The following is a 71,824-nucleotide window of genomic DNA, read 5'->3' as shown; positions in this document are numbered from 1 at the left end:
CCGTTGTAATTCCCACTAGACAAGAGAGTGTCCTATAGTGGGTCAAGGGCAAGCCCGTGGTATGGGGCAGGGACAGAGTGTACACCCTTAGAATGCATTCTGGTGAATTGGAAAGTGTTTGAATCAGATCCATTGACTAAAAGTAAACTGAAAAGATTTTATACAGTAGACTGGCCTCAGTATCAGTTAGAGAGCCAGGAAAGGTGGCCACCAGAAGGATCACTTAATTACAACATGATCCTTCAATTACTTCTGTTTTGTCAGCGAGTGGGTAGCTTCTGAAGCTGTTTGTATAGAGAGCTCTTGTAAAAAATCCCCCATCATATGCCCCAGAGCTGCACTGGGAGGAGGACTGTCCGCGGGGGCGTCTGTCTCTGTTGGGCTCACGCCATCTGAACTTATTGACTGTGCAGCAAGATAGGATGCATCGTGGTAATAGGAAATAAAGGTCTTGGGGTGTGTGTGTGTGTGTGTGTGTGTGTGTGTGTGTGTGTATATATATATATATATATATATATATATATATATATATATATATACACACCAGTGTGAGTGTCCGTTACCGGAAGATGCCCAGAATACCCTGTGAAGCGAATGCTCGTGATCAGGAATATTCTAACGCAAGCCCGGTAACTAGTGGATCTTTAGGAGATCCGACCCACGGTGGGCTGACTCAGCCTGGCATCGTCCGGCGAGGAAGCTGCCTGGGTCTAGGAATGTGTGAACCCATCTTCCCTCCCCCCCTTCCTTTCCGTGTGGGCTACTGACAGTCTGATCATCTCACTGGATGCAATCAGAGTAAGCGGCGCCGTCTCCCAGAGACTAGCTGACGCTCTTTGCTGAAGGGAGGTGTAGGAGAGTCATGGTCATCCCCGTTAGTCTCTCCTGTGTGAGTGTCCTGTAGGGAGAGATCCTTAGTTTATGAGCCGCTAGCGCGGACAGGGCACCCTCTCTGTGTGTGTAAGTGGAAAATGGGGGAGGGACAGTCTAAACATTCTACCTCACCCCCTAAGGGTACCCCAGCATAGTACATGTACGTACATTATGGTCCTAAAACCTGCAGGTATTTAGAGAATTGGAATCTTCACATGCATGAAAATCCATCTAAACAGTGCCCATTAGAAGGTATCTTCAATCTAGATAAGATCATATATCTCAGAGGAGCTTTTAATCACCAAAGAAAAGCCTCTGACACAGTGTGAGCAATTTGTCTAGGAACGGGTTAATTTGACATTCAGCTTAGCCCAGAGATAAAGAGAAGTTGTTTTGTGTTCAAGGTCAAGAACCAGCACAGACTATGCTAAGTGCAAAGAAAAACTGCTTTCAGCCCCAGCTGGTTGTGGAAAATAGAGACAGAGGCAAACCAAAGGCAATACAAGTTACAGAACTGAAATTACATTTGCAAAGCTTAACTTTCCAGTGAGACATGTGTGAGTATTAAAGTGGCTTAAGGCATTTATATTTTTTTCCTGAGTGATGTGGGAGCGTTCCCAACACTCTCCGTTGTTGTTTTATTATTTTTAATGAAGCTTTAAAATTTGATTATATGGTGTGTTTTCTTCCCCCAATATCCTGCAGTGTCAGTTTGATCACCTGACATGAGGGATAAATTGGTAACAGACATTTGTCACAGTTTGGTGAGCAACTAATAATGGGGGAGCCCTGCAGAATTTACACCATCTATCTGTTTTACCCTTGTCATTTTGTTTGCTTTATTTGGTAGTGTTGGTGTTATATGATAAGGATTCTATGGTTAAAGGTGAGCCCTAATAGAATAAGGAAACACTATCTGGTTTTGGTGCACTATCTGGTTCTGGTTCTGGTTCTATTCTGTTTAACCGGTTACTGTTGTTTTTCTGCTCTGTTCATTTGGGCGTTGGGTGTGTGGGCAGAACTGAACTTCTCGTTCGTAATTCCTCAGGGTGGAAGCCATGTGTGCGATGAAGCTCTGAGGTTGTATTGAGATCCTACTGTCCCGCCCCCTGTAACGGACAATGTAATAGAAGTAGGAAAAATCTGGCTTAGACTGTAATTTTCCTTGCTCTCTGTGTAATTTTCTTTTCTGTTTAAGTGTCAGCAGACAAATGGGTGGGTCTTTGTGTAGACCCCCTAAAGGGGTTTGGATTGTGTGTTAAGTAAATGGCCTTTACGCAATGGCCATGTATTTTTGCCCAGGTGGCAAGCCTTACTAGGGAGGACTCGAGTAGTTTTGGGAGTAAAAATGTTTTAGGGAAAAGACCAGAAGGGTGGGGGCTAGTTGAGAAGCCCACCCTCCTAGCTAAACTGGTAGTGGAACAAGTTTGTGCCCAGGATAGGGACGATTCAGCGAGAAAAGCAGGATCGGGCCCAGGCGGGCAGGCAACAGACAGAAAGATTGGAGAACAGGTTGGAAACTTTTGAGGGTGTAGTGGAAAGGAATAAGTGAGTATAAGCATGGAAATTTCAAATACTCAGGAGGATATTTGAAATGATGATTTGAATTGGTAAGTGGCTGTTGAAAGGCAAGCAAGTGATTTAAGGGAAAAGCAAGTGATTTTTAAGGGAAAGTGAAAAGTTAACTCTGTAGTTGCTGGAGGGAACAGCAGTTGAACTTTGTAAAAACGCTAAAGAGAAAAGTTTTTGGTGTCTTTGAAATGTTTGTAAATAAATTCAGGCAAAGAAAATATGGGGTAATTCTCCTGTTTTGCCTAAAATCAACAAGAGTATTTGTATATTTTAAGTAATGATTGACTGCCCAGAAGGGATAGACCTCTGTTTTTGTCTTTCAGATAATCAAAGAAAACTAATGCCAGCTGAACAGCATTCAACATATCATGCATTTACTGACAGAGTAACAATTATGTTTTGTGTTCTATGTTCTGTCTTGTGGTGTTTGTCTTGTGGCCAGAATTGTTGTGTTTAATATTTTTATGGGATGGTCTGATTTAAAATCAAGCGTCAGTGTTAAATTGAAATGCAGATACTTGTTTTGTTCCACTTAGAATACAAAGTGTTTGGATATATCAGAAAAATGTGATATACTAAAGTCTAATACATTTTCCTAAGTAAGAGAAAGAAACTTCATTGGCCAAATTTTTTAATTGAAAATTGTTATTAAAATTTGCATACTAACAGTCTTTAAAAGCAAGGACATGGAAAGTTAACCCCTCCCCATATTGTACATGGGATCCTTCTGGCTACCTCAGATTTCTAGCCAGAGGGCTGGGGATGGTGGAAAGCTATTGGACTAGAGGTTGTATTGAATGAACTCATCAAAGTGGGTGTGCTTGTCCTGGCTTGTTGTTCTAAAGCTCTGTAATAAGGTTATTTTAGTGAAAGGGTATATGTGGCATACATTAAATAAGACTAATGTACTGTGTATGTGTTTATTGTTAACAAAAGGTGTATAAGTAAAAGTTTCCTTTATAGGTTAAAGGAGCAAAAAAAATGGGAAAAGGAAAAAGAATGAGTTAACTGAGAAAAAAAAGAATAGCAAACATGCTAAAAATAAACTGGCCAAGATTTGTGCTGAGACAAACTTAAAGTGGCCAGATGCCCTTCCTTTGGCACTGATAAGTATAAGAGCCATTACTTGGCTAAAAACCAGAAAAAGGGGGGGACTTAAATTTGCCCATGCAGCTATAAAATTTGTAAAATCTGCAAAGACACTAATGCAATGTGTTAGGTTTCTTTTCTCACAGGTAAAGAAGAAACAACCCTGTGGTATTAATTGGATTTTGGGGTTTAATCTACAGGCTGCGCCCTGTGTTTTGGATAAATCCTTCAGTATGTATTGCCCTCCCTAATTGGATTTTAAATGACATTGCCCTTATCAGGTTTTCAAATCACTTCTACATACCCAGATTGCTCACAAGGGGCTGCCATTAGATTAGCACAACAGAGGGCCTGGGTTATTTCCTCTGGAAAGAAAGAGAATTGAGCAGATCCCTGTGGACTAGGGCCAATATCTTAAAAGCCAAGAACATGATAAGAATTGGGCCAACTAGAAAAGGCTACTAGCCTTATTCTTGAAACTCAGCTATCTTAAGTACAGGCTGGAGTTGGTGAGTTACATGTCATTTCCACCCTTAGTTCTATGACCCAGAAGTTACTGACAGAGATGGTATTGCATATCACTGAGGCTGGGAAGGCATTGCAGTGGGATCTAGTATGTTTAGAAATTCAGAATTTCCTGAATGACCAGCTGATGGCCATTCCGAGTGATCTTGAGCACAAAACATGGCCCACTGCCCTTACAGACGCATCAGGAGTACCATCTGATCTGTGGTCATGGAGACATACTTGGACACTTTCTGGATGGAAGTGTGGACATTCACAGTGCTCCTTCCAAGCATATGGACCGGTTAGGGTGGGTGTGGGCTCCCACATACCGAATCCCGCTGGGTCCATGGGGAGGATGCATGTGGGACTAAATTATTCACCAAGACATCTGGGAAACTAAACCACTTGGTATACCTACCTGATTTATAGTCAGTGTCCCAATCCCTTAGTTGTTAAATGAACATTCCACTCTTTTGTCCATGCATTTATTCCTGGGTTGGGGGTGACTAAGCTCAAAAGAGCAGTTGTACATATATCTGCAAAGCTTCATTGCTTTTTGTCTTTAAAGTTTGAGAAAACTCGCCAAAAGTTGGTTGAGTATTCTCAAAGGGGGGAATTGTTGGTGTCACTAGGCCTGAGTAAACCAAAGTTGTGACTTTGGGCCTGAAGTGAACCAAAGTTCTTACATGCTGTGAACTTTAACCAGCCTAAGATGCTAAGAGACAGCAAGCAAAATGTGTAACTGTCAGCTGTCTCAGCTTGCAGATGCAGGAGCGGCGGGGAGAAGGGGGAGAGGGGGAAGAAAAGTCTACATGCGTCTGTGCTGTGAAGGCCAGAGATAAGCATGCGAATGGGAACTTTTCTAACATGCTGAAATGTAATGTTTAAAGTAACTGCTGTTGGGAAGGGAGGGGTGAGGGGGAAAACCGAACAAAAGGCTTACACAAACAAGGGGGGTATAAATGCTGGGACCCGGCCTGCGCGCGGGTGTGCAGGATTTGAGAATGCTTTTTCTCCCTGGCACCTTATTTGGGCTCAAATAAACCTGGTTTTGCTTCTCCACCCTGGTGTGTTAATTAGTGCGACGCACACCGGGCAACGAACCCTGCTGTTGCTCCGCCTCAGGCTCTTTGAGCCGGCAACAAGAAGTTGCTGCTCTCTGCCCTCCCCTGACGCAGCCCGGCTGAGGAAAGTGACCTGGATGCAGGGAGGTCGGATGATGTCCCTTCTCGCCCCCCTGCCCCTGCCAGGGAAGGCTGCTGTGTGGTGTCTCCATGGCTGCACTTTCAGTGATGCAGGTTTCTCGATCCCATTGTTCCAGGGGCATCCTACTAGATAAAATTGAGCAAGAAATGCTTCCCAGTGGTTTTTAGGACTGGAATTGCTATTTTCAACAGCCATTGCCATTTTTTTTCTAGTTTTGTTTGTTTAAAAGGAAGACAGTGATATTGCACTGGCAAATTCCCCATAGAAACAAAGAATAATAAAGGCACCTCAACTTTTCCTCATGTATGGAGGACAGTCTTATAATATGCATCCAGAGATCCTCCAATCACACAAGCTGAAAATTGTTCCACTTTACTGCAGCTCTGTAACCATGCGGGAACCAGTCTGTGTTCTGTACACATCCAAAATTCCTGCTGAATGACCTGCCCTGGGACCAAGTTACCAGTGACCCAGGGCTGGGGCAGAAGGAGGGTGCAGATGGTGGGGAGGAGCCCAGAGCTGGGGCGGCAGGGGGGTGCGGGTGGTGGGGGGCAGAGCCCAGGGCTCGGGCAGCAAGAGTTATGGGGAGGAGCCCAGGGCTGGGGTGGGGGTAGCCAAAATTTTTTTTCCTGGGGCGGCAAAAAACCTAGAGCCGGCCCTGCCTCCACGCACTGTGAGGTAGGTAGGAGCGGATCATTATTATCCCTACTCCAAAGAGGGAGAAGCTAAGGCTGAGAAAGGAGAATTTACTTGTCTGAGGTCACACAGCCAGTCAGTGGCAGAGTTGGGAATAGGACCCAAGAGCCCTGATTTTCAAACTAACCATCAGATCTTGAATTTCAGACATTGAATGACCTGAATAAAGTGCTCTCAGATGAGCTCCAGACCAACAACAGTGCACAGGAATTATTCAGCAAGTATTTGAGGAGAACTGCAATGTTAGAGAGAATCATGAACTGCTCAGAGACCATTAATGCAGAGAAGCAGCAAAATTCATCAAACACAGAACTGGTTCTGACTTATTTCCTTGGTCTTAAAAGAGAACAACAAGGATCTGAGTCTCCTCCCTGCAGGGGCGGCTCTAGGAATCTGACCACCCCAAGCATTTTGCCGGCAGGGCGGCAGGCAGTCATGCCTGCGGAAGGTCCGCTGGAGCTGCCTGCAGCCCTGCCGGCAAAATGCCGCCCCAAGCGCGCGTTTGGCACGCTGGGGTCTGGAGCCGGCCCTGCCTCCCTGTCAATAACCCCCTGCTCAGCCAATCAGGGTAGAGACTGAGAACGTGAGGCTGAGGGTTCTCACCAGAGAGCCCAAAGGATGGCCCAGGTCACTGGTGGGGATCACTGCCCGAGCACTATTTCAGCCCCACATTTTTGGGTGGATCTCCCACAGTGGGAACTGCAGAGCACTCCCCTGCAACAGATGAATCAGACTGAACAGATTTCAAACCTCGAGGAGGCTCTTACCTTCTAAACAGGGACGGCTGTTTTCTAGTAAAATCACTCAAAGGGAAGGAGAAAACTCGAAAGAGGTTCCTCCTGGCGCTCACGTCCGTGAACCCGAATACTCTCTCAGTCCTCAAAGAGAGACCTGGAGAAGGAGACTTGCTGCAGCAAAGCCACAGGGGTCTCAGAGGTTTCCCTGGCCCCTCGCCCCTGTCCTGCCTGGCTGATGTCAGCATCTCTCTGTGAGGTCACCACCTCCCCACCACCTTGGACCAATAGGCTGAGGTCCTGCAAAAGGCCTTTGTGATGTCACTGCCACACCCCTCCCTTGCTGTGCCAATGTCCTGCCCCTGGCCAGGCACTTTGGAGGTTTGAGCTACTCCCTGGGGATCACCCCACTCCAGGAGCGTTCGTTCTAGGCAGCAAGCCGGCTAGACAGGGAAACATCAGACGCTGCTCCCAATGCTACACTCGTTTTTTCAGAAATTAGTCGACTTTATGGCCAGAGGAGACCATTAGAGCATCTAATCTGACCCCCTGCATATCACAGGCCTCCGGTATGACACAAGAGCTACTTTTGGGGCAAACACATTCCAGAAAGGCATCTAGTCTTCATTACATGACATCAAGAGATGGAGAATACACCTTATTACAATATTTGTGCCTTACTTGTAATATGAATTTGTCTCTTTTCACCTTCCAGCCATTGGCTCTTGTTATGCCTTTCTCTGCTAGATTAAAGAGCCCTTTAATACCCAATCTTTTCTCTCCATTAAGGCACTTCAATGAAGTCACCTTTCAATCTTCTTTTGATAAGCTAAACAGGTTGAGCTCTTTCAATAGCTCACTAGAAGGCATTTTTCTCCAACCCTCAGAACATTTGGTAGCTCTTTGCTGCCCCAGCTCCAGTTTCACAACATCTTTTTCAAACGAGGACACCAAAACTGGAGGCAGTATTCCAATATGAGTCTCACTGATGCTGTGTCACCTCCTGTGACGTTATTGACATAATCTGTAACTGTATAGACCACCATTGCAACCATTTGCAGCCAATATTGTAGAAAGGTTGTCATGTAAGAGGTCTATGGAGACGTTCTGATTGGCTGATTATAATGATGCTATCTGTAGATGTGTATCATTATTGTAGTTGATGTTATGAATATTGGCTCTATGCTGCCCATATTTCAAACTTGTGCTCTGCTTCTGGGGAACACCCCAGACAAGTTGGTGTCAGTTCTGCCTAGCCTGCTTAAAGGCCCATTAAGGACCATCAGCTCTACAATCGACCCATTGAGAGAAGGCAGATACACCTTGTGACTCAGCAAGGTCTGCAGGGACCTGCCTATGGACAGAACTCTAAGGTTTTTCTATGCCATGTGCTGGATAGAGTGTCCTTGGGACAAAGAAAGCAAAGACCACATGGCAAGAGGCTAGAAAAGGCTGATGCCTCGTCTCCATCTTATTTTCAGTCCTGCTTCATGTCTCTGGAGGGACTTTGCTACAAACTGAAGCTCTATACAAAGGACTGAATGACCCATCCCAGCTGAGGATGTTCCGGAGACTTGATTTGAACCTGCAGTTTATTCCATCACTGCTACAAGCCTGAACCAAGAACTTTTCCATCACTGTGTGTAATTGATACCTTTAAAAATTTTAACTCTCATCTCTATTTCTTTCTTTTTATGAATAAACCTTTATATTTTAGATGTTGTAGGGGAAAAATCCAGTGTTATCCAAGGCCTTGTAGGCCCAGGCCTCATGTCAAGCTGCTGGGGCCGGCCAGACAAGTCAAGCAGGGGGGCACGGAGGAGACAGTGGAAAGTCCTAACAGTCCCCGACTGAAAAACAATTTTGTAATATCCCCTACTGTCAACACGTAACTGCACAGAACAGATAAGTAATAACAGGAAAAGCCTAATATGGAAGAAATGTACTCCTGCTCCAATCAGCATTAACTTTGCAATTTTTTTTTAGCAAAATAATAAGGAAATGATGTATGTAACTTGCATATTACGATTGCGGTTTTAAGCTTTATAAGGCTGTCTGTAACCAGCATCGGGGAGGCCGTTTCAATAACGGTTCTCCCCTGTGTGCTTCTAATCAATAAAAGGCCTCAGGCTGATCTGATTGAAAACACAACACATGGATCAATTTTTCCATAACAACGCTAAAGGATTTGCAAAAGCGTGATTTGTGGGTAAGATCTGACTCGTCTATTGACCTGCATCTGGGGCTTGGTCCTTTGGGGTCCTTTGAGAGAACCTTTTTTCTTTTACTGGGGTATTGCTTTTCATAACCATTCATCCCCATAAGGAGCGGGGCTGGTGGTGATAGAAGGGAACTGGAATATCTGAGGGAATTGGTTCTATGATGTCCAATTAGCCAGTGGGGTAAAACCAAAGTCCTCTCTGCATGGCTGCTGTGACGTGCTTTAATAGTGAAGGGCACCCAGCCTCGGGCTGTGACTGCCCTGCTCCAAGCAATTTGTCCTGAATTGATACTCTCAGCAGTGTCCTGCCAGAGGCCGCATTGTTACAGGGGTCGTCCAGGATTACAATTGGGAACTCTCCGAAGCTCAGGATGCGCTTCCTCAGCTAGGGGAACTACGTAACCCACACACCTCCAGGGTGTGGTGGGGTGTCCCAGCTAGTGGTACTGAGATCACTTAGAGGGAGCAATAAAACATGTCTTCTATACAGCCTTTGCTAAGAGCCAGGTGGCATTTAGTTCATGCTGTAGAGGCCCCCACACTAAGCTCCAGAGGTCCCCGGTTCAATCCCGCCCGCCACCTCATCACCAACCTGGATCTGTCAGCTCAACAGAGGCAGCTGCCACCCCAAGGAGGGAGCTGCCATGCCACACCTGGCTGAGAAGAGGTACTAAGCAGTGAGTTGACACCCTTCAGAGCTTCCTGTGATAAACTGTGAACTTGGGACAATAGTGGGGTGGTAAGAAGTGTTGCCCTCAGAGTGGCCTGGGTCAGAGCCCATGGGAGGTCCTGGGCTCCCCCCCCGACACGCCATCTGCTGCATCCTTCCCCCCAAAAGGGCCGAAAGCCTGACCAAGAGGCAACATCCCCACGAGCAAAGGCCATCACGAGGCATCTGTCTTCGAAAGTTTGCAGAGGATGCGGGAGCAGAAAGGTGAGAGAGCATGAGGGTGGCTCTTGGTAAGAGGGAGGGAGGGAGCCTTATGGGAAGCTCTTGTTTACTGCCATCAACCCAATGATCAGATCACTGATGCCTAGAATCTTCCCGGACATGTTGTAATTGATTGGATCTAGGTTTTAAAATGGGTACCACATTTGCAGACGGAGAAATGTCAGGGAGTTGAGTGGAAGACCATTGCAAGCTCAGCTAATTAGGCAATGGGGCTTATGCCCCATCTAACAAGCTCCTTAAACAATAGCTCCCAGTTTTCATTCACATTGTTCTGTTTAGTGTTTTTCTCCAAAACACTTTTACTAAACCTTTGGGTCAGCTTTGGAAAGTTGGCCCTTTCAGTGCACCAAAAATAAATATTGCTGGTGGGGACTGCCCTCTATTGGTCATAAGAACGGCCATACTGGATCAGACCAATAGTCCAGCCAGCCCAGAATCCTGTCCTCCCACAGTGGCCAATGCCAGGTGCCCACGAGGGAATCGACAGAACAGGGAATCATCAAGCGATCCATCCCGTCGCCCATTCCCAGCTTCCGGCAAACAGAGGCTAGGGACACTTCAGGAGCATGGTTTTCTATCCCTACCCCTCCTGGCTAATAGCCAATGATGGACCTGTCCGCCATCAACTTATCTGGTTCTTTGGTGGACCCTGTTATAGTCTTGGCCCTCACAACATCCTCTGGCAAAGTTTCCCCAGGTTGACTGTGTGTTGGGTGAAGAAATACTTCTTTTGGTTTATTTTAAACCTGCTGTCTATTCCTTTCATCGGGTGACCCCAGTTCTTGTGTTATGAGGAATAAATAGCACTTCCTTACAGATCCAGACTAACACGGCTACCCCTCTGATACTTTCTCCAAACCCATCATCATTTTATAGACCTCTATCCTAGCCCCTCCTTAGTCATCTCTTTTCCAAGCTGAAAACTCCCCTCAGTCTTAGTAATCTCACCTCACATGGAAGCTGTTCCATACCCCAATCATTTTGGTTGCCCTTTTCTGTGTCTTTCCCAATTCCGATATATCTTTTTGAGATGGGGGTCCAGCTCCAGTATTCAAGATGTGGGCATACCACAGATTTATAGACAGGCAATATTATATTTCTGTCTTGTTAGCCATCCCTTTCCTAAGGACTTCACAACATTTTGTTCGCTTTTTTGACTGCCAATGCACATTGAGTAGATGTTTTCAGAGAAGTATTCACAGTGACTCCAAGATCTCTTTCTTAAGTTGTAAGAGCTAATTTAGACCCCATCAGTTTAGATGTAGAATTGGGATCATGTTTTCCCATGTGCATTACTTTGCACTGATCCACATTGAATTTCATCTGCCTTTTTGCTGCCCAGTCACTAAGTTTGGTAACATCCCTTTATCACACTTTGCACTCTCTTTTGGACGTAACTAATTTGAGTTGGTTTGTATCATCTGCAAATGTTGCCACCTCACTGTTTACCCCTTTTTCCAGATCACTCAGGAGTATGTTGAACGGTGCTGGTCCCAGTACAGACCCCAGGGGGACACCACTATTTACCTCTCTCCATTCTGAAAATCAGACCCTTTCTTTCTTGCCTTTGGACCAGTTACCTATCCCAGAGAGGACCTTCCATCTTATCCCATTTTACTTCAGAGCCTTTGGGGAGAGACCTTGTCAAAGGTTTTCTGAAAATCTAAGTATACTATATCCACGGGATCGCCTTTATCCATATGCTTGTTGACTCCATCAAAGAATTATAGTAGATTCATGAGGCATAATTTTCCTTTACAAAAACCATTCTCCATTATGTTCAGGAGCTCCACCATACGAGGATGCTTGAAATGAATGTGAACACTCAACATTTCGCTGTCCAAATGCATAAAAACCTAGCAAACCTGCCCATCAGCTGAAATCAGTTCCAATTCTCTAAGTGTCTAGTTTATGTTTCCATCAATTAAACAAAGGGATCATATGAATGTACATTTGCAGATCCCTCCTCTCCAGGGCTGTACTGTGCAGAAGAACAAGAACCACATCCAGTTGGGGTTCAGGAGTCTGACGAGCAAAGGCCATTTGGTGTGGGCTAAAGTCACCAGCACTTTGGCTCCTTCACATTCAGCCAACGGCTGGGCCCCCAGGACAAGGCATGAGAAGAAGACAGTAGCTGTGAGCAGGAAAATAGCCACCAAGAAGCTGGCTAAAGCTGTCAAGATCCCCAGGAAGGTCACCATGCCCATGTCTAGAATGTACTGACTGCAGCGGGGACCAAAAAGGCAGAGAAAAGCCCTCAAAAGTTCTAAGCTGCCAAGCCCCAGAAGGTGATCAAAATCCTACCTAAAATCAAGACAGGATAAGGCTAATGTCATCTCCAAAGCCAGGGCTAAGAAGGTAACACTGAGAAAGAAGTGGAGAGATTTCCATTGGGATGACTCCTGCTCCCCTAATGGCTCTGTTATGAATCACCATGTTTTGTGTAACACCTGCCAGGTGAGTGATGCACTGACAGGGCAGCTGCCCATGAGCTCATTCTCTTCCATCTGCTTCTGCTGTTATTTCAGAGCCGGCACTAGCGGGAGTGTGTCCCTGTCACTTCACCAGCTGTAGAACAGGCTCTGTCTGCAGCCCAGCTCTGATTAATCCCACTTTTTAATGTATTCCTACTGCGATACTTTCCCATTTCTCTGCCTCATTCTAACATTCCGGTCAGAGACTGAATATGGGGAGGGATGGACTAATTTGTGTGACATTCGGTAAGTTGCCATCGTATGTGACTGAAACCTCTGCTGGAGGTGGGCAGGAGCCTGTTACACACACAAAACAGCTAAGCTTGACCAAACTACTTGCTACACATTCAAACCCTCCTGTACACACAAAACAGAAATTGGGGCTCTAAGAAATGGCAACTTTCCTTTAACACAGATCATTGTTTTCTGTACTTCCAGAGGCACTGAAGTAGCAGCTGTTTAAAGGTAATGTGCTTTTATTTCATAATCAGCAGCAGAGCCTCTGTAAATTTACCACTTGTAGAGCTGATTGTTTCTAACTGCAGGGTTAGCCAGACCATTCAGTAACATTATCGCTCTGTTCACAAAACCTTTGGTTAGTGATGAATCATAAGACTTATCCCTCCCTGCTGTAATTCCACTGACTCCAGTGTCTCTTTCCCCATTTCTGGTTCCAAGAAAATAAATTAAAACAACCTTCAGAACTAACATGCTGTGGGAAAGTGGAAATGTTGATAGAAGAAACTGCAGTATTTGAGCTGTGTCTTGTGTGTGTCTATCTGCTTTGTGTGTGTGACCGGTGGGGCTTTTTGTTTGCTCCTGGCAGGTTCAACGTTGTCAGATTTGTCTGTGGAGAGGGGCCAGAGAAAACAGACACCCTGGCCTTCCAGGTTGGGGTTAGGCAAAGGAATAACAACCCTGTCCCAAAAAAACAAAATATGTTACAGAAACAGTGGTAGGAACAGTGCTAGAGAAACTGGTAAATAACCACAATACCCCGGCTTGAAGTAATCGGAAACACAGCATTCAAAAAGCAAAGCTCAGGGGATATTTGGGGTTTATTCTCTGACCTTAGCCATATGTTATAGCACAGGGAGCACTTTTGGAAGTCTCCCATCCCACAACGGGGGAAAGGAAAAGGATTCTTAGGTTCTAGCATGGATTGAAGGAGGATGGTGATGGGGAATAAGGGAATCCCTCTGACTTACCTTAACGACGTCTGTTGTTACAATGGGGGAAATGACTTTTTTTCCCCTATCCCTGCCCTGTTCCTGCTCTTTGTTATAGTTCAATATAGTTTAAGTGCGGAAAATGATCATAAAAATATCTGCTCCCCAGCCCAACCTGCAGCAACATCAGAACAACTGGGAATGAAACAATTTGTTCCCCAAGGGAGAACTCGATGACTAACAATTGCTGTGAAATGGGGGAACAATATAACCGTGATGCTCAGGGTTTGTTTAGACTAGGGAAAGTGATGGAGTTTAGGTCAGGTCAAGGAAAAAGCTAATGCCAACCCCTGCACCTGGGCTGCATCTGCACTACAATTTTTTACATTAAGATCACTAACTTGAGCAGTGTGAAAGTAGAATGAATTATGTTACAAAATAGATAGGATTAAAGAAATGCTGTCTGTACCTTTAAGGAAAGTCGCTGGAATGCTGGAGTCCAGGTGTCAGGAAAACAGACATTAACATAGAACAATTTGCACCGTTTAAGGGCAATTGGTGAAGCATTAGCCTTAGATCGATAGGAGTTAGTAAGGAAGTAGGATATGCATGCTATGCCCCAGGTGAGTTTTGCTGTTTTCTCCTTTGTCCTTTTGTTTGATTCCCGCTCTTTTATCTGTATAAATAAGACTGTTTGGATCTTGCATGGCCACTCACATTATCTGAATGTTATTGGCGAAGCGCTTTGCTAATAAAAACAGAGTGGTCTGACAAATTGTGAGTCTTGATTTTAACTTTGACAATTTGGAGGTTCTACCGAGATGGCAACCGTCTTCACTGGGGCTGTGTGATTCCTGACTGTTTTTGTAGGATGACCGTGGCAGCCGGCACCTGGGCATTTGGCCCGAGCGGTCCTCCACTATAACAAGAAGGGTGCACAACCACAGTGAAGTCTACGCCATCGAACCTGTTGGTTCCCACTCTGTTCTGGTAGGGATCCCAGGATCTGGCATCAGGAATCTGGTCAGGTAATTATATCTGTGTTTTGTCCGGACTGAGGACTGTCCTGTCTCTGTGTCTATCCGTCTTCCTGTGGAGTGTTTGAGTCTGGGTGCCATCTCCGTCCGGGGATTGGCCGACCAAGGGGTTCCTGTCCCCGCGGTCTGAGTGAGTGGAATCTGCACAATCGCAGCCGCACCGCACTTTGGGTAAAAGCCCTGGTGTGAAAGCAAGGGCGATTGAGGCAGTAGCCTGTGGGCTCCTAACCCGAATTTCCTTCTTGTGCGATTGGTGTGTGAAGTCCTCCTGTATGGGTAACCAGACGTCTAAGTCAGGACAGTTCCCTAAACGAACGCTGGCTCATTTTATATATTTAGGATGGGTCCAGACTCCTGTAAGAAGGGTCCGGACTCCTGTAAATTTCTGGAAAAATGGTCTAGGCTAACTCAGGGGGATCCCAAAACTCAGTGGCCACTGTTAAAATCTTGGAACAAAGACCGAGTGGACGTCTTAAAGGACAAACTCGGCCAACCTAAAACTAAATTGGCTAAAGAAGAGGTTAATTGTTTCATTCAGTGGTGGGAAGAGGCAAATCGTAGCTGGACAAAATCAAAAACTCGCCTCTCTCAAATATTCAAATAATAAGTTGAAAGCTTTATTAAAAGCCTCCTCTCCCACCACCAGACCGAGCGCTCCCCTTTACCCCGTTCTCAAAAACCCACCCCGGATCGATCCAACGCCCTTAATACTCCCATCTCATTGTAAAAAGGACAAAAAGCCCCTTGTTCTGTTCCCCTTTGTTGTCTGCCTCAAAAACTGATTCTTTAGAGTTCCACTACCAATTCAGCAAGGAGGGTTGGCTCCTCAACTAGCCCCCACCCTTCCTGGTCCCTTTCCTTAAACATTTATTTCAAAATTGTGAAGTGACCACAATATCACTCACAAACAGTTCATTGGAAAAAAAAAAAAAAGCAGGATCGGGCCCAGAAAAGCAGGCAAGCAACAGATAAAGAAACTGAAAAACAGGTTGGAAGCCCTAAGGGCATAGTGTTGGCAGTAAGAAAAGCAGTAAGTGCAGGCATGAACCCCTGGAACAATACTTAAAATGGTGAAATCTGAGGTGATAAAGGTGTTATTTTGGGAGATAAACGAGTGATTTAAGGAAAGAGTGAAAAGTTAACTCTACAAAGGCTGGAGAGAATTAAGCAGTTAAACTTTGTGAAAATGTTAAAAAGGACCATGTTAAAGAGAGAGAATTCTTGGTTTCTTTGCAGCCATTCTGAAGGGAAAATGGGCCCTTTTCCAAAAGAGTGCCTGTAAATAATCCAAATATATATAGAGCTATGTAAAAACAAAGCAGTGTAAAGGAATAGAAAATGTGTATATCTATTTGTCTGTGAAAATATGTAAAGTTCTAAGAATCTAAACCAGCACATCTGGTTTGTAAAACTCCTGTTTTGTAGGTGTAAGATAAATTGGTTTTGTTTTTGTTTTTAATGCCACTAAAAATTCATTTGACTCTTAATTCAAAGTTGCAAAACTGACAGACCTTTTTGTAAGACACAGGTAATTAGTGTTGTTTGGCTTTGGGATTTAGCATTTAACCCTTAAGGGGTAACTTGATTCTTTATAAAATTTAAAATGTTTTTTTTAAATAAAAACCAAGTCATGGCTGCAATAGGGCAGTCAAAATCAGGAGAATAGGGAGAGATTCTGGAGTCTTTTTGTTTGTTTGGTTGTTTTTTTTTTGTAACAATAGCAGATATGAACTGTAGTGAAAAAAAAAAAATTTTAACAGTGCCCCTCTGAAGCAACAGGTGAGGTGCATAAAACAAAAAGAAGCAATGTTAAAAACATTGAGCCTTAAAATGGCTCTGTGTAATCAGACTGTCACTTTTGATAAGGGTACATGAAAACTCTGTAAGAAAAAAAAAACAAAAAAAAAAAACAGTTACATCGTATGTAAAAATTGATATGGCTAATGTTTAAAAAAAAAAAGTTGTAGTATAGAAGGAATGTGCTTTTTCCCTAGAACATGTGCAGTGTATATTGTAAAAAGGGGTAAAAGAAATACAAATGAAATATGCTACTGAATTAAAATCCTATTAGGGCTCCAAAAAGAGCGCAATAGACTGTTTTCTTTTTCAGATCTCTGTGTGTTTTGTAAGCAGGAGTTGAAAGTGGAAAGAAATCAAAACTCTGGTGAAAGTTGATTGTGTCCCTTTTAAGGCAGAGTCTCTGAGCTCTGCTGATGGCTTTGAATCCAAAAACAACAACAACAACAAAAAACATGGTATAACAAGATATCTTTAATAGATTTGATGCTAATGTTATTGTTTAATATTAAACATTGAAATAAATGTAATATTAGTAAGTACCCCTGTAACAACGTATAGTATGTATGATTTTTGGAAAAATCCTTGAAGGTAATATGGTAATGATGCTTCTCAGCTATTACCTGTGAATAAACTTAAAGCTTAACACAGCAGGAAAAACATTACAAACTTGGTCTGCTATATAAGAAGAAAAACTTGAGGTACACCATCTCATGAATTTAATAACTAAACAGTGGAATAATTTCCCCATAACCCTTAAAAAGTAGAAGCCATTAAAACCTGGCATGCCTATATTAAAAAAAAAAAAAAAAAAAAAAAACCACAGGAAAATATGGAGGTAATTCCTCTGTTTTCCCTGCAATCAGCAAGGGTATTTGTAAAAGAAAGGAATCTTTTAAGCGACAATCAATGCCACCCTGAAAGGGGTAGAAAAATGTTTTTTGTCTTTCAGAAAATCAAAAAAAAAAAAGCTAATACCAGCTACAGAACAACCTATTACAAAAACAAATGAAAGTTAAAAAAAACATACTGCAATAGCTATGAAATGTACTGAAATGCAGATATTTAGAACATAAAATGTTTTGTGGATGCAGTATGTCTCCAGTACGGTAAGACAAAATTTGTTAAGTGAAAAAAATTGTTATTAAAATTGCACACCAACAGGCTCTGGAAGCAAAGATATGGAAAGTTAGCCCACTCCACAGATTGCACCTGGGATCCTTCTGGCTACCTCAGACCTCAAGCCAGTGGGCTGGGGAGGAAGGGAAACTATTGGACACTAGCGGTTGTACCAAGTGGACTCCTCAAAAGTGGGTATGCTTATCCATGCCTGTTGCTCCAAAGCCCTGTAGTAAAGGCATCTCACTAGGATCCTGTATGTGGGATACAATTAATAATTAGGCCAAAGTATTGTATAACGGGCAATGTGTGTGTTAATTCTTGGAAAGAAGTGTTTTAAAAGGATAAAAGTGTTAGCAACCCACCAGTAGACAAATGTACATGTAATGTAAGTACTGTGTTTACCAATAATCACATTTACTATTTGCCACAACCAAAAAGTCTCAGCTTACTGTAAGCACTGATTTAGCTGAGTTCTCTATCAGTCTTGGCATTAAATGGCAAACAGTTACCCATTATCTGTTTAAAAAGGTAACAAAACAATGTGGGAAACAGAACCATTCATATTATCTGGATGGTCTCCCACAACTACTGGCATACTAATGTTACTACCCCTAATTGTTTTTGGTTTTAAATTGTATGTGTTTAATTGAAATGTTTAAAATATACTGGTGGATAAGACAAATGTATGCAAAGCTAGAGCCACAGGCCCAAATCACCTCCCAGTATTTTACTACATAAGAAGTGACACTGGCGATGAATAATCTTAGTGTCAAAAGGGGGATATGTAGGAGCTGGACTTTATAATGTATAATTTGATTTCATCCTACCAGCCACCCTTTTTGAATAGCAGAAAGAAATGACCCTCTGGGACTATAAGATTCTGTTTTCCCATATGCATTACAAATTGGGCCCTCTCTCTAACTCTTTGTTTTAAGATTTAGGTAGTAAGAGACAGGATTCTCTATTGTGTCTATGTTAAGTAAATTAGAGAAACATTGAAGGCCTGGGTCTCAATGTAAATTGTCTTGGTTATTAATTGTAAAACTTAGCAAGGTTCAATTTGCAATGCCTTTTTTTGCTCTATATAAAATACTACTGTTTGTATTCTCAATCTGTTTGTGTGAATGAGGAATGAATGCATCAGGAAAAGATAAGGTGTGAAGGCCATTGTTATAGCCAGAGTCAAGGAAAGAAGCAAAAAGACTTAAAGAGTATCAAAGAATCATCAGGCACTGCTTACTACCCAGATGGCTGTTAAACTGTCTGGCATCCGCAGCATGAGTACATGCTTTGCCGTGTAAGAATGCACCACCCCCAGTGAACCAATCACCACCTCAGGACCACGCAGAGTCAATTTTGACTCCAGAAGATGACGTAGAGGAACAGCCTGCAATACCTTACAATCTACGTTCTCGTAAGGGTTGCCAGAAGCAGACGACTACCTAAAGCAAGGCCCAAGAAAAAGCAGTAGTGAGCCTAGCGCCTGCTGCCTGGTGGACATAAAACTGTGACTACAGTTCCCTCAGTTGAGGTTGTCAGAACCAGAAGGGCCCTGCCTCCAACATGTGGTGCCTGTTCCTCGGCTGTTGGTGTCTGAAGGTCTGGGGAGTCCACAATGACAATTCTTTTATCCAGCAGCAAGTGTGGATAGCTCAGACCCTTAATATTTCTAAATGCTGGGTCTGCAGCCACATCCCAGCCCACTCTCAAACTGATGTTCCTGTCCTGGCTCAATTCCCCAGACCTCACTGGAGGACCTTGTCCGTTTAACACAATATGGAACAGTAATGACACCTGGGAAGAGACTATTGGCAGTTCCTTTATCCCACTTGGGGGAGTAATACACCATGCAAAAAGGCTCCTGAGGTTACAAGCAGTAGTTGAAATAATGGCAAATGAAACCGGAGAAAGTTTAAAAACTCTGGCCAAAGAAACAGGGGCGGTCCGACAGGTGGCCCTTCAAAACCGTCAGGCATTGGACATAGTGCTGGCGGCCAAAGGAGGGACCTGTGCACTCATTGGAAAAGAATGTTGTGTGTATATACCTGACAATACCAATGAGGTAATAGATCGCTAGCCACTTAGAACAAATCGCATATCTTCCCATGAAGAGCCGAGTTCTTTATGGAAGTGGCTAAGCAACCTGTTCAATTTCTCTGGCCTAGGAAACTGGTTGTTTCAGGGAGCCCTGACTATCCTGTTTGGAATCTTAGTGATTTTTGTATGTTTTCAGTTAATCTCCTGTTGTATCCAAAATTGTGTAAAATATGCCACCCAGGTGACTGCCCCAAAACAGAGTGCTAATATGATGATTTTAAATATTGCTGATGAACAAAAAGATAAAGAATGGTTAATATGTGGAACCCAGTCCATCGTTGGTCATGGCGAAGCGTGACCAAAAGGAGGGATTGTGAAAGTAGAATGAATTATGTTACAAAATAGATAGGATTAAAGAAATGCTGTCTGTACCTTTAAGGAAAGTCGCTGGAATGCTGGAGTCCAGGTGTCAGGAAAACAGACATTAACATAGAACAATTTGCACCGTTTAAGGGCAATTGGTGAAGCATTAGCCTTAGATCGATAGGAGTTAGTAAGGAAGTAGGATATGCATGCTATGCCCCAGGTGAATTTTGCTGTTTTCTCCTTTGTCCTTTTGTTTGATTCCCGCTCTTTTATCTGTATAAATAAGACTGTTTGGATCTTGCATGGCCACTCACATTATCTGAATGTTATTGGCGAAGCGCTTTGCTAATAAAAACAGAGTGGTCTGACAAATTGTGAGTCTTGATTTTAACTTTGACAGCAGCCAACGCCATATACAGTCCTAGTGGATGTCAGGCACAGATAGTTTTTGCCTCAGTGTAGCTTGTTGGGATAAAACCTCTCCCCCACCTGGAGGTGATGAACATTCCTGGCAGGAGGGACACACCCTCCTTTGACTCAGAAGGAAAGGAGTTGATAGAAAAAAATCACAGGACTGACCCCAAAGAAGGGTGAGCTGCAAAAGGCAGAAGCAGGCAACTTGGTGGAGCTGAGAGACCTTGGTGAAGATGGTGCAAAAATCACTATGTGGGAATGAGCAAATGTGATTTAAAAAAAATTTTTTTTGGCCAACCCTAGTCAAGGGATTTATAACAGTTCTCTCTCATGTGGATTTTCCTATGTTTGATAAGGTTTGAGCTCTGATTGAAGCTTTTCCCACACTCAGAGCATGTGTAGGGCTTCTCTCCTGTGTGGATTCTACGATGTCTGATAAGGTCTGAGCTCCGACTAAAGCTTTTCCCACACTCAGCGCACGTGTAGGGCTTCTCCTTTGTGTGGATTCTACGATGTCTGATAAGGTCTGAGCTCTGACTAAAGCTTTTCCCGCACTCAGTGCATGTGTAGGGCTTCTCCCCTGTGTGGATTCTCTGATGTAAGATGAGGTCTGAACGATTAAAGAAACATTTCCCACACTTAGAGCATCCATAAGGTTTCTCACCCATGTGGATTTTCCTATGTTTGATAAGGTTTGAGCTCTGATTGAAGCTTTTCCCACACTCAGAGCACGTGTAGAGCGTCTGTCCTGTGTGGATTCTACAATGTCTGATAATGTCTGAGCTCTGACTAAAGCTTTTCCCGCACTCAGAGCATGTGTAAGGCGTCTGTCCTGTGTGGATTCTCTCATGTCTGATAAGGTGAGAGCTCTGACTAAAGATTTTCCCGCACTCTGAGCACGTGTAAGGCGTCTGTCCTGTGTGGATTCTCTGATGTGTGATAAGGTGAGAGCGCCGCCTGAAGCTTTTTCCACACTCTGAGCATGTGTGGGGCGCTTTTCCGGTATGGATTTGCTGATGAGAGATGAGGGCTGAACTATCGATGAAGCATTTCCCACACTCAGAGCATTCATAAGGTTTCTCACCTGTGTGGATTGTCTGATGTCTGATAAGGGCAGAGCTCCGATTGAAGCTTTTCCCACATTCATGGCATGTGTAGTGTCTCTCTTCCAAGTAGATTCTGTCACTTGTTGTAAGGTCTGAGTGGCTACTAAAGTTTCCCTCTGGCCTCCCCTGAGTCTCACAGGCTTTTGTTTTTTCTGGGAGTGCATAACTCCTGGAAACATTCCCTTTGGATCTTCCTGATAATGTCCCAGGTGGTTCTCCTTGCTCAGCATCTTCCTGATGGGGTTTCTCCTCCTCATTCTGACTCACCATTCCATCACCTAATTGGAGACAGAGAGAATCCAGACATAGATCACTACCTGCACCGGAAAGAAAGAAAATCTCAGAGAGAGGAATGGAAAAAGGGATGAACAATCCAAAATATGTGGGGGAGAGATCAAACCTATCAGGAGCTGATTTTCCCCAAAACCTTCCCCAGAGGAGAGAGGAAGGGATCAGTTTTGGTCTGCATCTCATGAGAACACTCAGGAGAAAGAGAGATTGGGGAGGGACCTGCTGCCAGTTGTCAGTCAGAATAGGAGGGAAGCCATGAGTGACATCTGCCGTAACGATTCCACATCTGCAGGGAACAATCCTGAACTTGGAGAGCTCACAGGGTCTTTGTAGGGCATCCCAAATGTTTCCTGCATTCCCACACAGTTGTTGAGTTGGTTTAACAAATTCCTCACCTGTGCAGGCAGCTCTTGGAAGCACTTCTTTCTCAGAGCCCTGGAGGTCTGGGACCCACGGCTCTTCCCTTCGTTCCAGCTGGGAGATCACATCAGGTTTGGAAACTGGAAACCCTAATCCAGGCAAAGAAAACAAAGGATGTCAGTGGAATTTGTGGGATACTTGTTACAAAGAATAGTCCATGGTTTTAACCCCCAGCTCATTTTTAGGAAGTAACATCCCAAGGCCAGCTTCCTTGGCTCAAAGTGGCAGGAGAGTTATTATGATTATAAATCATATGAATTACCTTAGTGCCTAAGGACCAACTAACAGTGGGTCCCCATTGTGCTAGGACAAGTACAAACAGAGAATAGTAGATGGCCCATGCCCTGAAGAATTTACAATTTAAATACACAAGACAGACACAGAGTGGGGGGAAGGGGTAGAACCCACTGTTAGAATAGAGATATTCAGGCCTGCCTGTAAAGCCTATAGTTTAAGAACTTAGGGGTATTTTTTATCACTTAGCTACTTACAGGAGTGTGAAAAGAGAGAATCAAAATCACTGTCTGTATTTGTAAGGGCCTTCTCTTACTGTGACAGTCTGAGGCCTTGTTCTTAGGCTAAGGCCTTTGGTTAAGCAGCAAGGGCAGCCATAAGCTGGGAAGCGAAGGGTCACATCTTCACATCCCAAACCAGTCACACTGAAATAAGGTGCTATTGGGCTGTTAGGAAGATGATCCTGTCCTGATAGCGCCCATCACCACCAGATAAAGAAACAGATCTTAAGATGGTTAAAGAAAACTTTTTTGATAGCAGCCTGTTTGGCAAGAAATCATTTCTCAATGCTTGTGGTTGTGAAACCCTCATTTTTGTATTGTTTTATCTTTATGGCCACCACTTTTACAATGTTAATCAGTCTGGTTCTCTAATTGTTTTTCTCTGCTGTACAATTCATTTTGCTAGGTGTAAGTTAATTAGGGTAGTGGGATACAATTGGTTAGAGAATTATGTTTCAATGTGTTAGGATTGGTTAGTTAAATTTCAGTACAATGATTGGTTAAGCAAAGATATAGCTGAGAATATTACTATATAAACTGACTCAAACAGGAGGGGGAACAGGAACAGGGGACAGGGACACAGGGTAAATGCTCTGCGGCATCAGAGCTGGTAAGGAGGACACTAGGAAAATGCTCTGCAGTGTCAGAGCGGATAAGGGGGACACGCCACCGAAGACCCCAGGCCCCCTGAATCCTCTGGGCGGCCCTGGGTGACAGTCATTCCACTTGCATCTGAAGAAGTGGGTATTCATTCACCCACGAAAGCTCATGCTGCAAAACGTCTGTTAGTCTATAAGGTGCCACAGGATTCTTTGCTGCTTTTACAGATCCAGACTAACACGGCTACCCCTCTGATACTAGTCATTCCCTTGTCTCTGTCGGGTATTCCATTGATGTAGGTTACTCCCAGCCAGTCCTTAATGACCCATTCATATCACCCCATGACAGCTACATGACAAAACACCTCACGTCTCCTGCTCTTTAGAATCACAGCAATACCAATCACAGCAGGAAACTGAGGTGTGCATTGGCATCATACAAGTATCACCAAAAGTCCCACCTCTATCTCAGACACACTGCTCACAGCCCTGGAGAGAAAGCAAAGCACAGGAACTGGACGTTAGTCCAGCAAACACAGTGGAGGACAAGCTGTAATCTTCACACACTGGTCAAAAAGGAGAGGCATGTGGGTCCCTGCCCATAGAGAGGGGCTGGCTACAGGCCTGATACCTGAGGGGCCATTCCTTGAGCAGACCATGGAGGCAGGTCAAAGGCTTCGCTACCCCAGAACTGTGACATCACAAAAGCACATTTTGGGGAATTAGGAAATCTAGTGACTCAGGGGTAACGGGAGGGAGAATTAAACTCCCCCAGTGGGAGGAGAAGGCTGGGGAATTACACACTAACATTCAGGAGCAACAGCCTCTAATTCTTCCGGAAAAGGAGAAGGTCAGAAACAAGAACTGGGCCAAGCAGCCTCAGGAGGGACCGGCTCAGAGATCCAAGGAGCCGGGAGGGAAGACAGCTTGTGGCTGCTGCAGATGGGAAGAGGGGGGACAAGACTCTCTCCAAACTCTCACTCTTGTTGACCCCGACCTGATTTTACGATCTATGACCTAGTCTCACGTCTTGTGGGCAATTTCATACTCGCTAGAGGTAAGATGTCATGATCAGAGAATTGCTTATTAGCTTGGACCATGTGTGGAGGGGCAAGGAGGTGAACATAGATAAATGGGTTATTCAGCTTGCTACAGTTAAGGGCATTATATTAGGTGGAGGATTTGTGGGAGAAGTTCTGCTGAAGTCTGGGATTTACCTGACCAGGCCTAAGGAGAGGATCCCAGGTCATATATTTTGCACCCTCATTTTGACAGACTAAGGAGTAACTACAAACAGGTGGAATACGCCACAGGATTCTGAAAGAAGGAAGTTTGGGGTGGGCTTTAGCAATTAGGTTGCTATGCAGGATCTCAGCAGTTGGACACATTAATATATTGGGATTATTAATAACTAAGTGATGTAAATCATGAGTATTAAGGCTTGATGCTAAATTATGGACTTCCCAAAGGCCAGGTATGGTTTGGGGCAGCTATTGACATTATTGTAATCAGAGCAAAGTAGCAGATGTGGTATATCGCCATCCTATTACCATAAGGAAGTGGATAAATTACCTCTTTAATTTAGGGAGGGATAGCTCAGTGGTTTGAGCACTGGCCTGCTAAACCCAGGGTTGTGAGTTCAATCCTTGAGGAGGCCACTTAGGGATCTGGGGCAAAAATTGGTCCTGCTAGTGAAGGCAGGGGGCTGGACTAGATGACCTTTCAAGGTCCCTTCCAGTTCTAGGAAATTGGTATATCTCCAATTATTACCTCTCCTAGTGACCATTTTTTCATTTTGTCAGGTCCCCGAGACAGTGTAAACTGAAGCAGGGCCTCCCTTGTGACAGGCTCCCTTGCCCCTCGATCTTTGTTTCCATTGGTGTCATAACTTGTACGTCTGCACCGTGCAAGCCCCTCTTTACTATACTGATCTTAGTCTAACTGTTACGTGGATTGATCCTTGCCTGTGATTTCAGTTATAACTGTCTGTATTTAATCAAGTTTCTGTGTGTTTCACCAAATTTAATCTCCTCCATTAACGGTGAGTAGCCATGTACAAGGGCGAGTTGTGCCCCAATACGTCATCTTATAGGTGTAAAAACTGTACAGGCTACACCACCAGCCTGTGACATCATCAACAAAGTGCCCATTTGTGCCTGGGAAGGGGCCCTGCTACGGGAGGGAGGATGCAGCAAGGACTCAGGATCGGTGGCCGGGGTCGCTGTGCACAGAGATGGGAAGGTTATGTGAGGAAGGGGGTAATGAGTGGGAGAGGGAGGTCAAGAGTTAAAATAATAATATTTGGGGAAAAAAATGTATAATAAAGTGAAACTGAACAGAAATAAAACTGGAGTGGAGGCTCTAGAACAACAAGGCTTAGGTAGGGATTCAGGGTTAAAGGTCTGGGATCCCCCACAGCTCCAGATCCCCAAACCTCTCCTCCTCCCACTGACCCACCCAGCCCACTTCCTGGGTGCCCTTCCCCCACACTCCCCATCGCTTCTTCCCATTACTCTCAGCCGGCACCACCTCCCGGCTCCTTGGGAGCTTCTTGTGTTCCCTCCTCGTCTCTCACAACATCATCCCTCCCTGCTGCTTCTTAGCTCTAACCCTACACACACCCTCCCCATGTCCTGGCACCCCAGAATTATCTACTCCCCCCTTCTCCGCCCCTCCCACCGCTCTGTTCTCCCTTCACCCGTGGGGTCCTGAATAGCAACATTATACTCACTTCTATCAAAAGATGAGCTCATCTGACTGTCACACAAGCCATGCATCAGTCACACACCTATTTTTATTAATTAAATTTATTTTTTAATAATTTTTAAGATATTTTTATTTTTTTATTTATTTATACTTAATTTAAAAAAACAGTTATTAATGTAGTTGCTAATGTAGCCAATAAGGACACATTAAATGCAATTTCAAAATGACTGATGACAAATGTCTACAAATTATTCTAGTGGGTGGGAGATGAGGCAAAAAGGGGGGGCAAGGAAACTTGTATGATGAATAAAGGTATCAAGTTATTACTACTCAGGTTCTTCAGAGACCCAACAGCTTCTAATAAGCCAGGGGACAGGACTCCTTACCCAGCGAGGTCACCGTCTCATAGTTCTCCTGCATGACATCCCAGTAGAGGGCTCTCTGAGCGGGGTCCAGCAGAGCCCACTCTTCCCTGGTGAAATACACAGCCACCTCCTCGAAGGTCACCGGCCCCTGAAAGAGCGAGAGTCCAACACTCAGCACCTGCCGCATCACTCACACTTTCAATCAAATGGAAGCTCTGGGTGGCTCACAGGCAGAGTCCCACCCCCACCCCGCTCAGAGCAGCCAGGAAACGCCAGGGGGAGGGGACGAAGCGAGAGCCCCTTGTCTCTCCCAGCAGATCCATCCCCCCCCCACTAGCCACAGCCGGACACAGGAGACGGAGGCCCTGGCAGGTGCAGGGAGAGCTCGCTGGCAGGGAGCCCAGCGCTGTTCTCATTGTGAAGAGCTGGACGGGGCCAGACTCAGTGGGGGGCAGACGACATGACGGTCCAGGGGGGCCTTGCTGAGGGGGATCCTCCAGCAGGGGTGTCCTGTCTCTCCTCCCCCCACTTCTCTTCAGCTGCCTCCCCTGCAGCTCTTCCTGCAGCCCTGCCCCCTCCCCCCCCACTTGGAGCTGCCCCCGGCCAAGCTGCTCCCAGGAGCCTCCTGTGCTGTGCGAGGGGGGGGGGTTCCTGATGTGGGGGAGGCCCCACCCTCCTGCCTCTGTGCCCAGTCTCTGCTGAGCTGAGGTGGGGGGACAAGATTCTGTGCTGCTGCCTCTGGGTCAGGAGTGGGAGCTGCTGGCCCCTGCTGCCGTGTGAACGAGCCTTCGGACTAGTGAGTGCCGCTGGGCTGGAAGGGACAGCGGGTGTGTCTCACACTCCCCCACCACACACACTTCAGTTACTGTTGTTACTTCCTTTTACTTCCTGTCAAAATGCACAAAGTACATGTAGTCTCTGTAATTTTATTCTTTCACATTCGGTCAGGATGACAGTGCTGGTAGTTTAGCTTCTTAACTGATCTCTGAATTTCATCATTTTATTTCTGTCTTATGCTTAAATTCAGTTCTCTGAGTAACGAGTTCTAAAATGCCTCACCTGGCCTGGCTGGAGTAATTATCATTATTACTGTTATTGCCGTATTGTGCTTTGTCATTCGTTATTTGATTGTACCACTGTAAATAACAGACTGTACATTTTGCTTGTACTTACCTTCGCAGGGCTCGTTTGAAAAAAATAGCTAAACTCAAAACTTTAGACACTGTGCAGATGAAGATCATTTATCTGCAAACTGTATTTTTAAATCTGTCTGTAAAGTAACTTAAAATTTCTATGAAAATAAAAACGCAGTTCCAAGTATGATACTAATAGCAATGATGGAGTCAAATCTTAGTGAGTCACATACATGATAGTGATATGCAGAGAACCAGGCACATGCAGGGCAGTGGAGTTTTTATAGCACGTTGGGGGGCCTTAGAAAGAAAAAGGTTAAGAACCTCCCCCGCACCAAGCCTCCCTGGTGGGTGCCCCCTCTGCATCTCACAGCAGCCGCTGGTTAATCAGGTCGGGCTCCAGCCCTGGGATTCTGGCCCATTTTCCTAGCCCCACCTAGGGGGGTTGTTTCCTGTCCCACAAATTAGAGCATTTCCACCCTCTTACCTCGTGGGTCTGTTCCTAGAATGGAAGCCGCATATTGAACAAGTCCCAACAGGTTTGCTACACCCTGGCCTCCTCCCATTCTCCCCCCTGGGAATTTTTTGGCAAACTCCAACCCCCAAACCAGACTGCCCAAACCTCCCACCTCCTGTGCATTTGGTGTCCCTCCCCTCCAGCAGGAACCCACCAGCAACTCCCCAATAACCCCTACCTGGACGGGATCCTCTGCAGCCATTTCCCTTCCCTGTCCCATGGGAGGATGGGATGAGCTGGAGCGAAACATGGACGACATCCTGCAGCCTGGCAGGGCGAGAAGGGCCGTTGTGGAGGTTTCAGAACAGGCTTTAGTTCATGTCACATCACGATTCCCCCAGGATCTTTCCCTGCAGAGACACAGCCTAGGCTCTGCCATGCTGGGAACATGCTCCAGCTCTTTATTGCAGGGGAGACCTGGCCCATCCTGCCAGGCTAAGCCCACAGGGAGATTTTTCAGCCTCCCCAGTAATAAAGTCTCTGAACAAAATGCTGGAAAGGAGCAGAACCAAAGGGGCTGGGCAGGCTCCATAGGGACACTGGCTCCTCCCTTCCCCACCTGTGCGGCCATGTCCTGTCGCTGGCAGAGATCGGCCCCCCCATCTTCCCCCCCAGAGGCAGCCGCGTCTGCGGGCTCCCCCAGCCAGCACCCACTAACCACCACCCACGCTGGGGGAGTGACACAGGACAGCAAATTCCACCTACCCAAGGACAAATTGCTGCAGATAAACGGGCTGGGTTCACATCCCAAAGCTGAGGAGAATTTAAGAATTATGGAGAAAATAGGGAAAATAAGAGACTAGAGAGTCAGTAATTTTAGGGAAAACGAGAAACTCCTTGGATTTTCTAGCCACGTGTGGGGAGGGAGAGAGAAGGGAAGAACTAGAGAGAATTGTTCTCAGGTTTTGAGACGGAAAGAAATGGAACAAACAGGAAAAGGATGTGAGTGGCTCACCCCCGTGACCATAGGTGTGTGCAGCACATTTCATTAGGATGCACACCCAGGGAGCCCCACCCTAGCCCCACCCCATCCACTGCCTCCCCCTTCCTGCCCCTGGCTGCCCCCTCAGAACCCCAACCCCTGCTCCTTGTCCCCTGACTGCCCCCTCCTGAGACCCCCACTGTAACTGACTCCTAAGACCCTACCCCTACCTGTCCCCTGACCCTTATCCACACCCCTGCCCCAGACAGACCCCTGGGACTCCCACGCCCCATCCAACCACTCCCGCCCGACAGCCCCAGAAATCCCGACCCATCCAACCCCTCTGCTCCCTGCCTGCTCCAATCCCGCTCCACCGCCCGACAGGCACCCCGATCCCTCAACCCATCCAACCCCCTGCTCCTTGTCCCCTGACTGCCCTCCAGAGACCCCACCCACCCACTAATCACCCCCCCAACTATCCCACCCCCCTCCCCACCACCTGGCAGCTCGGTCGAGGGGCTGCTCCCCCCCACCCACTCAAAGTGGCGGGGGGGGGTCCCGCTCCGTCGGGGGGAAGGTTGCCTAGTGGTTAAGGCACAAGACACAGGCTCATGTGTTCTGGGTTTGAGTCTCTGCCACAGACTCCCTGCTTAGCCTTGGGAAAGTCACTTCTCCTCTTTGAGCCCTAGATTCCACCTGCCCAATGGGGCCAACACTGACCCTGCCTCCTGGGCTAAATCCATCCATGGCTGGGTGATGGGGGGGGCAGGAAATGGAGATACCAACATGGGGAGATTTGGGCTGAATTTCTCCACAGCCGGAGAGTGGGAGCCAGCTCCACAGGGAGGATGGGAGCGAGAGGGGCTCAGGCCAGCTCCACACAGAGGGGGGGTCAGGGCTTCGGCCCTGCAACTTTTGCCACTAAGGTGGCTGGGGCTCCCGAGCCGGGGACTTCAGCCCCACATCTTCTGCCAGGGTCCGGGGTTCTCCTCCCTGCCCCAGGGGGGCTCCTCTCCCCCTCCTCCCCGCAGTGCAGCTCCTGCTGGGGCCCGGGGCTTCTCCTCCCGCCCCCCCCCAGCTCGGCTCCTCTCCCCCACCCCCTGCCGGTATCTGGAGCTTCTCGCCCCAACCTGCCCCAGCCCCAGCCCAGCTGGGCTCCCGGGCACCCGCCGCTGCTGTGGCCGGAGCCGAGCCTGGCGGGCAGGAGCAGCGATTCACGCTGGGGCCCTGGCAGAGCCCCAGCCCGAGCGGGCGGGGCAGCCCCAGGGGAGCGGGGGCTCTGCTGCTGCTGGCCCCGCCCCATCGACCCCTGGGGCTGTTTGGGGGCTCACTCAGCCCCTAGGAGCGGGGGAGCAGCGGAGCGGAGCCTGCCCAGCAAACAGCTGATCGCAGCTGCGCCAGGCCGCCCCGGGAAAGCTCCGCGAGGAGGCGCCACAAGCTGCCGGCAGCGGGTCATTCCCGGGGGCCGAGCACCCGCCTGCAGCCGCCGCAGCTCCCGGAGCCCCACGGGAGGGGGAGCAGCCTCCCAGCCGGGGCTCAGGGCATTGGGGTGCCGGGGCTCCCCCTGCGCACGCCTGGGCCCAGGACACTCACACACACACTCTGCCCGGGGCTCCTGGTGCCCAGAGACCGAGCAACCCCCGCCTACCCCCTGCCCCGCCTGCAGCTCCGGCCTCTCCTCCCGCCCCGCCAGCCGCACCCAGGGGAGCCCGGGCCCCAGGCTCTGTCCCCACCTGGACCCAGCGGGCCGGGGCAGCTCCTGCGGCAGCTGAGAACAGCGGCTCGCTCCGGCCCGGGCGGCTCCAGCGCTGCTGGCAGCACGTGGCCACCAGGGAGCAGCTGCTGAGCCCGGGCTCCTGCGTCACAATGTGCCAGAGCCCCGCCCCCAGGAGCTGCCCCGCCCCTGGGCTGTGCCAGAGCCCCGCCCCCAGGAGCTGCCCCGCCCCGGGGCTGTGCCAGAGCCCCGCCCCCCGGAGCGGCGCCGCCCCTGGCCTGTGCCAGAGCCCCGCCCCAGGAGCTGCCCCGCCCCCGTGCTGTGCCAGAGCCCCGCCCCCAGGAGCTGCCCGGTCCCCTGGCTGTGCCAGAGCCCCGCCCCCAGGAGCTGCCCCGCCCCCGGGAGCTGCCACATCCCCGGGCTGTGCCACCCAGCCCCCTTGAAACACCCCCCCAGTGCCACCCATCCCTGTGGACACACCCCCCCACCAGCCCCGCCCGCCCCACAGAAACAAACCCTCCTTCCCGCCTCCTCACTGTAACAGCTGTGGGCCGAAAAGGAAGGTTTGGGAGACGGGGGGAGGGGGAAGAAACGGCACCCATAGGGTGTCCAGATCTCACTGTCACACCCCTCTTCAACCCCGAGCCCCCCCCTGGCCGGCTGCCTCTCCTGCTAGTCAGTCCCCCACCCACCACTCACCTCCTTTCATCTCCTCCCTCCCCTGCCAGAAACCCCCCTGCCCGCCCCTAGAGCCCCTGCTGGCTCACTGCTCACCTCTGTGCCCACCTGCCACTTGCCCACCCGCTCGCCCACCTGCTCCCCACTTGCCCCCTCACCCCCCCCAAGTGTAAAGCCTCATTCAAAGCCCCAGGGGTCACTATATCACTGCACCCAGCAGTCACTCACTGCAGTACCAAACATTAAACTACTGAAAATGGAGCCCCCCCTCCAGCCACCGACGTTTTGGACTAGAAAGCTTTGCCGCAGACATCCCCTTCAGAAGACATCCCCAGACAGGCTGAGGGATACTCAGCTCCGGCCTCTCCCCTCCCGCCCCGCCAGCCGCACCCAGGGGAGCCCCGGGCCCCAGGCTCTGTCCCCACCTGGAGCCCAGCGGGGCCGGGGGCAGCTCCTGCTGCAGCTGAGAACAGCGGCTCCGCTCCGGCCCGGGCGGCTCCAGCGCTGCTGGCAGCACGTGGCCACCAGGGAGCAGCTGCTGAGCCCGGGCAGGGGGTGTGGGTGGAGGGGGCAGAGCCCAGGTCTGGGGTGGCAGGGAGGTGCAGGGGGGAGCCCAGGGCTGAGGTGGGGGCAGCCAAAAAATTTTTTTGCTTGGGACGGCAAAAAACCTAGAGCCGGCCCTGCCTCCACGCACCGTGAGGTAGGTAGGAGCGGATCATTATTATCCCTACTTGAAAGAGGGAGAAGCTAAGGCTGAGAAAGGAGAATTGACTTGTCTTAGGTCACATGGCCAGTCAGTGGCAGAGTTGGGAATAGGACCCAAGAGCTCAGATTTTCAAACTAACCATCGGATCTTGAATTTCAGACATTGAATGACCTGAATAAAGTGCTCTCAGATGAGCTCCAGACCAACAACAGTGCACAGGAATTATTCAGCAAGTATTTGAGGAGAACTGCAATGTTAGAGAGAATCATGAACTGCTCAGAGACCATTAATGCAGAGAAGCAGGGCCGCCCAGAGTGGGGGGCAAGTGGGGCAATTTGCCCCGGGTCCCGGGCTCCACAGGGGCCCCCCAATAGAACAGCGGAGGCTCCCGCCCCAGCCCCTTACCCCCGTCTCCGCCCAGCTCCTGGAGCCTTAGCGCGTCAAACAGCGTCCCTGGACACCGCTGCAGCGTGGCTCCGGCAGGGCCCCTGAGCCCCGCCCCGCTCAGAGCTGCGTGGTAAAGTGGAGGCACTGCGAGCTCAGGCTGAGCTCAGCTCCCTCCGCTCGGGGTGGATCTCACAGCCCCGCCCCCTCCCCATGCGGCTCTGAGCGGGGCAGAGCTCAGGCCCCGCCGGAGACACGCTGCAGCTGTTCAGCAAGGCGCTGAAGCTCCGGGTGAGGGAGCCGGGGGTAAGAGGCTGGGGCCAGGGGGGTTGGCTAAGGGACAGGGAGTCCTGGGGACAGTCAGGGCACAGGGAGGGGGGGCAGGGAATGGGGGGGTTGGATTGTGGGTGTTCTGGAGGGGGGGTCTGTCAGCACTCAGCGGGAGGGTGGATAGGGGTTGGGGCAGTCAAGGGATGGGGTGGGGGTCTCTGTGGGATGGTGAGGGGACAAGGAGCAGGATGAGTGGGGGTCAGATAGGGGGCAGGGCCAGGCTGTTTGGGAGGCACAGCCTTCCCTACCCTAAAGCTCATTCAGCAGTTTGAGGCTTGCAGAAGAGCCAAGCTGTGAGCTTTTCCATTAGGGCTCCCATCCCTTTCACTTCTCAAATGCCAAATTATAGTCTGTATTTAATTTCAGTGCCATAGGGAGATTCATGTCAGGGGAGGGGAGCTTCATTTAAAATTAGCCACTGGGGGAGGGATCACATGAGAAGAGCAATATCCTTCCCAACCCTACCAAGGGAGACCCCCACTCCCCTGCATTCCCTGAGGCTCCAGAGGGGTTAATTCAGTGGTTCTCAAACTTTTGTCCTGGTGCCCCTTTCACATAGCAAACCTCTGATGTGCCCCCCCCCTTTATAAATTGAAAACACATTTAACACTATTATAAATGCTGGAGGCAAAGCGGGGTTTGAGGTGGAGGCTGCCAACTCACGACCCCCAGTAATAACCTCGTGACCCCCTGAGGGGTCCTGACCTCCAGTTTGAGAACCCTGGGTTAATTTAATTTTAGCACCCTGTGTCCATTCACATGCATGTGCTATTTTGAGCATTTCAGTTTTGACAATATAGGCTCATCCCAGATTCTGGAACAAGTTCAAATGCTCAGTTTGTGGAGTATGTACATAAGCTATAGTAAAGAAAAACCCACAGTAACCGTCTCCAGTGTGTGAGGGACCCCATGGAGCCAGTCTCTAGGAAACAGATAAATGCATGGAGATTAAGTCCATTAATGGCTATTAGCCAGGATGGGTAAGGAATGGTGTCCCTAGCCTCTGTTTGTCAGGGAGTGGAGATGGATGGCAGGAGATCATTACCTGTTAGGTTCACTCCCTCTGGGGCACTTGGCATTGGCCATTGTCGGTAGACAGATACTGGGCTAGATGGACCTTTAGTTTGACCCAGTATGGCTGTTCTTATGTTCTAACCTAAATGAACTCAAAGTTATGGAGACAGATATGAGTCAAGGAAGCCAGCAGAGTATCATAAACCTGGAAAAATCTCTGCCTGGATGGGCTCAGGCGTTTGGTTACAAGCTGAGGTGGTTCAAAAGTTTTGGATTTTTTTTTAAGCAGAATTTTTTTTATTGTTTCTTTAAACAATCAAATACAGCAAGCAGCATACTTCTGAAACCTCCAACCTCAAACCTCGTTCAGGTTTTGGCAGACTAATTTCAGCTTTTCAATTAAAAAAAACCACAACACATTTTGAAGGAAAGCAGACATTGTCCGTGATTTTTTTTCTGGTTTTTAAAAACCCCTAGTTTTCGATCCAGAAAAAGTTTTGATGGAAAATATTTGTCCAACTTTTTAATGAGCTTTAGTGCCTGTTAGCACTAGCGGATGCTGAGAACCAGTGATACCTTGTAAAGAAGTTTTCTCAAAACTGGGTTTGTGCCGAGATGCGGAAGGTTTATTTTTCCCAGGGGCGCCCGTGGGGGGGAGCAAGTGGGGCAATTTGACCTGGGCCCTGCAAGGGCCCCCAGGAGAATATAGTATTGCAATTTTTTTTTATAGAAGGGGCCCCCAAAATTTCTTTGCCCCAGGCCCCCTGAATTCTCTGGGTGGCCCTCCAGAGAAGCAGCAAAATTTATCAAACATGTAACTGGTTCTGACTTATTTACTTGGTCTTAAAAGAGACCAACAAGGACCTGAGTCTCGTCCCTGTCAATAACCCCCTGCTCAGCCAATCAGGGTAGAGACCGAGGACGGGAGGCTGAGGGTTCTCACCAGAGAGCCCAAAGGATGGCCCAGGTCACTGGTGGGGATCACTGCCCGAGCACTATTTCAGCCCCACATTTTTGGGTGGACCTCCCACAGTGGGAGCTGCAGAGCACTCCCCCGCAACACACACACACACACACAAACACACACACACACACACTCCCCTCCTGGTGTTAGTAGGGGAACAGGAGAAAGGACAAAGGAAGCAAGAGACGAAGAGAAAGGAGGGAGGGAGGGATGGAGGAAAAGGTGAAACAAAAAGGACAAACCCTAATGTCCCCAGTGATTCTAAGGGACAAAATCCCAGGTGCGCAATAAAATTCTGCCTCCTTAAGCTCGTGTTTTCCATGCCTAGAATTCAACTCTCACCAGATGGATCAGACTGAACAGGTTTCAAACCTTGAGGAGGCTCTTACCTTCTAAAAAGGGACGGCTGTTTTCTAGCAAAATCACTACAAGGGAAGGAGAAAACTCGAAAGAGGTTCCTCCTGACGCTCACATCCGTGAACCCGAATACTCTCTCAGTCCTCAAAGAGAGACCTGGAGAAGGAGACTTGCTGGAGCAAAGCCACAGGGGTCTCTGAGGTTTCCCTGGCCCCTCGCCCCTGTCCTGCCTGGCTGATGTCAGCATCTCTCTGTGAGGTCACCACCTCCCCACCACCGTGGACCAATAGGCTGAGGTCCTGCAAAAGGCCTTTGTGATGTCACTGCCACACCCCTCCCTTGCTGGGCTAATGTCCTGCCCCTGGCCAGGCACTTTGCAGGTTTGAGCTACTCCCTGTGGATCACCCCACTCAAGGAGCGTTCGTTCTAGGCAGCAAGCCGGCTAGACAGGGAAACATCAGACGCTGCTCCCAATGCTACACTCAGTTTTTCAGAAATTAGTCAACTTTATGGCCAGAAGAGACCATTAGAGCATCTAATCTGACCCCCTGCATATCACAGGCCTCCTGTATGACACAATAACTACTTTTGGGGCAAACACATTCCAGAAAGGCATCTAGTCTTCATGAAATGACATCAGGAGATGGAGAATCCACCACTTTCCTTGGTAGCTTGTTCCTGTGATGAATCATCCTCGCTGTTGAATATTTGTGCCTTAGTTGCAATATGAATTTGTCTCTTTTCACCTTCCAGCCATTGGATCTTGTTATGCCTTTCTCTGCTCGATTCAAGAGCCCTTTAATACCCACTATTTTCTCTCCAATATGGCACTTCAACACTTCAATGAAGCCACCTTTCAATCTTCTTTTGATAAGCTAAACAGGTTGAGCTCTTTCAATAGCTCACTAGAAGGCATTTTTCTCCAGCCCTCAGGACATTTGGTGGCTCTTTGCTGCCCCAGCTCCAGTTTCACAACATCTTTTTAAACTGAGGACACCAAAACTGGAGGCAATATTCCACTATCAGTCTCGCTGATGCCATGTCACCTCCTGTGATGTTATTGACATAATCTGTAACTGTATAGCTCACCGTTGCGACCGCTGTGCTATATTTGCAGCCAATATTGTAGAAAGGTTGTCATGTAAGGGGTCTATGGAGAGGTTCTGATTGGCTGATTATAATGATGCTATCTCTAGATGTGTATCATTTTTGTAGTTGACGTTATAAGTATTGGCTCTGTTCTGTCCATATTTCAAACTTGTGCTCTGCTTCCGGGGAACACCCCAGACAAGTTGGAGTCAGTTCTGCCTAGCCTGCTTGATGGCCCATTAAGGACCATCAACTATACAATTGACCCACTGAGAGAAGGCAGATATGCCTTGTGACTCGACTCAGCAAGGTATGCAGGGACCTGCCTATGGACAGAACTCTAATATTTTTCTATGCTACGTGCTGGATAGAGTATCCTTGGGACAAAGAAAGCAAAGACCACATGGCAAGAGACTATAAAAGGCTGATGCCTTGTCTCCATCTTGTCTTCAATCCTGCTTCATACCTCTGGAGGGACTTTGCTACAAACTGAAGCTCTAGACAAAGGACTGAATGACCCACCCCAGCTGCGGATTGACTCCAGAGACTTGATTTGAACTTGCAGTTTATTCCATCATTGCTACAAGCCTGAACCAAGAACTTTCCCATTACTGTATGTGAAGGGTTCAAATCCATGTGCATTTTATATAACAACCTGGTCTATGGATTGTGCCAGCTCTTTTCCAGACCCGAAGTCCAGACTATGGTCTAGCCCACTATGACTCTTTTGATGGTTTAAATTACACTCACAGGCACTGAGGATAGAGTTACTGAAAGTTTGGGAGTTAGGAGCTGATAGGTCAGTGGTCCAGTCCCCTCACAGATGACCCCAACCCTCTGGGACAGGGGCAGGTCTGAGCTCTCACACCAAATGCTCATTGTGGTTGCCAGAATCTATGGGCGGCTCATTTAGTTTACACTGAGGGTTGAGTCCTGCTTCGTGCACCATGTGTGAGAATGAAAATCCTAAACCGCCCTTTGAAATAACGAATGCAGCAGGATGTGTTATTGTCCCTGCCCCAAAGCAGACAGACCGATGGAGAAATGCCATTGAGACTAGGGTAATACTCCACTGCCGTTCTACCTTTTTTACTTGCTACACTCCCTCCCAGCCTTGTGGGGTCTCAGAGCCCGTTATTGAGCCTGAGCCGAGATGTCTACACTGCAAATTTACCACCCACAGCCCAAGCCCCGGGAGCCTGAGCTGGTATGGGGCGGCCCTGGGTGTTACATTGCAGTGTGGACATAAGCCTATTGTGTTTCATTTCTTAGGTTCTGCTGCCATCGTGTGGCCATTTCCTTCCCCTCCTTTCTGCCCAAAGCGCAGAGCCCAGTTCCTCCAGGGGGAGAAGGACATCTTCCTTCTTCCCTTCCTCAATAGGCTGGGATCTGGCTGGGGAACAGCCGTTTCTGAGGATTAATTTCATATTAATGGTGTTGATCTATAGATTTTACAGCCAGATTAGATCACTAGGTACCTCTGCTCTGACCTGATTCAGAACAGAGTCCAGAGATTTTTACCCAGTGACTCCTACATCCACCCCAAGATCTTCTGGCTGAACGAGGAGGGTTCATTCAGAAAGTCATCGTGTTTGGGTGTAAAGGTGTGAAATGATGGGGAAATTGGCCCCTCTTTCAAGTTTAAACGTTGTAACTTCTACACCTAGACCGGGGTGGCCAACCTGAGCCTCAGAAGGAGCCAGAATTTCCCAGTGTAACTGCCAAACGTGCACCTTTGTATGCAACTACTGAGTCAATTGTGAACCTTCCCATCATTGTCCTTTGCTCTTAATCCTTAATCCATCATGGGCCCATTTCCCGCCTCTCTTTTCATACAGAAGCACAATTTTCTTTGCACAGACACAGGAACAGCAAGATCTTTCTCTGTCCCTTGTGCAAAGCAGGGGGCCAAATTCCATGGAAACAATGGGCAAGCAGGGGGCTCTGGGCACATCCAGCCCTGGCCGTGAGATGTTCCCTCCCACTCTTTCCCTCCCACTATGGACCCTGCACCATAGTAACTCTAGCTCAGGAACTAATCCATGCAACAAACCTCGATGCCAACTCTGCCCACATATCTACACCAGCAACACCATCACAGGACCTAACCAGATCAGCCACACCATCACCGGTTCATTCACTTGCACATCCACCAATGTAATATATGCCATCATATGCCAGCAATGCCCCTCTGCTATGTACATCGGCCAAACTGGACAGTCTCTAAGGAAAAGGATAAATGGACACAAATCAGATATTAGGAATGGCAATATACAAAAACCTGTAGGAGAACACTTCAACCTCCCTGGCCACACAATAGCAGATCTTAAGGTGGCCATCCTGCAGCAAAAAAACTTCAGGACCAGACTTCAAAGAGAAACTGCTGAGCTCCAGTTCATCTGCAAATTTGACACCATCAGCTCAGGATTAAACAAAGACTGTGAATGGCTTGCCAACTACAGAACCAGTTTCTCCTCTCTTGGTTTTCACTCAACTGCTAGAACAGGGCCTCATCCTCCCTGATTGAACTAACCTCGTTATCTCTAGCTTGCTTCTTGCTTGCATATATATACCTGCCCCTGGAAATTTCCACTACTTGCATCCGAAGAAGTGGGTATTCACCCACGAAAGCTCATGCTGCAAAACGTCTGTTAGTCTATAAGGTGCCACAGGATTCTTTGCTGCTTTTACCTCCCCTCTTTCTTTATGCTGCTGTTGTTATTTCATGGATTGTCTGGGATGGGGAAAAGCTGAGTTCACTCCAGGTGGAGGGGAAAAGAACCCTGAAAATCTCAGGACCCAACCCTGCTACCAGGATCACTGAGGTACTGGGAATCTGCCTGGGAAAGGGACTGTGTGAATTGTCAAGGTGGGGAACGAATAACAATCTACAACTAGATCCACCTCATTAACCACTGACACAGGCTAATCCTGCTGCCGATAGAAGGGAAACTGGGAGCCATTCTTTGCTCTTCAGCCATGGAAACTGACCCAATTGAACCGCAGTGAATGTGCTGGGGAAAGCTGGAGTTTACAGGCAGGTGGAAATAGCAGATCCTAGAAACACCTGGAGCTCCGCACACCACTTCTGCCACCAGAGTGAGGTGTTGAGCTGCTCACAGCATCCCCCACCATGACCTTGCAGCAGGCGATTGCAGCACCCCCAACCCAATGCAGGGGAGATGGCTGAGTGTATCTCTGCACCCTGAGACCAGGGCATCCACTCTCTCTGCCCCACACATAGAATCTGGCCCTGCTGAAAAGTGACCCCTATGAACAAGTCACCTCCAGGAGAGCAGGATTGGTCCTCAGAGAGGGGAACGGGCTTCTCGTGAAGCTTATAGGTCACTGGATGCTCTGGAAACAGGAGGGCTCTGAGTGTAACCCATAGCAAACACAACCTGCTAGGGGATGTAGCTCAGTGGTTGAGCATATGCTTTGCATGTACAAGGCCCTGGGTTCAATCCCCAGCATCTTCATGATCATTTTTTCACCCTGCTGCTTTGCTCATGCCCAGAGGGGATATGGCCCACCAGTCTCCCTGCACCAGTTTCAGTCCTGCTCAGTGAGGGGCAAGTGACAATTGCATGGAAGGTCTGGGGGTGGGTTCTGCTCCTAAGTCACCTCAGTACATTTAAGATTCCCATCCGCTGTGCTGCTTGGGACAATGGTAGATGAGAAGGGCGAATCCTCCAGCACTGGAGGGAAAGGTCCCATCTGCACAGCCTGAGAGGCAAGGAAACAAAGGGGCAGTCAGTGCTCAGGGAGGAGAGGGGTCAATGATTTACTCCCAGCCGGGGACACTGTGTTTTTGAGTATCAGAGGGGTGGCCGTGTTAGTCTGGATCTGTAAAAGGCAACAGAGTCCTGTGGCACCTTCTAGACTAACAGACGTATTGGCGCATGAGCTTTCATTGGTGAATCCCCACTTTGTCAGATGAATGGAGTGGGAATTCTGTGCCTGGCTAGCCAACTACAAAAGCAGTTTCTCCTCCCTTGGTGATCACACCTCAACTGCTAGAAGAGGGTCTCATCCTCCCTGATTGAAGTACCTTGTTATCTCTAGACTGGTTCTTGCCTGCATACTTATACCTGCCCCTGCAAATTTCCACTACGTTCACCTGACGAAGTGGGATTCACCCATGGAAGCTTATGCTCCAATACGTCTGTTAGTCTGTAAGGTGCCACGGGACTCTGTCTTTTTGAGGCGAGTGCTGCTGGCTTGAGATGGTGCTGACGATGGATAGAAAAAAGGCTGGAGTCAATGGCAGATGGGACCACAGAAGGGGAAGGGGAATGGCAGCCCCACAGAAGGTCCTCGGTGCTCAGATGCCCCCAGTTATTGCACCCCGGCCTGTCCTAGACAGAGAAAAGACATAGAGGGACCCAGCCCCCCTACAGTGATCCCATGGACAAGAACCTGGTTAGGAGTGGGGTGAAGGTTCCCTCTGGGCAAAGGGGAGCTGAAATCCCTCCGTATCCTGGAATTTAAGCAATGGAAGCTTCAAACCCTGCATGGGTGTGGGCTGAGGTGTATCAGCAGAAGATTGGGCTGGACAGGGGTGGCAGGTTTGTATAATTTTTGGTGGTGCCCAGAATGGGACCAAGTCCTGCCCCACCTGCCACACACACCTGCCTAAGGCTCTGGGAAGGAGTTTGGTTGTGGGAGGGAGAGGGGTTGGGCTCTGGGAGAGTTTGGGTGCAGGGTCTGGGCTCAGTCAGGGGGTTGGGGTGCAGGAGGCAGTGTGGGGGCAGGCTCTTGGAGGGAGTTTGGGTGCAGGTGTGGGGTCTGGGCTGGGGCAGGGGTTGCAGGAGAGGGTGAGGGGTGCAGAATTTACCTCGGGCATCTCCCGAAAGCAACCCGCAGCCCCTAAGCTGGAGGGCCGGGGGCGTCTCTGCGCACTGCTACCCACAGACTCCACCCCCGCAGCTCCCATTGCCACAGTTGGCAGAGTTGGCAGTTGGGGCGGGGGCAGCATGTGGAGACCCCCCCCCACCCCCACAGTTGTTCTTCTCACAGCTGGCTGATGGGGGGCAGCAGGGGATCTCCCCAATCTGGGGGAATCTCTCTGTGCCCCACTGTTAGTTCTCTATCCTGTCTCCCCCTAACCACGCACACCACTCTCCTCCCCATTATCAGTGTTTTAGAGAGACCTCCCTCCCTTTATGGGATACAGACTCTCTGTGACAGAGACTGACTGAGGCTCCTCTCTGCATGGCCCCAGTGGGGAAGGAAAGAGACTGGGGGAGGGGGAGAAGATGGGCAGAAGGAGACTAATGGGGCAAAGCCAGAATAGAGGAGATTTTCTTCCTGTTAAAATGTACTGGAGTCTCATCGCTGAAAAGCCGCATCTTGAGTTAAGTTTGAACCAGCAGCCTTTCAATTACCAGGCAAAGGTGTGAACCACAGAGACTGATAACTGCCTGCTTCCCAAATGTGTTTAAAAAACATCTTCAGGGGTGCAACTGGTTAGTGCAGAGGGGCCATCTGTTGGGGTTATGAGTTCAAGCTTTCTCTCAAGCCCTTGTTTCTCTTACCTGTGTAGTTTGTTTTGCCAGTTCATATACAAAGTGCTACACTAGAAAAAGGAGAGTAAGTTCTAAAATGTAGAGGTGGGTGCATACTTTAGAAACATCCCCCCTGTGCTGCCATTAGTTCCAGCAGATTGCCCTTCCAGTGAACAAATTGATTTCTTTGCTGCTGAGAAAGAGGCCAGGACAGGTCTGCTCCCTGCTTCAGATTTTCTAAAGGAAATCAGACAAAAGAAGCTATAGGAGAGTGGCTCCTAGACACTCTAACACACACAGATTTTTCTAAGGCATTAACTTTTCCTTCTCTGTGGCGTTTGTATTCTCCATAGAGCAAAATAAAACAAAAACATGCAAGTCTAAGACTAATACAGTATGAAACTCAATACAGATAAAATCTCACCCTCAGAGATCTTCCAATAAGCTTCTTTTGCAGACTAGACTTATTTCTTGTCTGGGCCCAATCTTTTCACCTGGTATAGTCCTTATTCCAGCTCAGGTGGTAGTAGGGGATTTCTCATGACTGCAGCCACCTTTCTTCTGTTCCATCCCCTTATACAGCTTTGGTACAAGGCAGGAATCTTTTGTCTCTCTCCTGGGGAAAAGCTCCAGGTTTAAGATGGATTCCTGTACCAGGTGACATGGTCACATGCCCTGTGAGACCCCAAGCCTTCATTGTTCCTGGCCTGACTCACAGATGGTGCAGGACAGAGCCATCTCCAGTCAATTGTCCTGGTTAATGGGAGCCTTCAAGAGTCCAAACCACTATTAATGGCCCACACTTTGCATCATTACAACAGGACCTCAGAGTTATAGTTCATATTTCTAGCTTCAGATACAGGAAAGATCGGTTCATACAAATAGGCTCAACACACACAGTAGATAATAAGCTTTGTAATGATACTGCACAAGAGACCTTTTGCATGAAGCATGTTCCAGTTACATTATATTCACACTCATTAGCATATTTTCATAAAATCATCAACATCACAGCAGGGAAAGGGTTTTACTGCGGCACCTGGGAGCAGTTGAGTTTCATGTTCAGGCTCTGCTATGAGTTCCTCCAGGTTTCCCTTAAGCACACAGGGCCCTTAGCGGGTACTCTCGATACAGGAATGGCCCAGATACAATGAAGTGATGGGAATTGCATTTTCCTTTTAATTTTTGAATTTCCAATGACATTTCTGTTTGTGATTTTGTTTTGCTTCGTATAACTGTGTTTTCTCAGGGACTTGATATTTACCAGGCTAACTAACAGCTAATAACGGGAGACTTCCAAGCAGGGCGTGGGCGAGCAGAAAAGAACTGTAAGAGATGCTGGTTTTCGACCTTGTGTTAGATAAGAATAGAATGCAGATTGTAGCAGAAATTGCTGAGAGAAGTAAGCTATCAGAAAGGAATATGTACAAACAAAATGCAGTTGTTGCTCCTTACTGTATGTCACAAAAGGTATAAATGCTTGCCTTAATTGTTTATCTAACCGAGACCTACCTCGGGAGGGGAAACTCTGCCTGTCTGTACTCTCCCGAATAACTGCAGTTGCTCGAAATAAACGGCATAATATAATAACATTTAACATCCCTGTGGTGGGAAGAACATCTCAACAGCCCAACACTGTGGCATTTGATTTTAAAAAGGAGAACTATACAAAAATGAGGGGGTTAGTTAAATTAAAAGGTACAGTGACTAAGAGAAAGTTACTCACCTTGCAGTAACTGAGGTTCTTCGAGATGTGTGTCCCTGTGGGTGCTCCACTCTAGGTGACGGTGCGTCCCGGCGCTGTCGATCGGAGATTTTCGGTAGCAGTGCCTGGTTGGGGCGCATGCACCCAGATGGTATCTCCCGTCTAGTTAGAATCTTCCTGAGTGCGTGCGCCCCACACCCTCCTCAGTTCCTTCTCAACCGTGGAGAGTCATCTCAGTACTCCAAAGTAGAGGGGAGGAGGGTGGGGAGTGGAGCACCCACAGGGACACACATCTCGAAGAACCTCAGTTACTGCAAGGTGAGTAACTTTCTCTTCTTCGAGTGCTGTCCCTGTGGGTGCTCCACTCTAGGTGAATGTGTAGCAGTACCCACTACGGTTGGTGGGACTTTGGAGATACGGCAGGGAGTACTGAAGATAGTACTGTATGACCTACTATTGTGTCTGCCGTGGTGTCTTGCGTTAAAGCATAGTGTTTTGCAAACGTATGTTCAGATGACCATGTAGCTGCTTTGCAGATATCAGGAATGGGAACGTTGTGTAGGAAGGCAATGGATGCCGACATGGCTCTAGTGGAATGAGTTCTAACGCCTTCAGGCGGTTGAAGATTCTTCTCACGGTAACAGGATCTGATGCAGTCAGAGATCCACTTGGATAGGCGTTGTTTAGAAATAGCCGTGCCTTTTGATCTTTCGGCAATTGAAAGAAAGAGTCGTGGAGACTTGTGAAATGGTTTAGTCCTGTCTAAATAAAAGGCAATTGCTCGCCTGATGTCGAGAGTATGCAGGGTTGCGTCCTGTGGCGTTTTGTGAGGTTTGGGGTAGAAAGTTGGTAAATATATAGATTGGTTGAGGTGGAAGGTCGATACCACCTTAGGAAGAAATTGAGGATGCGGTCTCAAAGTGACTTTATCTTTGGAGAAGATTGTGTATGGAGGGTGGGCCATCAAGGCACTTATTTCTCCAACTCTCCTTGCTGATGTTATGGCAACTAGGAAAGCCACCTTCATGGACATATGGAGATCAGAGGAGGTAGCCAAGGGCTCAAATGGAGGTTTCATGAGAGCATGAAGAATGAGGTTAAGATTCCATGTAGCCACTGTTGCGTGAATTTCAGGGTAGAGATTTTGCAGGCCAGAGAGAAAGCGTTTAATGGTGGGGTGTGTAAAGAGTGAGTACCCATCCAATAGTTCGTGGAAGGTGGTAAGCGCCGCCACGTGCACTTTGATGGAGCTAAGCGAAAGTCCGTCCTGTTTTAGTTCGAGGAGGTAATCTAGAATGTTAGGAAGGGTCACATTGTTGGGTGCTAAATGTTTATGAGAGCACCAAAGAGCGAAGCGCTTCCACTTCTGAAGGTAGGTTTTATGGTGGAGTCTCTCCTACTGTGCAGGAGGACATGTAGGACTTGCTCAGAACAAGCTAGTTCATGGGTTTGGAACCATGAAGGAACCAGGCCGTGAGGTGGAGCTTCTGGAGTTGGGGATGAAGGACCCGCCCGTTGTCCTGGTAAAGGAGGTCTGGCCTGTTGGGGAGAGCCCATGGGTGACGGGAGGACATGCGGAGAAGGTAAGGGTACCACGTCTGTCTTGGCCAAGCCGGGGCAATAAGGATGACCTGGGCCTTGTCTTCTGCGATCTTCCGAATAACCCTGTGTAGCAGAGGGATAGGCGGGAAGGCGTACAGGAGGTAACTGTTCCATGAAATGAGAAATGCATCCCCTAGGGATGCAGTCCCGAGTCCCGCCCTGGAGCAAAACAGGGGGCATTTTCGATTTCGGGTCGTGGCGAAGAGATCTATTGATGGAGTGCCCCAGTGGGAGAAAAGGTGTTGGAGTACTGTGGGGTGCAGTTCCCACTCGTGTTCTGTGGAGAAGTGCCTGCTGAGTGCATCGGCAGTAGTATTGTGGCAGCCTGGTAGATAGGAGGCGATGATCTGTATTCGATGTTGTATGCACCAATTCCAGAGTCGAATGGCGTCCATGCAGAGGAATGTGATCTGGCACCCCCCTGTCTGTTTATGTAATACATACATGCTATGTTGTCTGTTAAAACTCGCAGATATCTGTTCTTTATAAGGGGAAGAAAGTGAAGGCATGCTTTCCTCACTGCTCTGAGTTCTAGGAGATTTATATGTAGATGCGTCTCTGATGGAGACCATCGACCTTGTGCTCTGTGTTCTCTAGATGCGCTCCCCAACCTATCAGGAAGCATCCGTGGTGAGCATGAGCGTTGGGGATCGTTGCTGGAAGGGAACCCCGGCACAGAGGTTTTCTGGACTTGTCCACCACTGTAGGGAAGTTATAACATTGGGAGGAGGAGTTAGCAGCATCCCTAAGGGATGTCTGCTGGGTTTGAAATTGGAGTTGAGCCAGCCCTGGAGGCATCTCATATGTAGCCTGGCGTGTTGAACCACGAAGGTGGTAGCTGCCATGTGACCAAGGAGCTGTAGGCAGATTCTTGCTTGTGTCCTGGGACGAGTAGAGAGTGTGCGTATGAGCTGTGTGATAGTGAGGAATCTGTTGTATGGGAGCGAGGCCCTGCTCTGGGTTGAGTCGAGATGAGCTCCAATGAACTCTATCTGTTGCGTGGGTATCAGGGTGGATTTTTGGGTGTTTATTTGGAGACCTAGGCTGTGAAAGAGGGAGATGGTGAGACGTGTGGCTTGAAGTGTGTCGCCACAGGAGTCACCCTTGATGAGGCAATCGTCTAGATAGGGGAAAAGTGTGACTCCGTGTTTGCGGAGGTGAGCCACGACGACGGCTAAGGTCTTGGAAAAAGCTCTTGGAGCCGTGGAGAGTCCGAAAGGAAGAACTCGGTATTGGAAGTGATCGTGACCGATTGTGAATCGTAGGAAGCGTCTGTGAGCTGGATGAATTGGTATGTGGAAGTAAGCGTCTTGTAGGTCGAGGGCTGTGAACCAGTCCCCATGATCCAATGCGGGTATTATTGTGCCCAGTGTGACCATCTTGAATCTTTGTGTCCTCACGAATTTGTTCAGTCGGCGTAGGTCTAATATAGGCCTCCATCCCCCGGTCTTTTTCTGCGTTAGAAAGTAATGGGAGTAGAAACCTGTCCCCTGGTGTTGCAGAGGCACAGGCTCCACTGCGCCTAATTGCAGAAGGTGAGCCACTTCTGTGCGAAGTAATTGCTCGTGGGAGGGGTCCCTGAAGAGGGACGGGGAAGGGGGATGGGTAGGAGGGTAGGAAATAAAAGGAATGGAGTAACTGGTCTGAACTATTTCGAGGACCCAGCGGTCCTGTGTGATCCGCTGCCAGGCATGTTGGAAATACTGGAGGCGGTGGCCAAATGGGAAAGTAAGTGGTGGAATCAGGGGGTGGTCGTGCAGACCCTCGACCAAAGCTTCAAAACTGTTGTTTATTGCCCTGTGGACGGAAGGCGGTGGCTTGGTTTTGATTTTGTCTGCGTTTGGGAGGTCTATTACGATTCTGAGTTGTGTCGTACGGTCTGGATTGAGGGCGATAATACTGACGTGTTCTTTGGTAGGGTTGGTATCGCTGTCTCCTGGGAAGAGATGGTTGAATGCCCAGGGTGCGCAGTGTCGCTCTGGAATCCTTCATCGTATGGAGGAGTTCGTCAGTTTTTTGGGAGAAAAGTTTGTCCTTGTCAAATGGGAGATCCTCCACTTTAGTCTGGAGTTCTTTAGGAATGCCGGACGCAGAGAGCCATGAGGTTCTGCGCATAACCACAGCAGTTGCAGTAGTACGGGCTGCTGTGTCTGCCGTGTCTAAAGATGCCTGTAGGGCTGTTCTGGAGATTAATTGTCCCTCAGACAGGATTGATTTGAAGTCTGCTCTTCTGTCCTCTGGTATGTAGGAGGCAAATTGAAAAGCTTATTGTAATTATCGAAATCATAACTGGCGAGGAGGGCAGAGTAGTTAGCAATCCTGAACTGTAGTGTAGAGGATGTATAAACCTTGCGACCCAGGACATCAAGGCGTCTAAGGTCTTTGTCTTGAGGGGTGGGTCGATATTGTGAATGTTTGGTCCTCTGTGTCACTGCATCGATGACAAGGGAGTTCGGTGGTGGATGAGAGAATAGGAAGTCTGCGTCCTTTGCAGGAACGTAATATTTACGCTCAGCCTTCTTGCAAGTTGGTACCAGAGAAGCTGGGGTTTGCCAGAGAGTGTCAGCTGGCTCCATGAGTGCTTCATTTATAGGGAGCGCGATTTTCGAGGGTGCAGACGGTTGAAGGATTTTAAGGAGTTTGTGTTGCTTCTCCTGAACCTCTTCTAAGGGAATATCCTGGCTGATCGCAACCCTCCGAAAAAGTTCTTGGAACTGTTTGCAGTCGTCCACGATCTGTGGAGGTGGAGGGAGGCTGGCTTCATCTGCGGCTGATGGAGAGTTAGGATTAGGCGAATCAGGATATGGTGCATAGCTCCCCAGTTCAGGAGGGGGTTCAGGCACCCTGGAAGTGGATGGAGCAGGAGACTGAGGTACCGAAGGAAGGTGATTGATAGGAGGATTCTGCCACGGGTACCACTGCGGCCAAGGCATGGGGTAGGAGAACCCAGGCATCACCCACGGAGGGGCAGCATAGGGAAACTGAGGCTGCTGAACTTGAGCCGTGACCTGAGGTGGTAAAGGTGCCTGTGGAGGAGAAGCAGGAGGGGAGAACTCTGCCTGCTGTTGCAGTTCAAGGTCACCGTCGGTGAAAGCCATTTCAGGTGGAGAAAGTGGCAGGTCAAGGAAGGAGTCCTCTGCTTCCAGGAGTGGAGAGTGAGGCTCAGGTGGCACTAAAAGGTCACTTTGAGTGAGCAGCTGTCGTTCCTGCTCTCTAGGCTGAGCTAAGTCTACTCTCTGCTGTAGCTGTTTACTAGGCGAGAGTGACAGAGAGTCTCCTGTTGTATTGTGCTTGGACGCCCCCTGCAGGGGGTCTGCTGCTAGTGCACGGGTAGCAGAGTGGCTGGGTGCCGACCCTGCTCTCGGTGCCGAGGCTGATCGAGCTGTCGGCACCGCTGCTATTTTTGTCGCTGAGGCAGAGCGCGCTGGCGGGATCGCGGCTGCTTTCAGCGCTGAAATTGACCAGGCTGAAAGCAGCACGGCTGTTCTTGGTGTCGGTGCCGAATGCGCTGTTGGCACCGCTGCTGTTGCTGGTGCCGAGGCACGTGGTGCCGGTGTTGCAGCGTGCCTGGGTGCCGCAGAGGAGCGAGGTGTCCGTGCCGCAGCCGTTTGCGGCGCTGAGGGGACCAAATGGGTAAGTGCCTTCCCAGCGCGGGAAGTCTGGTCCCTGCCTTTCAGCTCTGTCAGAGCAGTAGCTGAGGCATTCGAAGAGGCTGAGGCAGCTGTCTTTCCTGCTGTCAGCACAGGGGGTAGGGATCTCGCCGGAGACCCCTTACCCTTGTTAGAGTCTCGTTTGTGAGACTTCTGCGCTTCGTGCCTCCGCTCCAGGGAGGTGAAGCGACGCTCCCCACCGGTTCTGATCTGGCTGGGGAGCGTGTGGGAGCGGGTTCCACTTTTCCCTTCTCCGACAGAGGCTGCAGGGATTTCTCCATCATGATGATCTTGAGCCGCAGATCCCTGTCACGACGAGCTCTTGATTTGAGGCTCGCACAGTGTTGGCACTTTGCGGGGATGTGGGTGTCCCCGAGGCACTTCACACACTGGGAGTGACCATCTGATCGTGGCATGGAGTCCTGACAGGAGATGCATCTTTTGAAACCCGAAGCTCCTGGCATTGTTAATTGGAGATGGGCGAGGAAAGTGTCTCAATCGGAGACAAGCCTGAGGGTTTCTTTTTTTTTTTTTTTTTTAACTAAGTAACTAACTATGTAACTATACTAAAGGAAGGGAAACAACTGAGAAATAATTAATAATTATTTCTATGTTTCCTACAGAGATCAGGGAAGAGAAGGCAGCACTGCTCCGAGTCCCGTCTTCAGCCGAGGACGGTTGAGAAGGAACTGAGGAGGGTGTGGGCGACGCACTCAGGAAGATTCCAACTAGACGGGAGATACCATCTGGGTGCATGCGCCCCAACCAGGCACTGCTACCGAAAATCTCCGATCGACAGCGCCGGGACGCACCGTCACCTAGAGTGGAGCACCCACAGGGACAGCACTCAGAGAAGAAAGTGAAATTCCTGTAAGCTGCATGGACACTTTAACGACACCATAATAGAGGCCCAACTTAAATGTATACCCCAATTTAAGAAACACAGTAAAAGAACTAAAAAAGAGCCACCGGGGCTTAACAACCATGTAAAAGAAGCAGTGAGAGGCAAAAGGCTTCCTTTAAAAGTGGAAGTCAAATCCTAGAAAGGAGCATAAACATTGCCAAATTGTAGGTGACAAATCTGAGGAACTGTCATAGACTGAAGTGTCACTAGAGGAGGTTTTGGAATTAATTGATAAACTCAACATTAACAAGTCACCAGGACCAGATGGCATTCACCCAAGAGTTCTGAAAGAACTCAAATGTGAAGTTGCGGAACTATTAACTATGGTTTGTAACCTGTCCTTTGAATTGGCTTCGGTACCCAATGACTGGAAGTTAGCTAATGTAACGTCAATATTTAAAAAGGGCTCTAGAGGTGATTCCAGCAATTACAGACCAGTAAGTCTAACATCGGTACCGGGCAAATTAGTTGAAACAATAGTAAAGAATAAAATTGTCAGACACATAGAAGAACATAAATTGTTGGGCAAAAGTCAACACGGTTTCCGTAAAGGGAAATCATGTCTTACTAATCTATTAGAGTTCTTTGAGGAGGTCAACAAACATGTGGACAAGGGGGATCCAGTGGACATAGTGTACTTAGATTTCCAGAAAGCCTTTGACAAGGTCCCTCGCCAAAGGCTCTTACATAAATTAAGTTGTCATGGGATAAAAGGGAAGGTCCTTTCAAGGATTGAGAACTGGTTAGAAGACAGGGAACAAAGGGTAGGAATTAATGGTAAATTCTCAGAATGGAGAGGGGTAACTAGTGGTGTTCCCCAAGGGTCAGTCCTAGGACCAATCCTATTCATCTTATTCATAAATGATTTGGAGAAAGGGGTAAACAGTGAGGTGGCAAAGTTTGCAGATGATTCTAAACTGCTCAAGATAGTTAAGACCAAAGCAGACTGTGAAGAACTTAAAAAAGAGCTCACAAAACTAAGTGATTGGGCAAGAAAATGGCAAATGAAATTTAATGTGGATAAATGTAAAGTAATGCACACTGGAAAAAATAACTCCAATTATACATAAAATATGATGGGGACTGATTTAGCTACAACAAATCAGGAAAAAGATTTTGGAGTCATGGTGGATAGTTCTCTGAAGATGCCCACGCAGTGTGCAGAGGTGGTCAAAAAGCAAACAGGATGTTAGGAATCATTAAAAGGGGATAGAGAATAAGACTGACTATATTATTACCCTTATATAACTCCATGGTATGCCCACATCTTGAATACTATGTACAGATGTGGTTGTCTCATCTCAAAAAAGATATACTGGCATTAGAAAAGGTTCAGAGAAGGGCAATTAAAATGATTAGGGGTTTGGAACGGGTCCCATATGAGGAGAGATTAAAGAGGCTAGGGCTTTTCAGCTTGGAAAAGAGGAGACTAAGAGGGAATATGATAGAGGTATATAAAATCATGAGTGATGTGGAGAAAGTAGATAAGGAAAAGTTATTTACTTACTCCCATAATACAAGAACTAGGGGCCACCAAATGAAATTAATAGGCAGCTGGTTTAAAACAAATAAAAGGAAGTTCTTCTTCACACAGCGCACAGTCAACTTGTGGAACTCCTTGCCTGAAGAGGTTGTGAAGGCTAGGACTATTACAGGGTTTAAAAGAGAACTGGATAAATCCATGGAGGTTAAGTCCATTAATGGCTATTAGCCAGGATGGGTAAGGAATGGTGTCCCTAGCCTCTGTTTGTCAGAGAGTGGAGATGGATGGCAGGAGAGAGATCACTTGATCATTGTCTGTTAGGTTCACTCCCTGGGCTGCTTCTGCTCTACAACTATAATTGTCTTTTACACCAACATCACTAACTTGAGCACCCAATTCCATGTACAGTCCTAGTGGATGTAAGGCACAGGTAACTTTTGCCTCAGGGTAGCTTGTTGGCATCAACCCTCTCTCCCCCACCTGGAGCTGATGAAATTCCTGGCTGGAGGGACACACGCTCCTACAAGTCAAAAGGAAAGGAGCTGAAAGAAAAGATCACAGGACTGACCCCAAAGAAGGGTGAGCTGCAAAAGGCAGAAGCAGACAACTCATCTGGCAGAGCTGAGAGACCACGGTGAAGATGGTGCAAAGATCACTATATTGGAATTAGCAAATGTGATTTTTTTAAAACAAATCTTTAGGAAGCCCTAATAAAGGCATTTCTTACAGTTCTCTCCCATTTGGATTTTCTGATATCTAATAGGGAATGACATCTGATTGAAGCTTTTCCCAAATGCAGAGCATGTGTAGGGTCTCTCTCCACTGTGGATTCTACGATGTCTGACAAAGTCTGAGTGCTCAATGAAACTTTTCCCGCACTCAGAGCATGTGGAGGTATCTCTCATGTGTGGATTCTCTGATGTGTGATAAGGTTTGAGCGCCGACTGAAGCTTCTCCCGCACTCAGCGCACGTGTAGGGCGTCTCCTGTGTGGATTCTCTGATGTCTGATAAGGTGTGAGCGCTGAATGAAGCATTTCCCGCACTCAGCGCATGTGTAGGGCTTCTCTCCTGTGTGGATTCTCTGATGTGTGATAAGGTTTGAGCGCAGACTGAAGCTTTTCCGCACTCAGCGCACGTGTAGGGCGTCTCCTGTGTGGATTCTCTGATGTTTGATAAGGTTTGAGCGCCAACTGAAGCTTATCCCGCACTCAGCGCAGCTGTAGGGCTGCTCACCTGTGTGGATTCTATGATGTTTGATAAAGTTTGAGCGCTGCCTGAAGCATATCTCGAACTCAGAGCACGTGTATGGCATCTCCCCTGTGTGGATTCTCTGATGTGTGATAAGGTTTGAGCGCAGACTGCACCTTTTCCCGCACTCAGCGCATGTGTAGGGCGTCTCGCCGGTGTGGATTCTCTGATGTGTGATAAGGCTTGAGCACTGACTGAAGCTTTTCCCGCACTCAGAGCACGTGTAGGGCATCTCTCCAGTGTGGATTCTCTGATGTCTGATAAGGTTTGAGCGCAGACTGCACCTTTCCCGCACTCAGCGCACGTGTAGGGCGTCTCTCTGTGTGGATTCTCTGATGTCTGATAAGGTTTGAGCGCTGAGTGAAGCTTTTCCGCACTCGTGGCATGTGTAGTTTGTTTCTTCCAAGTTGATTCTCTCATGTGTAATAAGGTCTGAGTGGCTACTGAAGTTCTCCTCTGGCCTCTGCTGAGTCTCAGAGGCTTTTACTGTTTCTCGGAGTGCACAACTCCTGGAAACATTCCCTTTGGGTCTTCCTGATAACGTCCCATGTGGTGCTCCTTGCTCAGCATCTTCCTGCTGCGGTTTCTGCTCCTCATTCTCACGCACCATCCCATCGCCAGATGGGAGACAGAGAGAATCCAGACATAGGTCACTCCCTGTGCCTGAGAGAAAGGAAATCTCAAGACAGGAATTTTAAAAGGGATGAACAAACCAAAATATGTGCAGGAGAGATCAAACCTATCAGGAGCTGATTTTCCCCAGAGGAGAGACGAAGGGATCAGTTTTGGTCTGCATTTTACCAGAACATGCAGGGGAAAGTGGGATCAGGTAGGGATCTGCTGCCAGTTGTTAGTCAGGATAGGTGGGAAGCCATGAGTGACATCTGCCTAATTATTCCACATCTGCAGGGAACAATCCTGAACTTGGAGAGCTCACAAGGTCTTTGTAGGGCATCCCGAATGTTTTCTGTATTCACGGACAGTTTTTGACTTGCTTTAACCAAGTCCTCACCTGTGCAGGCAGCTCTTGGAAGCACTTCTTTCTCAGAACCCTGGAGGTCCAGGACCCACGGCTCTTCCCCTCGTTCCAGCTGGGAGACCACATCAGGTTTGGAATTTAGAAACCCTATGCCAGACAAAGAAAACAAGGGAGGTCGGTGGAATTTGTGGGATACTTGTCACAAAGAATAGTCCATGGTTTTAAGCTCAGATCATTTTTAAGCAGTAACATCCCAAGGCCAGCTTCCTTGGCTCCAAGTGGCAGGAGAGTTATTATTATTATTAATCATACGCATTACCTAGTGCTTAAGGACCAACTAACAGTGTGTCTCCATTGTGCTAGGCACAGTACAAATGCAGAATAGTAGATGGCCCATGCTCTGAAGAATTTACCGTCTAAATAGACAAGACAGACACAGCACGGGGAAAGGGGTAGAACCCTCTGTTAGAATGGCGATATTCAGGCCTGCCTGCAAAGCCTATATTTTAAGAACTTAGGCGTATTTTTATCACTTAGCTAGTTACAGGAGTATGAAAACAAAGAATCAAAATCACAGTCTGCCTGTGAATGGGCCTTCTCTCACTAGGATAGCCTGAGGCCTTGTTCTTAGGCTAAGGCCTTTGGCTAAGCAGCAGGGGCAGCCATAAGCTGGGAAGCGAAGGGTCATATCCTCACATCCCAAACCAGTCACACTGAAATAAGGTGCTATTGGGCTGTTAGGAACTCGATCCTGTCCAGATCTTAAGATGGTTAAAGAAACCTTAATTTGATAGCATTCTGTCTGGCAAGAAATCCCTTATCAATGGTTGTGGTTGTGAAACCCTCATTTCTGTATTGCTTTATCTTTATGGCCACCACTTTTACATTGTTAATCAGTCTGGTTCTCTAATTGTTTCTCTCCTGTATAATTAATGTTGCCAGGTGTAAGTTAATTAGGGTAGTGGTTTATAATTGGTTAGAGCAGGAGTAGGCAACCTATGGCGGCACACGAGTTGATTTTCAGTGGCACTCACACTGCCCATGTCCTGGCCACCGGTCCAGAAGGCTCTGCATATTAATTTAATTTTAAATGAAGCTTCTTAAACATTTTAAAAACCTTACTGACTTTACATACAATAGTTTAATTATGTATTATAGACTTATAGAAAGAGACTTTCTAAAAACGTTAAAATGTATTATTGGCACATGAAATCTTAAATTAGAGTGAATAAATGAAGACTCAGCACACCACTTCTGAAAGGGGGCCGACGCCTGGGTTAGAGAATTATGTCACAATATGTTAGAATTGTTTAGTTAAATTTCAGCACAATGATTGGTTAAGGTATAGCTGAGAATATTACTCTATAAATGGGGTCAAACAGGAGGGGGGAAGGAAATTGGAATCATAGAATATCAGGGTTGGAAGGGACCTCAGGAGGTCATCTAGCCCCACCCCTGCTCAAAGCAGGACCAATCCCCAACTAAATCATCCCAGCCAAGGCTTTGTCAAGCCTGACCTTAAAAACCTCTAAGGAAGGAGATTCCACCACCTCCCCAAGGAACCCATCCCAGGGCTTCACCACTCTCCTAGTGAAATAGTGTTTCCTAATATCCAACCTAAACCTCCCCCATTGCAACTTGAAATCATTACTCTTTATTCTGTCATCTGCTACCACTGAGAACAGTCTAGATCCATCCTCTTTGGAACCCCCCTTCAGGTAGTTGAAGGCTGCTATTAAATCCCCCCTCATTCTTCTCTTCTGCAGGCTAAACAATCCCAGTTCCCTCAGCCTCTCCTCAGAAGTCATGTGTTCCAGTCCCCTAACCATTTTTGTTGCCCCCCGCTGGATGCTTTCCAATTTTTCCACATCCTTCTTATAGTGCTGGGCCCAAAACTGGACACAGTGCTCCAGATGAGGCCCCATGAATGTTGAATGTTGATTAGGGGGAGAACGGGAACAGGGACACAGACCAGGCTCTGCGGCATCAGAGCTGGGAAGGAAACACTGGGGAACAGACTGTATCGGCATATAGAGATAAGCCCGACTGGCGTGAAGGGCTTCGGAATATGTAATCTTATAGGTGTAAAAATTGTACAGACTATACCACCCTGTGACATCATCGACAAAGTGCCCATTTGTGCCTGGGTAGGGGCCCTGCTCTGGGAGGGAGGATGCAGCAAGGACTCAGGATCGGTGGCCGGGGTCGCTGTGCATAGAGATGGGGAGGTTATATGGGGAGGGGGTAATGAGGGAGAGGGAGGTCAAGAGTTAAAATATTAATATTTGGGAAAAATGTATAATAAAGTGAAACTGAACAGAAATAAAACTGGAGTGGAGGCTCTAAAGCAACAAGGCTTCGGTAGGGATTTGGGGTTAAAGGTCTGGGATCCCCAACAGCTCTAGATCCCCAAACCTCTCCTCCCTCCCACTGATGCACCCACCCCACTTCCTGGGTGCCCCTCCCCCACACTCCCCTCCCCTTCTTCCCATTACTTTCAGCCAGCACCACCTCCTGGCACCTTGGGAGCATCTTCTGTTCCCTCCTCGTCTCTCACAACCTCATCTCTCCTTTCTCCATCTTACCTCTAACCCTGCACACACCTTCCCCATGTCCAGGCACCACAGAATTATCTACTCCCCCTCTTCTCCTCCTCTCACATGGCTCTGTTCTCCTTTCACCTTTGGGCTCCTGAATGACAACATTATACTCTCTTCTATCAAAAGAGGAGCTCATCTGACTGTCACACAAGCCATGCATTGGTCACACACCTATTTACTCAATTTAGAATTCTACAGGCAGCATATTTTCCTCTTAAAATGAGAAAAAGGCATGAAAGCTACAGTTATTAATGCAGTTATGAATGTAGCCAATAAGGATACATTCAATGCCATTTTAAAATGTCTGATGGCACCAAAAAGGCACATGTCCAAAAATGATACTAGTGGGTGGGAGATAAGGCAAAAAAAGGGGGGGCAAGGAAACTTGTCAAAACTTGTATGATGAATAAAGGTATAAAGTTATTACTACTCAGGTTCTTCAGAGACCCCACAGCTTCTAATAACCCAGGAGACAGGACTCCTTACCCAGCGAGGTCACCGTCTCATAGTTCTCCTGCATGACATCCCTGTAGAGGGCTCTCTGAACAGGGTCCAGCAGAGCCCATTCCCCCTTGGTGAAATACACAGCCACCTCCTCGAAAGTCACCAACTCCTGAAAGAGCAAGAGTCCAACACTCAGTACCTGCTGCCCCACTCACAATCCCACTATTCACGGAACAGCAGCACCAGGTAAATGGAAGCTCCAGGAGGCACATGTTAACAGAGTCCCACCTCACCTTGCCTAGAGCAGCCAGGAAGCATCAGAGGGTAGAATGAGAGAACCTTTGCGTCTCCCAGCTGACAGATGGAGGCAGGGTCATCACATTTATCACATACCTACTAGCCAGAGTTTGATATAGGAGATGGGGCTGGCTCTGGACCCTACTAATGGCTCCCTGGTAGGAAACACTCTCCAAATAAAATATAAGGAAGAAAAGGGAAGTCAGTAGTAAAGAATATTAGTTAGAACAGGGGTAGGCAACCTATGGCACGGGTGCTGAAGGCAGCACGCAAGCTGATTTTCAGTGGCACTCACAATGCCCGGGTCCTGGCCACCAGTCCGGGGGGCTCTGCATTTTAATTTAATTTTAAATGAAGTTTCTTAAACATTTTAAAAGCCTTATTTACTTTACATACAACAATAGTTTAGTTATATATATTATAGACAGAGAAAGATCTTCTAAAAATGTTAAAATGTATTACTGGCCCACTCAAAACCTTAAATTAGAGTGAATAAATGAAGACTTCTGAAAGGTTGCTCACCCTGAGTTAGAAGGTCAGAATTGTAGAAAATTGATAAGGGAAGCTATCAGAAATCAATGACCAATCAATGAAAATAAGAAGGAAGTTTTGAAAAGTATATTAATCCTAACAATGGTAGTGATAAATTACTAGACGGAAATGGCAGAATTATCAAAAATAATGCAGAAGAGGTAAAAGTGTTCAATAAATATTTCTCTCCTGGATTTGGAGAGAAACAGATGATGTAAGTCATATAAGATGTTGACGCTGACAGTCTTTCCATCCCAACAATAACTCACGAGGATGTTAAACAGCAGCTATTACAGTTAGACATGTTTAAATAAGCAGGTCCAGATAACTTGTATTCAAGAGTTTTGAAAGACCTGGTGGAGGAGTGTGGAGGACTGTTAATGGTGATTTTAATTAGGACTTGGAACACTGTGGAAATTCCAGAAGACTAGCCTAAAGCTAATGCTGTGCCAATATTTAAAATCGGTAAAAGAGATGACCCAGCTAATTACAAGAGTGTTAGTCTGATACTGGTCAAGATAATGGAGCAGCGAATATGGATTTAATTAATAAAGAATGAAAGGAGGGTAATATAATTAGTATCAATTAAAGGTTCAGAGACAACAGATCCAATCAAACTAACTGGATATCCTTATTGCATGAGATAAAAAAAGTTTGGTTGCAACTAATAGTATTGATGTAATATACCTAGACTTCTGTAAGGCGTATGACTTGGTTCAGCACAACATTTTGACTAGAAAACTAGAAAGATACAAAATAAACACAACATACATTAAATAGATTAAAAACTATGATTGTAAATGGGGAACCATGCTTGAGTAGATTTCTTTCTAGGGAGTCCCACAAGGATTGGTTCTTGGCCCTGTGTTATTTAACATTCTTATCAATGACCTGGAAGAGAATATAAAATCATCACCGATAACATTTGCAGTTACCACAAAGATCGGGGTTGGTGGTAACTAATGAAGTGTCAGTAGGTTCAGGGTTCAGCACTAGGAGTCTGGGAAGTTTTCCCAGCCCTGGCTAGAGGGTTATTTCCTGTTCCACAAAGAGGGGAAGTTCCATTCCCAACACCTTTGCCTTGAAATTAGGCCCTATCTGACACTACACCCCATATTCAGCATAGTGGTATGATTATCAAATGATTAGGACATAATTATGATGCATTTTGTGCAAGATGCATCATGTTCAGTGTCATTGGAAAAGTTATGATTTGCTGAATATGATTGTCCTATTTGTGTGCATGTATCATGTTCGTATCTGAAGTTATGGATATTGACTCTGTATCTGTATTTCAAATGTACTTACTCTGGATAACAGCCACAACGAGCCTTTCAGGTACAACAAAGAAGCCAGACAGTGTTCATGGCTCATCAACAAAGACAATGGACCATGGAAGAGCTTAGTGTGGAAGCCAGTAAATAATTAACAAGGTTTTGAAGAGATCTTAATGAATGTTAGTTAGCATGAGTTAGGTTAACTGTGACCCTGGTGACGTGAGGAAGCAAGATAATGTAAGACAGAGTGAATTGTGTGAAAGTTATTACGACCTTGCAATGTGCAGTCTTGCAGTCTTGTTTTTCTAGTGAGATAGCAGAAAAGCTTATGTATAAACAAAATGTATTTGTTGCTTTTTACTGTCTGTATTATTGCTAGAAATTGTCTGTAAAAGGTATAAAGGCTTGCTGTAATTGTTTACCAGTTGAGAGACCTGTCCAGGACCCTGTGTCCTATGGCACTCTCTCCCTCCATTGTAATTACTGGAGAAATAATAAAGTATTTAATTTTGCTGCACCCAAACAAAAAGCGAGAACTAAGTTTTTCTTCGACAATTTGGGGGCTCGTCCGGAATGGCAACGCCCACGGACCCACAGACAACTACTACGGATCATTCCCCTTCGAACCCCATGGCGCCACATGAGAGGTATGAGACCTTTTGAAATCTCTATTGGGGTATCGGAGGAGGATTTTCCGTGAGGACGTCTGTCTCCGTTGGGCTCACGCCATCTGAACTTATTGACTGTGCAGCAGGATCAGATGCAAAGTGGTATTGGGGAGAGGCCCCAATAAGGTTAGTTTATAGCAGTACTGGGAACTGCTGAGTTGGCCAAGGAAATGCATAAGGTAATGCATAAGGTAATGCATAGGTAAATGCATTAGAATGCACCGGTGCTGAGGGGTTTTTACCGCCTCAAGAGGGGTTGTCATACCGCCTCATGGTATTGGTCCGGACCAGGTAAAGATGCATCATGGTTTAAAAAAAAAAAAAGAGAGATAAAAAGGTTGAAAAAGGGTTAAAAAGAAAAAGAAAAAGGAAGAAAAAGAGGCCTTGGTGTGTGTGTGTGTACACCAGTGTGAGTGGCTGTTATCGGGCTAGCCCAGTAACTAGTGGATCTTTAGGAGATCCGACCCACGGTGGGCTGACTCAGCCTGGCATAGTCCGGCGAGGAAGCTGCCTGGGTCTAGGGGTGTGTGAACCCATCTTCCCTCCCCTTTCCCTTCCGTGTGGGCTACTGACAGTCTGATCATCTCCTTGGTTTTTGAGCCGCTAGCACGGACAGGACACCCTCTCTGTGTGTGTAAGTGGAAAATGGGTAAGGGACAGTCTAAATATTCCACCTCACCCCCTAAGGGTACCCCAGCATATTACATGTACGTACATTATGGTCCTAAAACCTGCAGGTATTTAAATGATTGGAATCTGTATACGCGTGAAAATTCATTTAAACAATGCCCATTAGAAGGTACCTTCAATTTAGATAAGATCATATATCTCAGTGGAGCTTTAATCACAAAGAAAAACCTCTGTCACAGTGTGAGCAATTTGTCTAGGAACGGGTTAATTTGAAATTCGGCTTAGCCCTGAGATAAAGGAGAAGTTGTTTTGTCTTCAAGGTCATGAATTAGTGCGGACTATGCTAAGTGCAAAGAAAAACTGCTTTCAGCCCCAGCTGCTTGTGGAAAATAGAAACTGAGGCAAACCAACAGCAGGAGTTACAGAATTGGAATTATATTTGCAAAGCTTAACTTCCCAGTGAGACATGTGTGAGTATTAAAGTGGTTTAAGGCTTGGGGCATTCATATTTTTCCTGAGTGATGTGGGAGCATTCCCAACACTCTCCATTGTTGTTTTATTATTTTAATGAAGCTTTAAAATTTGATTATATGCTCTGTCAGTCTGATCACCTGACATGAGGGATAAATCAGTAACAGGAATTTGTCACAGTTTGGTGAGCAATTGCAGAATTTACACCATCTATCTGTTTTACCCTTGTTAGTTTATGTTTGCTTTGTTTGGTACTGTTGGTGTTTTGTGTTAAGAATAGCATGATTATAGGTGAGCTCTAATAGAATAAGGAAACACTATTTGGTTTTGGTGCACTATTTAGCTTTGGCTCTGTTTTGTTTAACCGGTTACTGATGTTTTTCTGCTCTGTTCATTTGGGCGTTAGGTGTGTGAGCGGAACTGAACTTCTCGTTCGTAATTCCTCAGGGTGGAAGCCATGTGTGCGATGAAGCTCTGAGGTTGTCCTGAGATTTTTACAGTCCCGCCCCCCCGTAGCGGACAATATAATAGAAGTAGAAAAGTTTGGCTTAGACTGTAATTTTCTTTGCTCTCTGTGTAATTTTCTTTTCTGTTTAAGTGTCAGCAGACAAATGGGTGGGTCTCTGGGTAGACCCCAAAGGGGTTTGGATTATGTGTTCAGTAAATGGCCATGTATTTTTGCCCAGGTGGCAAGCCTTACTAGGGAGGACTCAGGTAGTCTTGTGAGTAGAAATATTTTGGGGACAATATTTTGGGCTAGTTGAGTAGCCCACCCTCCTAGCTAAGAACTGGTTGTGGAACAAGCTAGTGTCCATGGACGGGACGATTCAGCGAGGAAAAACGGATCGGGCCCAAGCGGGAGGGCAACAGACAGAGTGATTGGAAAACAGGTTGGAAACTTTTGAGGGTGTAGTGGAAAGAAGGAGTAAGTAAATATAAGCATGAGGATTTCAAATACTCAGAAAGATATTTGGAATGGTGATTTGCATTGGTAAAGTGGCTGTTGGAAGGAAAAACGCAATTGATTTTTAAGGGAAAATGAAAAATTGACTCTGTGTTTGCTGGGGGGAACAGCAGTTGAACTTTGTGAAAAAGCTAAAGAGAACAGTTTTTTGGTGTCTTTGACATGTTTGTGAATGAATTCAGGCAAAGAACTTATTAGATTGCAATCATTTGGCTATGAACAATTTTGTTAAATCAGTTGAAGAATGTATACAGTGCTATGTAATGACATTTTATTAGGCCCTACAGGCACTATAAGTGGTGATGTTTTCTTTCAGTGTTTAAAAGCAGGAGTTAAAAGAAAAAAAAAGCAAGCCGGAGAGCATCTGTGTTAATGCAAATTAACTAACTGATAAGGTAGAGGCCGCTGAATTAGGGCTGTCTAAGAAGCACATACGAGAAAATATGGGGTAATTCCTCTGTTTTGCCTAGAATTAACAAGAGTATTTGTATATTTTAAGTATTTAACTGCCCCGAAGGCGTGGACCTCTGTTTTTGTCTTTTAGATAATTAAAGAACATTAATGCCAGCTACACAGCATTCAACGTACCTTGATTTACTGGCACAGTAAAAAATTATGTTGTGTGTTCTACGTTCTGTCTTGTTGTGTTTTTTTTTCGTGGCCAGAATTGTTGTGTTTAATATTTTCATGAGATGGTCTGATTTGACATCAAGCGAAAATGTTGCATTGCAATGCAGATACTTGTTTTGTTCAACTTAGAATACAAAGTGTTTAGTTACATCAGAAAATGTGATATACTAAAGTCTAATACATTTTCTTCGGTAAGAGAAAGAAACTACATTGGCCAAATCTTTTAATTGAGACTTGTTGTTAAAATTTGCATACTGACAGTCTTTGGAAGCAAGGACATGGAAAGTTAACCCACTCCCCATATTGTACAAGGGATCCTTCTGGCTACCTCAGACTTTTAGCCAGAGGGCTGGGGATGGTGGATAGCTATTGGACTAGAAGTTATATTAAGTGAACTTCTCAAAGTGGGTGTGCTTGTCCTGGCTTGTTCTTCCAAAGTTCTGTAATAAGGTTATTTTAGTGAAAGGGTATATGTGGCATACATTGAATGATAATACTTCTGTACTGTATAACAGTACTGTTTATGTGTTCATGGTATGAAAAAGGTGTATAATTGAAGAGTAAAAGTTTCCTTTGTAGGTTAAATGGAAAAAACAACCAGAGAATGGCTAACATGCGCTGGCCCCAGTCAAGGACACCGCTTGGCTGCCTACCAAGGGAAGGGGGGGGGGGAATGTTTGCTGCAGTTACACGAGATTGGTGTGCAGCGGCCAGCCCACTCTCCTCCTTGGGGACCTTTTGTAAATATTCAGACTGATTTTATTTCGATGTCTACATGTTGTGGTTATGGATATGTATTTGTTTTAGTTGATGTATTTACCACTTGGGTTAAAGCTTTTCCCAGCAGGAAAGCAGGTGTCAGGACTGTTGTGACATTTTGCTTAAAGATTTTGTGCCACGTTTTGCCATCCCTGTGGGTATCAACAGTGGTCGTGGAATTCATTTTTACTGGACAGATTGTAAAGGAGTTATGTGCAACTCACTGCCCTCACCACCCACAGTCTGCTGGGACAGTGGAACGCCGGAACGGGACTTACAAAAAGTAAACTGGCCAGGATTTGTGCTGAGACACACTTAAAGTGGCCAGATGCCCTTCCTTTGACACTGATGTGTATGAGAACCATTCCCAATCGAACGACTGGACTCAGCCCTCATGAAATTTGACAGGACACCCAATGCTGACTACCAACTGCACCCCCACTAACCCCAGCTCAGATGGACATTCATTTGCTGGATAACATAATGCTTAAATATTGTCAGGCACTAATGAAATGTGTTAAGTCTTTTGATACACAGGTGATGGAAGCACTACCATAGGATCCTGTGCAACCTTGCCACTCGTTGGAACCAGGAGCCTGGGTCTACATAAAGATCCATCAGCAAAAGACTGCCTTGGCTCCATGCTGGAAAGGCCCTTTCCAAGTCCTGCTGACTACCAACACCGCTGTGAAGTGCCACAGACTGACTGCTTGGACCCAGGATTCTCACTGCAAAAAGACCCCTCCACATCAGAAGAATTTTCCTATTGATGATTAGCCTATTCTTTCTTCTAGTTCTACTGTGCTTCTGGACAGCAGGGAAAAAGCTCCCTTGTCCACTGACAGACCAACTGTGCCTTTAGACTTTTCTAGAAAAAGCACAGCTATTACAGGGTGATATGTGCTGGCAACCTCTCCTGTAGGATGCTAAACCTTGATTGTTTTGGGAAAGGAGAAGAAGCACTCACTCCACTGACATTGCCAAAGTCCAGGAATTCCTGACTGAAAAGGACATTGAGAACTGACCCTGGTGAAGAAACAAAGAATTACATACTGGCAGGAAGAAATTTGTGGGACCCATGCTTGGGACTGTGGTATTAATTGGATTTTGGGGTTTATTCTACAGGCTGCGCCCTGTGTTCTGGATAAATCCTTCAGTATGTATTGCCCTCCCTTATTGGATTTTAACTGACATTGCCCTTATCCAGTTTTCTACATACCCAGATTGCTCACAAGGGGCTGCCATTAGATTAGCACAACAAAAGGCATGGGTTATTTCCTCTGGACAAAACGGGAATTGACCAGATCCCTGTGGGCTGGAGCCAATAGTGTAGTAGCCATTTGGACTACTCTTCCAGGCCAAGAACATGATAAGAAATTGGGGCAACTAGAAAAGGCCACTAGTCTTATTTTTGAAGCTCAGCTATCTTCAGTACAGGCTGGAGTTGGTGAGTTACATGTCATTTCCACCCTTAGTTCTATGACCCAGAAGTTACTGACAGAGATGGTATTGAATATCACCGAGGCTGGGAAGGCATTGCAGTGGGATCTGGACTAGACTTGGCCCACTGCCCTTCCAGACACGTCAGGAGTACCATCTGATCTGTGGTCATGAAGACATACTTGGACACTTTCTGGATGGAAGTGTGGACATTCACAGTGCTCCTTCCAAGCATATGGACCGGTTAGGGTGGGTGTGGGCTCCCACATACCGAATCCTGCTGGGTCCATGGGGAGGATGCATGTGGAACTGAATTGTTTACCGAGACATCTGGGGAAATTAGACCACCTGGTATCTCCAACTGATTTCTAGACAGTACCCCTAGAATGACACCTGACATTTTGGATAAGAATAGAGAGTCAATGGACATTTTGGCCGTTAGAACCACCACAGCTCAGTGTATCTATAAACTGAAGCTAGGGGAAGTTGTCACTGTTTATGACAATATTTGTTGAGAGGGTGGAGGTCAAGGAACCATTCTGACGGGACACCCATTTTTTCAACCTAATGATAGCTGTGTGTGCGTTAATGCCACCACTTTACAAGATATACATATTGATCTTACCACTGCTGCAGGCAATTATATCATTTACTGGCCTGCAGATAGAAAGCAGATAGAATATTGCAAGTAGCTCTTAGATTTTAGGTATATTTTGATTGGACTAGAATAATACCTGATCGGTTTTAAAATTTGCTTTCATTGTTACCAAAGGTTCAAAGAATCTCTGAATTGCAAGGGCAAATTCCCATGCTTTAGAATATATATCAAGCTGGAAGGAATGCCTTTCATACAGCTTATAGAGTGTTTACTTTATGTACTAGGTATGATGTTTTGTGCTTTGTGTTTGCAATTGTACAACAGCCCCATTATATTATATTATTCCTATGGGATTGTTATTGTTTGTAGTGTTGAGAGTTAATTTAGGATTATATTATTGTTGTTGTTGTTGTAAATAACGTAAGAATAGCAATACCTTTCATGTTCATGCTAATCATGCATTGTCATTACGTCCCATGACGGTTGACATGTTTGCTGTAGAATCTGAAGTCCATAGTTTCATGCGAATTGAGATTTGAAATTGTTTGTTGTACTAGAAGTACAAAAGGGGGGAGTGTGGAAGCCAGTAAATAATTAACAAGGTTTTGAAGAGATCTTAATGAATGTTAGTTAGCATGAGTTAGGTTAACTGTGACCCTGGTGACGTGAGGAAGCAAGATAATGTAAGACAGAGTGAATTGTGTGAAAGTTATTACGACCTTGCAATGTGCAGTCTTGCAGTCTTGTTTTTCTAGTGAGATAGCAGAAAAGCTTATGTATAAACAAAATGTATTTGTTGCTTTTTACTGTCTGTATTATTGCTAGAAATTGTCTGTAAAAGGTATAAAGGCTTGCTGTAATTGTTTACCAGTTGAGAGACCTGTCCAGGACCCTGTGTCCTATGGCACTCTCTCCCTCCATTGTAATTACTGGAGAAATAATAAAGTATTTAATTTTGCTGCACCCAAACAAAAGCGAGAACTAAGTTTTTCTTCAACATTAGCCTTCTTGTGAATGTTTCAGCCAGCCTATGAGTCATGGTTACTATGACTCAGCAGGACATGCTAGTGCATGTGACCAGACCATATGACACTAAACTCCATTTTGGTACCTGTATTTTTCCACAAACTGGACTGGGAACTGAGTTTGGAACAAAGGGGTCCCGCCATATGGAAAAGCTACATAAGGTGGGTGTGACATCATCTCTTGGCCTCATTCCGCACACAAAAGAACTCCTGGAAACACCTGAGGAACAAAGACTGAACTGGGGGATGTGTTGGTCCCAGGGTAAAGGGATTTCTAGCTTGTGTATGGAAACTTGGGGGACTGCTTCTATCATCAGTCAGGGTGAGAAATTGCTAATTCAAATTCTATCCATCTAGTATGTCAGGCTTTTTTGAGTTTTTGGTTATTTGCTAAGTCATCTGCTTTGATCTGTTTGCTAACACTTATTGCTGGGAAATTGGCTGTTGTCTTCTCTCTCTCCTTGAGTGGCTTAGGTAAAGCACTCAGGTGGCTTAGTTGGGTGTATGGCGCCACCTGCTGTCGTGTTGGGTGATAACAGGGCCTGGAGAGGCTGGCTGAATCTCCAGCAAAGCAGTGTGAGAAGGTGTAATGGAGTAGGGGCTGTCTGTGTGGGAGATGGGAGAGCCGGGGATTACTTTAGGTGAGAGACAAGTGCTCAGCCTGTAACCTGAGCCAGGGAGCAGGGAGGGGTGTCAGCACCTTTGCCCAGGAAGGTGGACAAAGGAAGGGGCCGGCTGGAGGGAGGGGAGTTTAGTTTCGGTTTTGGGCTGGGTGGTTGGAATTTAGGGGACAAAGCTTCCTGGACCCCACAGGCGCTTGATTGAGGGGTCCTGGCTGTGCCTCCAAGCTCTGCTGTAACCTGCATTCCTGTTTTCCAATAAACCTTCTGTTTTACTGGCTGGCTGAGAGTCACTGTGAGTCCCAGGAAGTGGGGTACAGGACCAGACTCCCACACCCGTGAGAACTGGTGGTAGCGGTGGGATTTACTGCACCCCGTGGACGGCGCTTCCTGCAGTAAGTGACTGGGGAGCAGTAAAAGAAAGGGACAATTTTAGGGGTAATTAACCCTTGGGAGTGTGTGACCAGAGAGAAGGAATTTGCAGTAACAGGGTCCCCCGGGGGATTGCAGCGAGCGGTCCCAGGGGCGGAGGAGTCTGCGGATCGACCCTGGCAGAAAGGTGGTGACCTTAAGAAGGGCTGGTGCACTAGGGGTCTCCCTGGAATCCGTGGGGAGCGGTGAGCAGGAAGATGTATGCCAAGCAGCTTAAGTGTGACCTGGTGGAGCTGTGGAAGCAGAGGGGGCTGCGCAGAGGGAGGCTCACCAAAGACCAGCTGATTGCCCAGCTAGAGGAGGGAGACCGCTTGAATGAACTGATCCCTGTGTCTGAGGGAAGCAGCCTGGCAGATGCAGCGCAGGCCCCAGTGTCTGTCCCAGCTGGGAGTGGTCAGCTGGCAGCTGAGGGCTTCCCGAGACCCCCCCTTCCTATGCCTAGGGGAAGGGCGGGGAGGATCCCAGTGAATACCCAGGGCACTGTGACCCCCGCGGCCAGCAGGGGATCCTCCCGGTGAAGCTCACCCCCCAGCAGGGGATCGTCCCGGAGACGTTCGGCATCCGTGGAGCGGAAGCGGCTGGAATGGGAGAAGGAGCTAAAACTGAGACAGCTGGAGGATCATGAGAAACAGAGAGAACATGACCTGGAGGAGAAAGCGAGACAGCGAGACCATGAGGAGAGACAGAGAGACCATGACCGGGAGGAGAAAGAGAGACAGCATCATCATGAGCTGGAACTGGTGAGGCTGAGGGGCAGTGAGCCCCCGGCTGTGGTGAGTGAGGGGGGGCCCAGGACTGAGCAGAGCTTTGATAAATGCATCCTGGTCCAGCGTAAGGAGGGGGAGGACATGGATGACTTCCTGGATGCCTTTGAGATGGCCTGCGAGCTGCACCAGGTAGATCCTGCAGACAGGCTCCGGGTTCTCACCCCCTTACTGGACCCCAAGGCCGTGGCACTGTACTGCCAGATGGGAGAGGAGGAGAAAGGGAACTACGAACTATTCAAGCAGGCCCTGCTGCGCGAGTTTGGGCTGACTCCTGAAATGTACCAGGAAAGGTTCCGGAGTCAGTATCAAACCCCTAAGGTCTCCTATCTGCAACTAGCCGTCCGCATGGAGGGGTACGCCAGCAAGTGGGCAGATGGGGCCCAGACGAAGGGGGACGTGATTAAACTGCTGGTACTGGAGCAACTGTATGAGCGGTGCCCATCCGACCTGAGGCTGTGGTTGAGGGACCAAAAGCCGGAGAACCCGCGACATGCAGGGTGGCTGGCCGATGACTTTGTGAAGAGCCGGTTGGGGGGTGGCAGGGAGGAGTCCCAAAGGAACAGGCCCGCTGCGATGCAGAGAGAGAGTCATCCTGGGACCTCCCAAAGGGGGAATCGGGAGAACCCCCTCCCAAGGGGAACGCCCAGCGTTAGGGACAACCAACCAGTTCGAGGGGACCAACGGGACATGAGCTGCTATCAATGCGGCCAGAGAGGCCACATACGATCCCAGTGCCCCAGGCTCAAGGACAGACTGAGCAGACAGACCTCACACCGGATTAACTTGGTAGAGACCCAGCTGGACGAGGGGCAGCGTTCCCAGGAAAGGGGGACTGGCCGCATACCACCGGCGAAGGAGGGAGGAGGGCCCCAGGTCAGCTCCTCCTGGGGGGCTGGATGCTCCAGGCTCCGAGTTTTTGGTTTACAGGGTGGGGGCAGGGCTGTCCCTGCGGAGCGAGTGCCTTGTTTCCCTGGAGGCAGATGGGAGAAAGGTCACTGGGTACTGGGACACGGGCGCAGAGGTGACGCTGGCCCGGCCCGAGGTGGTGGCCTCAGATCGGATGGTGCCCGACACCTACTTGAACCTGATGGGTGTGAGCGGGACCCCATTCAAGGTGCCCATGGCGAGGGTACACCTGAAGTGGGGGGCCAAGTGGGTACACCCATATTTGCCCACGGAGGGGTTAATGGTGGGGGACCTGGAGGTCTGGCCCAGCAACGCCCTGGGTGCCCTGGTCATGACCCAGCCAGCGAGAGAACAGGTCCCCATCCCTGTCCCAGCTGCTGAGTTCCAGGCCGAGTTGCAGAAGGATCCCTCCTTGCGGAAGCCCAGGGAACGGGCTAACCTCAGTGCGGTACAGACCATGAGGAGAGGGTGCAAGGAGAGGTTCCTGTGGGAGAAGGGGTTCCTGTACCGAGAATGGGCTCCCCCAGGGGAAGTAGAGTCATGGGGGATCAGGAGGCAGCTGGTGGTTCCCCAGAAGTTTCGCCACAAGCTGCTGTACCTGGCCCATGACATCCCCCTCGCAGGGCACCAGGGAATTCAACGCACCAGGCAGAGGCTGCGACAGAACTTTTACTGGCCTGGGGTCTTTACCCATGTCCGACAGTACTGCCGATCCTGTGACCCCTGCCAGCGGGTGGGGAAGGCCCGAGACAAGGGGAAAGCAGCTTTGAGGCCTTTACCCTTCATAGAAGAACCTTTCCAGAAGGTGGCCATGGACATAGTGGGACCTCTCAGCAAGCCGACCCGGTCGGGGAAGAAATACATTCTGGTGGTAGTAGACTTCGCCACTCGCTATCCTGAGGCGGTGGCCTTGTCCTGTATCAAAGCCGACACCGTGACAGATGCGCTGCTGACCATTTTCAGCCGGGTGGGGTTCCCCAAGGAAATCTTAACGGACCAGGGGTCCAACTTCATGTCAGCCCTGCTCCGGTGCTTGTGGGAGAAATGTGGGGTCCGGCACAACTGGGCCTCAGCGTATCACCCCCAGACCAACGGGCTGGTGGAAAGGTTCAATGGGACGCTAAAGATGATGCTAAAAACCTTTATGCACCAGCACCCACAGGACTGGGACAAGTACTTACCTCACCTGCTGTTCGCGTACAGGGAGGTACCCCAGGAATCTACTGGGTTCTCGCCTTTCAAACTGTTATATGGAAGGCGGGTGAGGGGGCCCCTGGACCTGATGAGAGACGAATGGGAGGGGAAGGCCGCTCCCGATGGAGAGTCAGTGGTGGAGTATGTCCTGACCTTCCGGGAAAGACTGGCCGAGCTCATGGGCCTGGCCAGGGAGAATCTGGCCAGAGCCCAGAGGAAGCAGAAGGTCTGGTATGATCGCACGGCGTGGGACCGTGCCTTCGCCACTGGGGATCAAGTGATGGTTCTCATCCCCATGAGGAAAAACAAACTCCAGGCTGCCTGGGAAGGGCCCTTCAAGGTTGTCAAGCAACTAAATGAGGTAAACTATGTGGTGGAGCTGTTGAACCGGGCGCACCACCGCTGGGTGTACCATGTGAATATGATGAAGCCATACTATGACAGGGGGAATGTGGTGTTGGCCGTGTGTGGACATTGGGAGGAGCAGGGAGATGACCCTTTAGTGGATCTATTCCCTGGGACAAAAGCTGGTTCCCCACCGGGAGGCAATTCCCCTCTCTGATCAGCTGACCCTGGCCCAGCATGCTGAGATCAGAGGGGTGCTGCAGCTATACCGACAGCTGTTTTCCAACCAGCCTGGACGCACTAATTTAACTGTCCAACGGGTGGAGACTGGGTCACATCCCCCTATAAGATGTTCCCCTTTTCGGGTCACTGGGAAAACTGCCCAGGACCTACAAAGAGAGGTCAGGGACATGCTGGCTTTGGGGGTGATCCAGCCGTCTTCCAGCCCTTGGGCCTCGCCGGTGGTGCTGGTCCCCAAAAAGGAATGGGTCGATCCGGTTCTGTGCGGACTATCGAAAACTCAATGCCATCACCATATCTGATGCCTACCCCATGCCCAGGCCTGACGAGCTCCTAGTCAAGCTGGGAGGCGCTCAGTACCTCACCGCCATGGATCTTACAAAGGGCTACTGGCAAGTGCCGCTGGACGCAGATGCCAGGCTGAAATCGGCCTTTATCACCCCTCTGGGGCTCTACGAGTTTCTGACCCTGCCCTTCGGCCTCAAGGGAGCGCCAGCTACCTTCCAGCACCTGGTGGATCAGCTGAGGGGGATGGAGAGTTTTGCCGTGGCATATATTGACGACATCTGCGTCTTCAGCCAGACCTGGGAGAACCACGTGTCACAGGTTAGACGAGTGCTGGACCGACTCCGAGAGGCTGGGTTAACCGTAAGGGCTGAGAAGTGCAAGGTGGGGATGGCTGAAGTATCTTACCTGGGCCATCAGGTGGGAGCGGCTGCCTAAAGCCAGAACCAGCCAAGGTGGAAGTAATCAGAGACTGGCCCGCTCCCCAAACCAAAAAGCAGGTCCAGGCCTTTATCGGGATGGCGGGGTACTATCATAGGTTCGTGCCCCACTTTAGCCGCCCCATCACTGAGCTGTGCAAGAAGGAAGCCAGACAAGGTGGTCTGGACCGAGCAGTGCCAGCAGGCTCTCCGGGCACTGAAGGAGGCTCTGCTCAGTGGCCCAGTTCTGGCAAACCCAGATTTTGACAAACCCTTTATGGTGTTCACCGACGCCTCAGACACGGGACTGGGGGCGGTGTTAATGCAGGAGAATGAAAAGGGGGAGAGACACCCTATCGTGTACCTGAGCAAGAAGTTGCTACCCCGGGAGCAGAACTACGCGGCCATCGAGAAGGAATGCCTGTCCATGGTGTGGGCCCTTAAGAAACTAGAGCCCTATCTCTTTGGGCGACACTTCACCGTGTACACCGACCACTCTCCCCCGACCTGGCTGCACCAGATGAAAGGAGCCATCGCCAAGCTCCTGAGGTGGAGCCTGCTCCTGCAGGACTATGACATGGACGTGGGTCCATGTGAAGGGAAGTGCCAACCTGATAGCGGAAGCGTTGTCCCGGAGAGGGGGCCCTGAACTTCCTCAGGTCACTGGGCAGTGACCCGCTCAGTTCAGTCTCAAAGGGGGAGAGCTGTGATGGAGTAGGGGCTGTCTGTGTGGGGGATGGGAGAGCCGGGGATTACTTTAGGTGAGAGACAAGTGCTCAGCCTGTAACCTGAGCCAGGGAGCAGGTAGGGGTGTCAACACCTTTGCCTGGGAAGGTGGACAAAGGAAGGGTCCAGCTGGAGGGAGGGGAGTTTAGTTTCGGTTTTGGGCAGGGTGGTTGGAATTTAGGGGACAAAGCTTCCTGGACCCCAGAGGGGCTTGATTGAGGGGTCCTGGCTGTGCCTCCAAGTTCTGCTGTAACCTGCCTTCCTGTTTTCCAATAAACCTTCTGTTTTACTGGCTGGCTGAGAGTCACAGAGTCCCAGGCAGAGGGGTGCAGGACCGGACTCCCCCACACTCCGTGACAGAAGGGCCGGGCCAGCTTGAGGGTTAGAGGGTGCAGCGGTTC

General features: G+C 47.8%; 1 protein-coding gene and 1 non-coding gene across 2 annotated transcripts; one reads left to right on the top strand and one right to left on the bottom strand.

Annotated features, from left to right (window-relative positions):
* Nucleotides 1-20,595: 20,595 nt before the first annotated feature.
* On the bottom strand, nt 20,596-70,364 carry LOC120381556 (zinc finger protein 3-like; the record flags this gene model as incomplete). Its single annotated transcript, XM_039499728.1, has 4 exons — nt 70,359-70,364; nt 52,293-52,408; nt 51,908-52,043; nt 20,596-21,429 (listed from the first exon to the last, which is right to left on the bottom strand). Coding segments are annotated over exons 1-4 (1,092 nt in total), but the record flags the coding sequence as incomplete, so codon positions are not given.
* TRNAA-UGC lies at nt 39,484-39,555 on the top strand. Its single transcript has one exon. It is a non-coding gene; the product is annotated as a tRNA-Ala (tRNA).
* Nucleotides 70,365-71,824: the final 1,460 nt, after the last annotated feature.

This window comes from Mauremys reevesii, linkage group 14 (assembly GCF_016161935.1).
Source record: "Mauremys reevesii isolate NIE-2019 linkage group 14, ASM1616193v1, whole genome shotgun sequence".
NCBI lineage: Eukaryota > Metazoa > Chordata > Testudines > Geoemydidae > Mauremys > Mauremys reevesii.
This window is presented reverse-complemented; position numbering and strand designations above follow the sequence as displayed.